Source organism: Struthio camelus, chromosome 14, assembly GCF_040807025.1.
Source record: "Struthio camelus isolate bStrCam1 chromosome 14, bStrCam1.hap1, whole genome shotgun sequence".
Lineage (NCBI taxonomy): Eukaryota > Metazoa > Chordata > Aves > Struthioniformes > Struthionidae > Struthio > Struthio camelus.
Window position 1 is genome coordinate 8,996,350 of NC_090955.1, and position 70,291 is coordinate 9,066,640.

Below are 70,291 nucleotides of genomic sequence, written 5' to 3' on the forward strand. Positions count from 1 at the left end.
TACTCAGGTTAGCTTGGCATTTATCTTCTTGTGCATGAAAGAGTCACACTGAGAAGCTCTGTCACACTTTATTTCTTTAAAATGCAAAGACCTGCTGAGAGTACCTGCTATCCGTCCCCTCAGAACTGAGTTATTGTCAGCCACTTAATTCCCTCTTCTCTTCTAATTTTCTTGAGGATCCAACAATTGTACTAAAATATCAAGAACTCATGCAGACCTTAAAGCTTAACAGAAATTCCCCCAAGACATTCAGAAGCATCCCCACTAACACTGAAATAATTTAGGTGAACAACAAGACACCAAAGCATTATCCGGAAGCAGTGTTGCTGAGTGCTCAGGACTCCTGCGCACAGAGACAAGGCAAGCATTCAAGCATTACTGGATTTACTGGGTTATATTACTGCCATTGCAAATGTTCTTTCCTACGTTTTGTAAGTTAAGCAACACATATGGAGGAAAGCTGCAATGGACATGTACTGAAGCCACTGGTACAGCTGGTTTTGTAATATGATTCTCACAGCTTTGCTTGGAAAGAAATATAATGTAGCGTTCTCTTATCCACAGGTATTAAACTATCGTGAACTAAACTATCTATAATTCTAAAGTAATTATCATGTATTTGAACAGCTGTTCAGGACCTCAAAGCCTTTATAGTGCTGGTTCATGATCCAATCCACTGTAATTACTGACAGTGGTTTACATTTTTTTGTGCTTCCCTGCTAGGGGAGGGGGAAAGAGAGGAAACGGGACAGGAATAAAGCTCGACAAGCCGAGGCAACTGATCTGCACAACACACAAATTAATACACGGCCTACTTACAATGCAGAAGAATGTCATGGTCTTTCAAATCCAAGCAGTGTTAATGAAAAACCCCCAGAGAAGCAAGAGCTTTTAATGAACGTAAAAAGTATTTGTTTTTTAATATGCACTTAAGTCACAGTATCTGTTTCAAGATCACTACACCAGGTAACATTTTCATTTTAATCTCAAAGCATTTTATAAGAGCCTGTCTATACACTGAAGAAGCAGACACTAACTAAGAAAACTCAAAAACACTGCTTTCAGAGCAAAACTAAAACAAGTGATCAGCATTCTTTCCATTCATCTCAAAAGTTGCACAACAAAGCATTTTTGAAAATGTAAAAGTTATCACAATCAGTTAATGAAATCAAAGGAGCCACACATTCCAACATTTCTGTGGCAGTCCTTACCTGATGTCAGTAGTAAAACGCAACCATAATCTAAATAATGCCATTTGAAATTAATTAACAAATTCTAAATTAAGCCATTTTCAACATCCTGAATCACTCTGGCAAAAAAGCCTTACGGAAAAACAGTCTTTTAATTCAATTTCTAGTCATAGGACAGAATAAAAAAAAAAAAGAAGAAGAAAAAGAAATAACAGCTACTAATCAGAACACATTGAAATGAAGACAGACCTGGTGCACTAGTGGAAATTTTAGTTGAAAGTTGTATGTTTTATGTATTTAGAGATATTTTTCAAGTCAAAAGACTAGCTGAGAATTTGAGGGAAAAAATAACTATTAAAGTATTGTGAGTGTCCACTAACAGGTTACTTAGTACATACACATATTCATTCTTTTTGCAGTATTTATTTGCAAGGCTGTAGCACTGAGATTTCTCCTGCAATAAATTATTTACTATGATGCAGTGAATAGAACAGTGGTGAAACATTTCTTGATGACTCAAAAGATGGACACTCTGCAGAAGTCCATGTCTGAAAATACAAAGTGGAGACAACAGCCTCCTTGCATCTTCATTAGCTAGATCCCTTCTCCTCTTTGGCTACAGAAGCCTCCGTAGGATTAGCTTCTAAATCTTTGCTTGGTTTCTCTTTCTCTTCTTCTTCATCCTCTTGAGGGTAAAGATCTGGGTATTTTTGCATGCATTCCTGCATGGCACGGAATTGGTCCACACAGTCTGATCCCTTTATTTCTTCTGTGCTATAGTGGAAACAAGAAAACGCTGACTTGAATTGTTCCCCACAGGGACCACTAGCCATTCCACCAAGACATGGGCAATTCCAATTGATATCTCCATTGGGCAAAATCAATCCTGAACAAACAAAAGAGAGAAGAAAAGTTAAGTGCTCCTTTCAAAAATTAATTTCATCCCACGAAAGCTGCTACACTGCAGGTGTAATCTGAAGTACTAGTATCGCCATACTGGTTCTGTAGCTTCAAGAGTGCAAATCGCCTTCCATTTTCTGGCTAGTCTGCTTCTATCTGATCTGTATGATCCATTACTGGGCTCAAGCGAGACAAGTTCCATCTGCATGTCTGAATTAAGTCTTTCTCCCTTGACTACAGATTGTTGAGAATATGCTAAAAAAATTCCAATGTGTCAAGTTAATCCACTCAAAAGACCTGTCAGAAGAGCATGCAAGCCTTAAAATGTTCTCATCCAAGTCATGAGAATTTAATACCAGTATTAAGAATAGAACTCTTAAATCAAGCTGGATGGATGCTCTTTTCTTTTTAAATGAACTCTGGAATACTAAATCACAATTTTCTCCTTAAAATTTGAACAGAAAAACTAGAATCACAAAAATGAGAATCACATGCACAGAGCAAGTCACATGCCACAGAACAAAAGGAATAGTAAGAGCATGCCAGCATGCCTAGTTCACCCCCCCTCCCCCCAAAAATGCAAAAAAATCCCAGTGTTTTAGATTACAAATGAAAATGAGTTCGATCTCATTCTAGTCTCTAAATACACTGGAATAGCTACAAGTTTCTGCTCTGGAACAGTTAAATACTTCAGTAGTGGAAGATCAAGGTGGAGATTTAAATTAGCAATGTTCTTTGAGATATCAATTGATATGCATGAGAGAGTTCCAGCAGAAAGCCAGGAAATATTTCCCCTGAACGTTCTGGAAAGCCTTTTAAACTGCCAGGCCTAGAAGCGTAATACAATGTTCATGAGGGCTTCTAGAGTCTCTATTATATTGCTTTAAGTAAGCAACCGATACATCTTCCTTCCCTTTCTCTACTTCACATGAGCATACATGCAGTTATGCTCATCTATAAAAAAAAAACAACAGAAACACTGTGTTATGATCCAAGTTTGTTTCTTCCCTACTTTGACAGTTTTCTGTTCTCTTCTCTAGAAGTTAGTTTCCTAACTTCAACTCCAGGTTGAGCTCCTGGCAGGAACTGACAGCATGTGCATAAAACTGAAGTTTAAGTGCTTTCCTTTTAGAAACAGGTATGCAACTATTGTTACCAGAGAACAGAGTTGCATCAGTTCTTATCTGAACAGTAAATTATATTTAGGGCCAGGTGCAACCTAAAACTCTACCACAGACTTCAGTAAGCCTACTTATTGTCTTGTCCCATGGGATCATGAAGTTCCAGAGATGCGTTTCACTCTCACTAGTACCTCCTTGGACACCGGGCCACAATATTATGAATCTTACGTTTTGGTAGAGCAATAGCAAGCCAACCATATTTATTGTTATATTAAGAGGAATGAAAGGAAAAATTCACCCTAATTTGCAATTCCCCTATCATTTGCTCTAACTTGGTCAACCCAGTTCAGCATAAAGTTACATCGAGTTAGTCCTTTCTCAGTGTTGACCAGTTTCCTTTTTGTTACAGCAAGTAACAGTCTCCTTGGCATAACTCTGTGAACTGCCATAATATTGTCATTTTTCATAAGCCAAGCTTTATCCAACAGGATAATTGTGTAAAATATCTGTGATAATCACTGTACCAACAAGATATACCTACTACAGTGTATCATGGCATCTCTGGTTGCCTGGAAGAAAAGCAGAACCGCTGAGACAAGGAAATGGATGGTTGGTGCCAGATTCTTTATTGCCAAGAATGACATAAAGCAGAAAGAAGAGACATTGATCATGCAGCGTAGAAAAAATATGGTTTGCGTTGTAAACTAGATTTTGAAGTTCTGTATTCCTCCCCACCGACATCAACCAGTCATTTTAAACACTCATTTTTGTAATACTTCCAAAACTCCTATTGTGTTGTTTTTGAATATTCCTGAAGACATCACAGCAATAAAATTACTCATCAAATAATGCTCTTAAAATAAAAAAAAAGAAATTGTTCATTTTAAAATCAAAATTGCCTTGTGAACATGCAAATTTTAACAAAGCAGGGGTTACCCCTTAACATATGGGCACTGAATTGTACCTATTTGATCACTTAAGTGGCATCAGTTTATGGTGCTATTTGCACAGAAACTATCTTTTAAAAAGCAAACAAATAAGGCAAACATTTCCTCACTGATAATTATAGCAGAATGCATACTTAAATGATTAGGTGTATCAGCTAGCTTAGAACACAATTAAAAATCAAAACAGATTTCATCCATTACTCTCCTTTGAAGCACAAGTCTACAATACATAGGGTGATTATTTTTAATTCTCTGAATTAAAACATCTTTCAAATGCAGCCTGAACCTCACTGATCCAGTGCGTCACAATCTACTTGCGTCTGCACTTGGGAAAGAAAAACCCACCCTGTTTATATCATAACAAATCAAGGCTTGGTTTAGCCATTAACTGCTGACCTCACACATCCTAATCTCTTTCAGCTCAGGGAATCTGTTAATATCATGGGTGAAGGCATAACATCTGCATTAATGTCAATAGTTGTCTTTGTACTTGCCATAACAAAGTCCCACTCTTGTTCTGATAAAACTTTCTTCCATGTTACAAGCTAAGCATTCCAATAACAAGCTTATCTGCCAACGTGAGATGACAGAAACACAGGAAGCAGGACTGAAAGAGACTGCGTAAGTTATAAAAACAGTCCTGTACATCTGATCATTCATTTTATCAAGCTCTTCTTCAAAAGAGCTAAAGAGTTTTTGCTTCACCAGTCATCTGTGGAAACCATTACAAAACTTTGCCGCTAAAATAAGATGACCAGAATAAGTCTGGAGAAACAGAAAGGAGACAGGACAGCAACAGCCTGTACCTGCGGTACAGTTCTTTAAGCACTTTTAGCCAGCCTTCTTACTGCATCTCTGATGATAATAAATATTACTTTTCATGCAAAAAACTCACTAGTGTCTTCTTCACAGAAGTCAACAAAAATAAATCATTCTAAATCACTGGAGCAAAGACCTCAATGAAAACTAGAGATCTTTCAGGTTTAAATTTCTCCATTTGCAACACATAAGATCAAACGCAAGCCTTCCAGTGGAAATACTAGTTTTTAATTTCTGCAACTCAATACTGCTGCAAATGGATTCTTAAGTTGTTTCCATCAGCCACAGCTGTTAAAAGACAGGTACAGTGAACTTCACTGAGATGCTCTGTGAAACAAAACATAAATTTGAACCTACTCTGGTCTGTGTGACTTCCCATTTCACATGGCCTCATCAGATGGTATTTTTCCTTCAGTGCATTTAGCTCAGAGTGATTCTGTATGTTCAGATTTTGGCTACTGAAACTTCACAACTGATAGGACAGAAATCAAGAAAAGAATTCAACCCAACTTTATTTTCTCCCAAGAGAAACAGAGCGTGAGATTTCTTTGGTCTACTGACCAAAGCCCAAAGACTAATATTTGTTAATGCCTCATAAAAAATAAGAACTATGGAAAAAAAAAAACCTCTACATTTTTATCTTAAGTATGAGAAAGGCCCCTACAATAAATGTGACATCCCAAATAAGTTGTAAATTTAATTGGTATTAGAAAACAATACAGATTATGGTATATTTATATATAATAAACCTATTTTTTCTTAGATATAACTGTTCTTTATATAGTACAGCAGAAAAGATCAAAAGAATTATTAGGGTGAATTACGCCACAGAAGTTGAACGCTAGAAACCAAGTCTTCCATTCAAAGTAGAAGCTAAATTAGAAAAGCCTGCATGTTACTTTATGCACAGCAAAGCCTTTTCCAATTTTCTTTTAAATAAAAACCACACACGAGACAGAGCTTCTGCACTACAACATATTCCAAAATGTTTTGCCCATACATCTTTTCTGCGCACAAATTTCTCTCTCATTAGATGCAGTTACCTTCTGTGCCATGTGAATTGTTTCTCTGTTTTGATCTGCTGCACTGTAGCCTCAGACAGCTCAAGTGAGAAGTTTTCACAGAGCCCTTAAAACACAGCAGTAACTTACCACATGCTAAGAATAAGCTTAAGAATAAGTATTTAAGCACACACAAAAATTCACTTTCTGAGTCATACAGATACACATGTTCATCGTAAGGTTTCCCTGATGTAACTAGCTTTTGGCTTTTTCTTCTTTTCTACCCTACAGCATAGGAAGCAGGTGATTTAAGGATTGCTAAGAAAAAGAAAATTATTATTCACAACCACCTCTCCATATCTAATAAAATGCACATAGACAACTCATTGAATACAACATTTAAACAAGGAGGAAGTGGCTCCTTTGATTTTGGTTAGTTTGTTATCCAAATAAATGGCACAAGCTTATATACTCATTACATATGCACAACTAGAAAAAGAATAATTGAGGGTGGGGAGGAAAAAGAGGGAAGAAAAAGAAAAACTCCCTCTTTAGAGGTCCCAAGAGAACTACACCCCATGTTCACATTCCAAGCCTCTGTAGTGTATCTTTGTATTATGCTAGATGACCCAAATGATGAGGTGGACACTTTTCTCTTTCCTCTGAGAATCTGGTGTCAGAGACAGACCTTTAATTTTAGGACAAATATGCATCCACATGCTATTGCTAAATGGATGCTTTTTGTAGAACAGAATACTTTTTTAAGGATAAGAAAGACCTTAAGTGATTATAAGTGGGAAGATAGGCAAACTTTAAACAACCACATATAACCTCAAGACAGCCTGCATACATGAATTTACGTAGCTAAACAGCAGGCTACTTTGTTTAGCCACATCTCACAAGGTGACTTAACAGTTCAGTGAATGATAAGATCTCCAGGGGCTTGCATGTTCCCCAGATGTGATATCTAGAAAAAGTATCTTTTTTTTCCCCTTTGTTTTGCAAGCAGCCTCTAGTTTTTTCCAGAGGGAGACAAAAAGCCCCAGGCCAAAGAAAAGGAGTTGAGAACGTAACTCCACCATCTGATCATTAAAGGCCGTTACTTCTACACTTTACAGACAAATAATAAATTTTTAACACGTCTGAGACAGAATTTTAAAATTCAGATTTTGTTTCATTTCTACACAATATACTAACTGGAGTAAACACTGTTTTAAAATCAGTTCTCCTCAGATGCTGTTCTCCACATAAGGATGAATGGCTTTACAAGAATCATTTGTAGGATCCATCTTCCCGCCAAGGCAAGACAATAAGAGATACAAGTGCAACTCAGATTTAATTGCCTATAAGGCGTCTCTATCTGAAATCTTTAGGAGCTGAAGCACCATCCTCACAATGGAGATGGCGGCACATCCCAAAGCACAGATGCTGTCCACTAAATAGGTAGTTTGGGCATTGGCTCTTAGCCAGTAACACATCCTGCCCAAAAATATGAGGGATAGAGGAATTCCTGATAGATACTAAAATTCAACTTCTAAACATCTTTCTGAAATAAGACACAGCCACTGATGGCTTGGGGGAGAACAGAGAGAAAAAACAGCTTTTTCTTTTCACCTCAGGAAGGGTGTCAGGTTAACCTCAATCACACTAACCCTGCCAGATATTTGAAAAGCCAGTGAAACTTACTGTTGAAGCAACATATCCAGTGTTTATTTGTCAGTAAAGAAAAAAAAAAAAATTTCTAAGCATGTGTTTCTCTGAAGCGGATTTAAAGTTGAAAGATTTAATCGCTCTGTTTCTGTTACTGGTTTTCACAAGAATATCCACAAGCTGTTTTGTGAGCCTCTTCCCCAAGGTGATTCTGCCTTGGGTCAGCCAACAGTGCTTCTGTATTTATAATGTCTTGGGTTGGACATAAACTTCACACCTTTCAAACCATGTTTAAATATTCTTTCTAGGAAATGAGTATTGCATCCTGATCAGGCATGCTTTAGAATACATTCTAGCAGGCTGTGATCAGATCAGAGAAGGAATTTAGAATTCAGAGCATCTCTGACAATAACGTCTAATTCTTGAAAAGGAAGGTCTGATACTGATTTCAGCGTACTATGGAAAATTTCCTATTAGACTTCAAATAAGTTCATTCATTCAGGTAATGATCTAAAAGAACATAAAGTTTCTATACTCTCTCCTCATTGTTTTCAGTTGGGTCATTACCAAACTGAACAGACTCATTGTCTGGAGAATAAAATCTTTAGATGTAACTGCTGACTGTGCATACTGTTTTAATGAAGCTCTAAAACTGAGACAGGCAGCTAAATGCAGAATGATTTTAACATAGATCTATGCATGAAAACTAAAAGTTATTTTAATGACATAAAAAGATATGGTTCCAATTAAACTACATATCATGTCAGCTAACAAAGCACCCCTGTGTGCTCCAGCTGCTAAACCTTGCATAAACACTGCCCTCTAAGGGTTTCAGAGCCACTTGCAGAGCTTTTATTTTTTTTTTTAACAGAATTTCCAAAACGGTAAAGGGTTTATTTCCATCTCAGCTGAATTAAAAGCAATGAGATCGCCTTCACACAAAGAGATGAAGAAACTAAAGCCAAGGTAGGCAGCTGAGTGAAGTGACCCAGTTTTCCTGAACTGCTCATAGCTACGTTATATTTGGTCACAAGTTGCGATACAACACGATTTTAAAGTGAGATTCCTCAACGAAAGCTACCTAACTTAAACCAATATTTTAAAGGGCAAATGGAAGAGGCTAACAGGCCCGGAAGCATAAAAGTAATTTCATAAATGTTTAATTCAAATTCACAGATGTTCCTGACAACTTATTAACCTAGGGCAAAATTTACTTAATCATGACAGGAAGTAAGACATTTCATTTACCCAGTAGAAACAACCCAAACCATGATCTGTGCAACTTTACAAGCCTTGACCTCAAAATATCCCAGTCTCTCACATCTCCTAGATCAGTTCATTTTCAGGTTAGATATTCTTAGGGTCAGAACTGCAGTCTTCGCTGAAAGCTTAAAATAATTCTCTTCTTTCTTAAGACAGGATAGTTGCAACTGACAACTGAATAATTTAAAGTTGTCGGTCACATGTCATCAAAACATTTTTGTACTAGTCACTGATTATATTACTACTAGTACAGTACAAGATTAGTCAGATATATATAATTCATATTAAAAAGAGTATTCAAAGATCACAGAGGCAATTTTTTCTGCACATAGGCAGGTGAGCAACTCATCTCAACGAGGGTGGTGTGCATCTTGCCTAATCTTCTCTGAAAATTATACTTCATTATCTAAAGATAGTGAAAAATAACCAGATTTTTCACTGGTTATTAACGCAAGAAAAGAAAGACAGATTTTTACTGAATATCTCTTGCTACTAACTGAAACTCTGCACCATCACCTGATGTATTTGAACAGACCACGCTGAAAAATGATTAAAGTTTATAGAAAAAAAAAAAACCACTGTACCCAAAGTACGTTATCTGTGACGTCCTAATTAGGAAGTTAAAATTGCTAACTTTTGGCGTTTATTTACTGAATAACCAATGGCCCTATTATCTTATTCTTTAAAAATTAATCAAGAATTTGTTCCTGCTTCTTACAAGGTTTGTTTGTTGGTGGTGGTGGTGTTGAAGATTATTAGAGTATCATATAACACGATGTAACACTCCTTACTTCCACTTCTCTGCTTGCTACTGACCTTGTTCTTCGTAAGGGTCATTTGGGTCATCTGCAACCAGCTCAGCACTGCTTGGTGTCTCATGGTCCTCTTTGGTCACAAATATAATTCTGTCTTTTCCTACCATTTAAAAGAAAACAAGTAAAAGTTCAGAGAAAGCCAAGGCACAACAAGTCACTTACAAAGCTGCTGAACATCACGTGTTAATAGCTAATGAACACTATTTAACTTATCAATTGCCATCAACTAAAACAGTTGTTGGTTCAGAGGACCACATACAGAATGACAATTCGACAAGTATTGACAGGAATGCTGCTAAAACTTGTAAGAGACTTAGAAATAAGACCTATAAAAAACATCAACAGAAGTTCAAAAAGATTAGGTAATAATTCTTCTATAAGGAAAACAATAAGATAAACAGATCCTGTTTATCCTCTTTGTACCATACTCACATACCTGTAGGAAATTATTCTCAGTAGCCAATAGGAACAGAAAAAAAGACATAACTCAGTAGAGTGATTTATGATAAATGTTTCAGTTAGGCATTACAACTAGATGTCGAGGGAGATGGGGACAAGTTCTCATTAAACAACATGCAAGATAAAACAAGTACTCATTTCAATGGGAGACCATAATCTGCTATCAGGACTCACAGTAGTAGGAAAGGACTGCATACCATTTTTGAGTTGTGGCAGCATTTGAGAGACACCTCATAGTATTTTGAATTTTAAACCCTCCTGACCTAAAGTAGTTAGGACAGTGGGGCCAACATAGTGCAATGACAGGTGCTGGGAGCAAACAGCCCAAAATTAGATTTCTTAAGCAATGCTAACTAAATATGAAGCCACAAACACTAAATGCACAGAAGAAAACTATGAAAGTAGCAGCCTCACTCTTGGTACACAGAAAAGGGTACAAAAAAAAAAGATTAAATGAGTGCTTTAAAACTATTTTAATAGTCTTAGAATATATTATAACAAATCATCCATTTACTTGCCAAAAATATAGAAGCTAACTGAAATTTTATTGCTCTAAAGTTCTAATTTTCACAGCAACATACTGTAATAGCTGCAGATCACAGAACAGTTCATTGAACAGTGAAGTTAAAAAGCTGTTTCAAAACAAGCTCAGACAACTACTCTCTTACATGGACTAGGAAAGCGTTCAGTAGGATATTCCTTAAGAACAGTAGTCTACCTTTAGACTGGTGGAATTACCTGGTGTAATATTTTATAATAGTGATCTGGAATAAAGAATGAAGTCCCTAAGTGCAGAACCAATTATATTGAAAGGTACTGTGAACATTATCAAAGACAGAAAAACAGCGCAGTGTATTTCCTGCTCTCATGCCACCCTTTATTGAACAAAGAAGTTCTGTAGGAAAAAAAGATTTAGCTGAAAGCCAGGGAAGAGTTTCCTAACAACCCTGTAAGACTACAGGGAAATCTTCTAAAGGCTAGCTCAAAAAGAAAAATGTAACACACAACCAGAAAAGAGCATCTCGCTGAAACTCTTCTGAACGCACAACTGATTATTCATTGAGTAGAAAGAAAATGGTAAGTTCCCCAAGATCTTCCTTTCATTCTCCAAATTCTGAAAGGCCGCTGCAGTGACTCAGTATATTAGAAGTTAGGATCTTCTTGCCTGTCAACATTACCTCAACCAGCAGATGTTCAAACACTCCCTTTAGTTTGCTTTGTAATCAGTACACATTTTAATGTTTTTAAAAGCAGATCAATCTAAATAGCCTAAAAAAAAGGGGGGGGAAGGTTTTTTTTGGTCAACTGTGTATTGTACTCCAGCAGACTTTACAACGCAGAATATTCAGTGATTTCTTAAATAAAAGGAACTAGAAAGATATAAACTCTAACCCCGTCACTATAATTGTTGTAATTTTGTAGAATACTATAAGAGAACTTACAGAGGGTCCTTGCAAAGGCCCAAGATGTTATTAAAATAAACAGTAAAACAAAACAAAGAGTGGCACAGGTTATAATTACTTTACAACCATACATGGTCAGCATTCAGTGTGTCAAAGTTTGCCATTTCAAAATGGCATTTCGAACTAGAGAACGGATTTTACCAGTTTGAAATTTTACATTTAGTCATTTGACATTAGTCAAAGGAGAACCCCCCCCCCCCTCAGGGCATCAGCTGGCCAAGCCTAATAAATAACATGACCCGTGCAACACAACACCTTGCACAGGCACAAAAGCATCAAGCCTCACACACCACGCTGCTCATCTACTGGGCTTTTTAATAAGGCAGCAAACTCCGGCTATTAAAGCTTGCAGAAGGTTAACCTCTGCTGGAAGCCACCGCTCCCCAGGGGAGCGCGCACGCCTCCGCCGCCTCACGGCCGCGCCCCGCGAGCTAAGAGCGGGGCCCGAGGCGCGCACACGCTCTGCTCCGGCCGCCGCCAACCGCCGCCTGCGGGGCGGCCTTTTCCCAACGCGCCCGCGGCCCCGCTCCGCCTCACCCCGCGGGGCCCCCAGCGGCCGCGCTGCCCCGCGGCCACCGCCCGCCGTGAGGAGAAAGGTCGGCGGAAGGCGGGCAGGGCCGGGCCAACGCCACACACAGCCCCCGGGCGGCTTTCTCGCCTCCTGCCGCCTCAGGCTGCGCCCTTCCCTCACGGGCAGCGGCGGGCGGCTGCGCGTTGCCCCATCACAGGCCCCCTCCCCTTGCCGCTGCTGCCGCCGCCTCAGGGCGAACCCGCCCGGCCTGACCCCGGCGGTGACATTGGGAGGACGCCCCGGCGCGGCCCGCACCTTCTTGCCTGCAGTACGACATGGCGGTGCGGGGCGGTGCGGTAGCTTCCCTCTCGGCGCGCGCGCAGACTGACCCCGCCGGCGTCCCGTTCCCGCTACCACCACAGCAACGGGCAGCGGCGCGCGGCTCCACGCTGTGACCTCCCGCCTCCGGAAGCGCCTTCCCTGCCCTCCGGCGGCCGCGGGCGCCCCTCCTCCCGAGCGCCGAGGCGGGAAGGGAACGAGCGGGTTCTGACTACGTATCCCGGCCTGCCGCGCGCCAGCCGGGAGGACTCTGTTTCCCAGCGTGCCCTGCGGCGTTTGGGAACTACGTGTCCCAGCAGACCCTGCGGCGGCGGCGCGGCGGCGGGCGGCGCTTTTCTGCCGCTTCTCTGAGGCGGGACCCGGCGAGGGGAAGACGAAGAAGATGTCGAGGAACGTGAGTGAGCGCTGATGGGTGGCGGTTTCCCCCGGGGGACCCGGCCGCGGAGAGGGGCCTGGGGCCGGCGGTGGGGCTGGTGCGAAGCCGCCGGGGGCTTCCCCGAGCGAGGCCTGTGGGCCTCCCCGCCGCCCTGAGCTGCGTGTGCTGCTCCCCAGTTGCTTCTCGGTTATTGCCCCTTTCCAAAATACACGCGTATAGAAACCCATGCGCTTTAACGCAGCACCCTCTAGGACAGGAACAACACTTTTGTGTTAAGCTAGCTCTCCTTTTGTGGCCCGAGGTGCAGTTATTCTAAAGGCGGTAGGCTCTTATCCTCTGGTGAGGTAAAACGTAGCTTGTTATTTATAGCGGTGTTGTAGCTGCTCTGGAATTCAGGAGTATTGCTCATTTTTTTCCTGGCCTGGCTGTGGGGCGTGTATGCAACAGAGAAGTCCGAGGGACAGGCTGAAGGAAGCTTTAACAAATGTTGGGCCAGTATATTAGCAATTTTTTTTTCTACCAAGCTTATTTAGTTCTATCGACTTTATTTATTGACTGTATTTCCACTATCGAAAGTATGACGAGACAGTTGCAAGTGAGGAAAAGCTTATGTCCGAGGAGAGAGGGGCTGTGCTGCGGAGTAGCAGTTTTAACAAAGCTGAAAGACTTATTTTGAAACAGAACGCCTTGCCCTTTTGTAGCAATACTGCATTTTTGGTTTGCCTCCAACAGTTCTCTGACACAGGCAGCAAAAAAGAACATGTCAAAATCACAAGCGAGTCCAAACCAGGGTTCCTGGAGAGGCTCAGCGAAACTTCTGGGGGCATGTTGATGGGACTTGTGACATTTCTTCTGTCTTTCTACCTTCTTTTTACCAATGAGGTAAGTGAAACACTGTTAATGTTTACGTTACTTTATAACATCGCAGCTGACGTGACATTCAACTAGTTTTGTATTTACAGGCTTACTATAATGATTGTGTTCAAACCTTATTACTTCACCCAGGAGAAAAAAATAATGTGTTTGGAGAGTCTGTTGCTTGTACTGGGGATATAATGGAAGAATGGGGATCTCGGAGCCACAGATAGAGATTTTTCTATAGAGTGTGGTGGAGACGGTGGCTGTCTACAGTAAGAGAGATAAGATTCAAAAGCTTTGAGGGGAAACAGGCTATAGGCAGTATTATTGGAAGAGGCTGGTATGAGCAGCAGCTTACATAGAATATATTTCTGTGTGCTAGTGCTCAGTCTCAAAAACTAAAATTAGAGGGGAAAAAAAAACAAAACAATATTATTTACTCCAAGCAAGTAACCAGCCACATTACATTCTCTGTTTCTTGGAATAATGTAGGATCTTCATTTCCAGTATCATTATAGTTGTGTTGAAGGAATTAATACTCCACCTTGCAAAGCTGAGCATGTTAATTATTCTTGGTGTTATTTTTTGTCTTGGTTTCAGATTGAAAAATAGTTAAAGTATGCAAGTTAATCTTAAGACATGACCCTTGCAAACGCATGCTTTATATTTTCCGTCCTGAGAACTTCCACTGCAGTCAATGGAAGTCCTGGTGGTGGTAGAGATGAGCTTGATATAGGTGTTTGAAGGATCACAGCTGTTGGGGGGGTGTCTCAGAGTGTGGATATTTGGCAGTTTTGGAGGGCAGGAGCAAAATTCTGTGAATTTTCACCTATGACTTTCTTCCATACTTCTGCAAGAGAAGAAAGAACTACTCCAAAGTTAAGTGATTTTGCAGGGAAAAGCACACTGTAACATGATGGCAAGGCAAGGAGAACTTCTGCCCCAGTAGTCAAACGACTGAGAAGACGACTCCTAACTGGTGTAATCATTGCGCTTACTCGAGAATAATGAACAAGGCAAAAGGTGAAGAGCAATGACTTTAGAGCCTTGTGGGAACGGTCTGTGTTTGGGTTAGTAGCTTAGATGACTTCAATGGGCCTGCTGCACGGATAAGAAGTACTGCCCCAAACTTCTTCAGACACAAAGAAAGAGAAGGTTAAGAATTACAAAAGCATCTCAGGAAAACTCCTTGCGGCTAAATGTACAAGCCCTCTGTAGGGTCTGCAGATTACTTGTATGCTAGCATTTTTCACAAAATGATGCTGTACAATTGATCTTCCACAACTTGATTTTGTTTTTCTTGACTGCAGGGACGAGCTTTGAGGACAGCCAAATCTCTTGATGAGGGACTTTCTCTTGTGGTCCCTCTTGATAGTATCCACGCTGTCTCTCAACAGAATGAGGGAAGACTAGTGCACTTAGCTGGTGCTCTGAGCACGTCAAAGGTAAATAAAACTAGCATCTTGAAGACAAGAGAGCTTCAAGGGAAGGAGAAGTCTTTACTGCTAATTGAAGCTATGTATATTTGATATCCAGGGAGAAGATATGTAGCTTCTCTCCTCCCCTGTAAGCATGGTCTGCTACCATCTAAGGTTCCTGGCCAAAAAGCAGAGAGACAGCCCTGCCCTCCCCATTCCCAAGTAACATGTACTTCTAGCTGTGTTTACCCTCCCACTGCCTTTGGATCGTTTCAGCTCCTCTGTTGCATAAGGAACCTGTTGTGCGTTCATGACGCTAGAACGTCTTTGGGAACTTGCATTACAGAGGCTCTGCAAGTTCTCTTTTTTCAGTGATGGTGACGTTGTCCGTGGTCAGCCTGTGTTGCAGGAAGCAGCACATCATGGTAACATCCACCAAAATAAAATTTCCTCCAATTTAAACACGTAAGCCTGCGTACCGTGAGCCAGCATTATTCTTAGCTGTGGCAATGATTTGTGATGGTGGATTCTTTAGGTTGGATTTATCAGTGGTATAACAGATACTCCCTCCTGTCCTTCATGACTTTTGTACTGTATACAACTATGTATTAACTATGTGAAGTGAGGTATGTAAATGGGTTCCCTGAGGTTTCATGATTTATGCCAGTGAGATGGTTGATCTCTCATCCCTGGGATGGAGGTACTGCCCCATATGGTTTTTAAGATATTTTAATTCACTCGTGAAGGTGTTAAAGATTCTTGAATAAAAGAGACTGTGTGATAGCAGGTCAGCACTTTGTTGCACCTGATGCATCATTTCACCCTTTTGGTCAAAAATTGAAGGAATTTACTCCATATTTTGTTTTATGGGGCTTTCAGGTGCTTGTGCACTCTCGCGCTCTCTTGTTTGAACGCGCTATTGTCTTCCAAATCATGTTGTTATGAGAAAGTTTTCTAGGACAAACCAACAAATAACTACCTTCGCTAGAATGAAAATACAATGTTTGAGTTTACCTGAAGTACAGCATAAATACTGATTTGTATTTTCTTTAAATTTTAAACAGCCTTTGTTTGATCCCAGCTATGGGCTCTCCATCCATGCTGTCAAACTTAAGCGTAATGTGGAAATGTACCAGTGGGTAGAATATGAAGATTCCAAGTAAGTGAAAGAAGTCTTTAAAAATTACTTAGAAAGATGTTGTATTAACAGGATCCCATCACAGCTGTATTCTTTCTTTCTTCTCTCCCTTCTTCCCTCCCTCCACCCCACCTCCCTTAAAAAAAAAAAAAAAAAAAGAAAGAAAAAAAAAAATCCAAGACTTTACAGCAGGAGAGTTCTAGAGCTCTTGGGGCTTTTTAGAGTTGCTTTTATTTCCCTGCAGGTGTCAGGTCTTATAGATGGTTCATGTTGTAGAATTTGCATCTGATAAAAATATGGGTAACTTCCAAGGCCTTTTATAAAATATTTCCACTTCCTGACCTTGTATAGCTTCTTAGGGGGCTTCTCAGCCTCCATGCTACGGCTGTGGCTTTTTCTTTTCATTATTGTTGTCCTGTGCTGTTCCCAGAGCCCATCAATTATTTTCTGTTATGTATGTTGTCAACAGAATTCAAAGATCTTTAACAGTTTATGGAAAAACAGTAGAAAACACTGCATCCGTCATTCCCAAAGGCCCAATTGATTTCTATCCTTTCTAATATTCTTAAAGCTCTTAAGCTTAAAGATTAATGTTCTTTCTGCCCATCAGGAATTCCCTTACTCCACTCCCATAATACACCTTGCCTGATGGTTCATTAGCAGAATCAAATCCCTAAATACTTTGTCCTGATTTTCTTTTTTTTAACTTTTTATTTTAATTTATTTTTTTTAAACTAAAACTTCACAGTCCCTTCCCCTGCCCTTTTTTCCCCCCCCTCCCTATCTTCCCTATCTGGTAAGCCCTTCCTGCTGCCATTCTTGAAAAGTGGAGAATGCATCCTCAAGCCAATTTTTTCTCTGACCTCAAAGAGAAAATGTAAAAAGGTTTTTGCTGAATCAGGAACCCCATCATATGCCTAGGCTCTCTTCCTTTCCCCCACGCTGGTAATGACGACTTTGTATTTTACAAATTCTCCCAAAAGTGGCTTTTGTTAAGTAAGTGGATCTAATGGTTGATGAAGTGTGGGCTAGATGAGCAGACAGTGAGATGGACTGAAAACTGGCTGAACGGCAGAGCTCAGAGGATTGTGATCAGTGGCACAGTCTAGTTAGAGGCTGGTATCTAGCAGTGTACCCCAGGGGTCAATACTGGGTCCAGTTCTGGTCAACTTAGTCATCAGTGAGCTGGATGATGGGACAGAGTGCAGCCTCAGCAAGCTTGATGCAAAACTGGGAAGAGTGGCTGATATAGGTTAGATTATAACAAGTAATCTTGCAGTCTTGGTACCTTTCCAGGGTGTACCTGGAGGTATTAGCTACTCCACTGATAGATGCAGCAGAAAAGAAAAAAGCTTCCTATTTATTAATAATAAATAATTTCACTGACAGTAACTACCTAAAAGCTATTGCTTGTTATGTATGTCTGACTCCACAGAACTCTCCTTCTAAATGGCTTTTGTGTCATACAGGAAAAAAATTCTTCAGAGGTTGTTATGGTGTGAAAAATAACTTCTCAGTTTCAAGATGCTTATGGTGCAGCATCTGGAAAAGACTTGTTGGTTTAGGTCAGCTTGTCTCGCTACCATTAACACTGATTGTTCCACCTCAAGCTAGTCAACCTCTCCTCGTTGGTGACATGGGAACAAAAGGGTCGTGGCCATTTAGCATTTGTGTATAATGTTTTCCCTGCCCACAGAAAGTCTCTTCAGAACAGGTAGTTCAGAGAAAAGTTGGTTTCTTGTAAGGATAAGCTTGTATTGCCAGGGAACAATCTGTACATTTCATTTGTGTGGTGTATTCTGGCATAACCAGTTGCGTGCATGCCCTGTTTCAGTTCTCACCACACCCCTTTTTTTCTGCAGGGAATATGAAGAGAATGGTGAAATTAAGAAAGAGACAAAGTATACATACAGTAAGTTGATCAACAAAAAGTATTACTTTATAACTCTAACTTTGGACTTGTATTTTGATTTGTGTTTTAAACCCTGTATTTTCTCACTGTGAAAGAAAGGAAAGGAGTTTGAAGAAACAAGAAAATGTTCTGTTTGCTAAGCAAATGTCAGAACCTCCCTTTCTAGAGATAATCGAAGTGAAAGGATATCTGTGTGCTGTTTGCGAGTAACTACTACAGAGCATCTAACTCTTACCTTAGAAATCCTAGAAGTTCAGAGCAGCATCCAGGGATAAGATGCTCCAGAGACAGGTCCTGTGAAGTCCTCAGTGGCAGGAGGTGGGCAGAGCTGGGAGCACAATGTGTCTCCTGAGATTCCTCTTTAGAAGTGGTGTAGCTGGGTACGTAACAGGCGCGAGCTGAAGAGAATAGACAGGGAAGAACAGCGTAGCCCCAGCCTGTAAGGCAGTATGTTGAGAGTCTGTTTAGGTGTTACCAGCTAATGAAAACCACCAGCACCTTCTGCTGTGCATTGTGGCTTTTGCCAAATACTTTTTTGGAAGGAGCAGAACGGAGAGGATTATTCTAATCTACCCAGTGGCCTAAAAATACTCTGAGTCATCGTATCTCTAGAGATTAGTCTCTGCCTCGTTTATCCCCAATTAAAGCACATGGATATGTAACGTGAGTGTGCAGCAATTTTGGACCAGCTCAGTGAAACGTGGGACTGTGCAGCATGGAGATACATAAGGATCAGAACTAGTGGGTGTGAGCTATGGAAAAAACCGCTTTACAATTGTAGGGAACAAAAAGAAAAGCCATTTAAAAAAAAAAAAAAAAGCTCTCCTCTCAAGACTGATCTATTTTGTCCAATAATAGACAGTATGTTACCGGAATATCCCTTACAATAATCCCTGCTCCACTGTTTAACCAGATTCCCCTTATTTCTTCTCTGTACCTTCATGGAAGCATATAGAGCTAAATTTAATATGGGAACTGCTCAAAAAAGGGATCCTAGTTTTTTAGCTGTAAGAAATCTACTGGAACCTGTCTTGGGGATGTTGAGAGGCTGCTTTGGCCTGAATGAAAGAGGTATTATAAATTTTTGCCAGTGGAATGTACAGGTACTGTCTCTATCTGCTGCTTTACTGCACTGAATCTGCTAGTTCTGGCAGAGCTCAAGTGCTTTCCTTGTAGAACCAGATCACTCCCAAAGAGGGGAGCCAGAAATCAAAGCCTGATCAGGGAAATGCCACTGAGCATAGGCCACAATTTTATCCTTAAAGCCTTTTTTTCTAAATCCTTCTGTTCCTTATGTTAAAAGGCTAGATTTAAGTGTAATATTACAGACTATCACACGTATACCTTGATGTGAAAAGTATTACTGCAAGTGCAACTTGGAACTAATTCATTGATAGAGAAGGGCCTTTTTTCAGTACTTAAGATCTTAGTGGCAACTTTTCCTGACTTGTCTTCAATCTTCATCTCATTTTCTTCAGATACTGAATGGAAATCAGAAGTTGTGAACAGCAGAAATTTTGATCGAGAAATTGGACATAAAAACCCTAGGTAATTTGCCCCATAGGTAGTCCCTCTAGATTCTCTCAGTATATCTGATCAAAGATGACTGCTAAGTGACTAATCCTCATGACGCAGCAAGGCAGATGAAAGCTGCCAAACTTCTTAAGTTGGGAAAACTTAGACATGGAGGGATTAGATAACAGTTGAAAGCTGCCTGGGGGAACCAGAATTAACTTACCCATTGGTTATGGTTGGATGTCAGGCTGTTATCGTGTTACCTCCGGACCATGCGTTCTCCATGTAGGAGAATTCAGGTGGGCTCTTTTCTCACTTTTATTGTTTGTTAATGCGGTCCATTAGTAATTTTCTTTTCTATTACAAATACAAAGTTGGAATAGTAGGCATCCCATGTGCTTGTCATGCTGCTTGCACTCTGCTCTTCTAAGCTAGCATGTGTGAGCTCACAGGCTTGTTTGTGGCAATCACCCACATATAATTTGTTTCTTATTTCTCTCATCTGCAGCATTTTGATTACGCTACCATATGCCAGTTTTAATGCCAAGCCTTAGCTTTGTATGTCATTCTCACAGCACTTGCTTGGTTTCTTGGGGTGCAGGATGCCAGGTGTGATGTAATGTGATGATGCAAGTAAAAAATACAGCTAGAAGGTAGGAGAATTGGAACTTAAACAAAATTTTGAACTTTGCAAAATCTCCAGAACTCTGTTTTGGTGGTCTGTGCTTTCTGAATAAACGATTCTTTAATTGGAAGTACCACCTTGGAAGGGAAAGTTAAGACCTATATGTTTCTAACTACATGTCCAACTCACTTAGACCTGGTTAGACAAGAGGTCCCCCCTGTGTATGCAGACATGCTGATCTCTCCAAATCATGCTTTTTGTTAATGATAATGGATTTTAAATGTGCATTACATGTTTTTCTTCCATCCATCTTACCGGTTTATGCAACTTAAGACGTTTGTGAGAATACAACTTATCCATGTTATTTACTGCCAAGGATAATCCAATAGCACTAATTATGCGAATGAAGCTAAGTCCATGAGTAAAGGATTCCAGAACTGAGAATTTAGATATTTAATTTGGCTGTGATCTAGAAGTACCTTTATGCAGAGAAAGTTTGAGCTAGGTTTCTAACTTAGTGGATAAGATACAGTGGTTGACGGCTGAAGCTAAATAAACTCAGGCTAGAAATGAAGTGCATTTATGAGTGTAGTTAAGCATTGCAGGAATTCATCAGGGAATGTGATTAATTCATTATCACGCAAAACCTTTATAACACCACTGAACAATTTGCTAAGAGTTGATCTTGATTTCAGCCTGCTGCAGGCTTAGTACAGAAAGAGCTTGTGAAATCCCATGCCCTGCTTGCATGGAATGTCAGGCCAGGGGATCACATGGTCATATCTTGCCTTAGCGTATCTTAGTGGCTCTGACACCATAATGTCTGGACACAGTTTCTCAGTGGATCTGTTTTCACATCAGGTCGGTCATCTAGCTCTTTGAGTTTTTCCTGATGCTTATGTGCCATATATTACATACTGCAAATCTGGAGTTTGCCCATAACTCTAGAACTGATCAGGGGCTGTTTCTGTTCCCCAGTGCCATGGCTGTGGAGTCTTTCACTGCTGTTTCTCCTAATGTCCAGGTTGGCGGCTTTGTCCTTTCTAAAGGTAAGGATTGCTTTGTACTGATGCTGTGTCTCCTTTTGCATCAGCAATAGACTCTGGCTCTTTCAACAATGACAGTCATTTCAAGTGATATTCGAGGAGCCAGCAAGCTGGCTATTCCAAGTTAGTTAGCCAGTCCTGAGCTTTGTTCTTTGTTCTGTTTAGGTCTTGTGGATAGAATTGATGACTTTAAGCAGCTGAGCTTGTCAAATCTTGAGGATCCGCATGCTGATGTTACCCGGGGAGGAGACTACTTTTACCACAGCGAGAACCCCAGGCGTCCAGAAGTAAGATGAGATGGATAAACCAAAGGAATAATTATTATTACGTGAGAAAGAAAGTTGGGGCAGGTCCCACTTCCACTATATTATGTAGAAATTGTAGCGCTGGGCACCACATAGGATGAGACCCTTAGTACAGTGCTTCAGCAAGTGATTCTCTTGCAAGAATCTTCTGATCCTGCTTGCATCTTCATCTTCTGTGTTCTTGAGTCTCTTCCTCTGCCATGCTTTTAAATGGAGACATGGGATGGTGCTGGGAGGTGGGTTCTACCTCTGCCTTGCTGTACTGAACTGAATACAGTGGAGCAGCTTGTCAGCTTGTGCTGCCTGCCCTCCTCTGCCAAAAGATAAAATGGCAAGGGATGAACGAAGGAGCTCTTTAGCATTAATGGGCTCCTGGAGCTAGATCAGAGGGAGTGTTGCAAAGCAGCATTTGAGCCTATCCTGTTCTCCTATCAACCTGGCCTGGAAAAAAATACAGCTTGGAAATCCTACTGGATATTCTCAGGCTTGACATAAATGTTCAGGAAAAGTGTGATCCAATAAATGGTGTTCCCATGCAGTTATCTTTCCTGGGGTTCTCCTTTGGAAAGAACTTTCTCTGTTGATTTCCAATATTCTTCTTGTTTGTAGGTGGGAGACCTTCGTGTCTCATTCTTCTATGCAGGTCTGAGTGGAGATCACCCCCATTTGGGCTCAGCTGATAAGGTAAGTCTTTAGCTTCTGCTGTATCTTGCGAACTCTGGTGCCAACTCAGTAACCAGTAAAATTCTGTTTCTTCCAAGGTGACTGTGGTTGCTCGCCAGCGAGGGGATCAGCTGATTGCATATCATACCAAGTCTGGAGATGTCCTGCAGATTCTCTACCCTGGAGAGCTCTCTGTGGAGGTGAGATACCAAACTATACCAGGGAAGGTTAGAATTGGAGATGGCAGCCCAGAAGCAGCAGTAGGGGAATAAGCTCTCGTTCTCCTTCGGGCCTCTTCTAGAGGAGGAGGGACCTGGTCTCAACATTCCCTTTTCTTTCTCCTATGTCTAGGACAAGGCGTTATAGCCTGCATTTACCTTCTAGGTTTCTGCATGTTGTTAATGTGTTGTAGCAGAGTGCTGTGCTTCATCCACTAGCAGTACCTGATTTGGCTATGAGAGAGAGTCACTTCCTGCTTGTTCTGTCAGCTTAAAATGGGACTGTGGCTAAAGCAACTATATTTACACAAAAAAAAAAAAAAAAAAGAAAACCTTCCATTGCTGCTGAACATCCTTTGCTCTAAGGATTTTACCAGTGCTTCGCATTTTGCTTTTATTTGCTCTTTTGTAGTTTGCCTATATATGTATTTCATAAATATATACTTATTTATATGTGTGTGTGTGTGTATGTATATATGCACACACATATACTTGCTTTTCAAGAGGTTGTATTTAAAAATAATAAAAATCAGGCTTTAATTAACAAACCGTAGGAGCAATCTTCTTTTCCACCTCTCTCAACAGAGAGTTTGGGCCTGTTTGAAATGTTTATTGCTATTCTGGCTGAGCAGGAACCTTCAGGCAATGTGTTATGCATCAATAAATCCTGCATGTTCTGGCAATTTGATGATTCATTTACTCCTTTTAGTAGGTTGTTTTCCATTAAAGATTGTTTTATGCCCTGCTGCAAAAAAACCCAAATTACAAGAATTTACAGGAGCTCCCAAAAACAGCTAAAGAGGCTTTTGTTTTGAGTTGAAAGAGTGTAGTAGTAGAATCAGTTCTCTGCTGGGAGCTCTGAATCTTTATTGGACAGACTTTTACACTGGAAATAGTCACTACAAAAGAATAAGTTGAAGTCAGTCATACGCATGGCTTTTCCTGTGAGAGGTTTTATTATGTCTTGGTTATCTCCAGAGCTTGTGTCCTTTTTGCAGAAGGAGAGGGGCAGACGCCCCATTTTGAAAAATCTTACTCGGACTTCTTGCAAGCAAATGCTTTGCTTTTCTTAGTGAAACATACACATCTCTCTTCTCTTTTTTTTTTCCTCTGCATGCTGCTTTATTTCTTTCATGCACCTTTCCTTCGGCCATTGGTGGATATTGTTGCCTTTTCTCTCCTCTTCTTACAGACATACTGAAATCAGCTCTTTCTTCCTTATTACATTTACTTTTCAATACCTTATTTTCCACGGTAAAGTTCAGTATATCCATTTGCAGCAGAAAACGAGCACCTTCTGCCTGGCTATAGAGAATATTAAAAAAAAATGCTTGTTTGATTTGCTTAGTTTAGTCAAAAAGATGCACGTTTTCCTTGTGTTGTATTTTGAAATCTGTCGTAATGTACCAAGATATTACTGCTAAAATTAAGACCTACAGAATGAGCTGCAGCGTAACTTCTGCAACATAATTTGTACGCTTAAAATGCTGTCGGCTCTGACTTGCTCATAATGCACAGGAAACAAAGGGGTGTTGAAAGAAAATGAGTCAGGCTGCGTGTAACAGTGTTCACATTCAGGAGGTGTTTCAAAAAGAGCATGAGAGCAACACCATGAAGACCTGGGCCCTCCGTGCAGCAGGCTGGCTGGCAATGTTTGTAGGCATCAACCTAATGACCCGAATCCTTTACACTTTGGGTAAGTTTGTTACAGAAAGGTACCACAGTTCAGAAATAAGATCATAATAGCTGGAGTTTAATTACAAATGTGAATAAAATAGATTAATTTGGAGGGCAGGAAAAATCTGGTTTGAACTCACATTGGGCTCTGGATCTGAAAGTTGCTAGACAACTGCAGACAGTAAACAGGATCCTAGAACCAGGTGGCTGAACATAAAATATATATATATAGTATATATACATTGTGTGTGTGTATGTATATACACATACCCCAAATATATATATATATATATATCTCTAAATAAAATAGCTATTTGCCACTTAGAGGCTCACAGTGCTTACCAAAATCAGAAGCCAAAGCCCAGGTTGGTTTGTTTCTTTCTTTCAAGTCGAACTCCAGGTGCTGCAATATGATTTTAAACCCATATACTAAAGGTTCCCCCAAAAGAGGTCTTAATTAGCATTATTTCTTTTATAGTAACATGTCTACACTATTGTGAACACACAGCAAATAAGGTTTTGGCTTATTCTTTTAACTTACAAAAATGTTGGAATAAAAACTTACAGAAGAGCTGTAGGGTACCTCAAACTTGCATAAATTTCAAGCATCAAAGCTATCGTGTGTTTTGAAAGCAGTTCTTAATTGCTGGAAACGTGTTTTGTAGCTGTGCGCTCTCTCTCTTCTTACTATGCATATACATGCAACTGCAAGATTTATTCTTGTTAAAAATAGCTTTTTTGTGTGTGTTTGCATATCATAGGATAGCCTTATAGGCGTGGAACAAGTCTAGGGCATCTGCTCTGCCTCTTAAGCCTTGGACAAGACTTTTAACTTGCTTTTGGGGGACTTCCTATCTGAAGAGATGGGGTTACTCATCCAACCCCAAGAGATGGGGATGCTCTAAAGAAAGACATTATCCAGTACCCCTTGCTATTAATTTGAGTCTTTCTTCTGACCACAACAGTTAGCGTGCAAATTCTAGGCATGAATTATTAGCCACATAGGACCTTCTGGTAAACGGTCATCTTGTCAACAGCTTTATCCTTTGTTTAATTCTTTCTGCAGTGGACTGGTTTCCTGTTGTGAGAGATCTGGTTAACATTGGATTAAAAGCATTTGCCTTCTGCGTCGCCAGCTCATTGTCGCTCCTGACAATCTCCATTGGCTGGCTCTTCTACCGCCCGCTCTGGGCTCTGCTGATCGGGTTGCTCTCTGCAGTTCCTATTGTGATCGCAAAATCTCGCGTTCCACCGAAGAAGCACCAGTGAGAAGAGGGCTCTCGGGTTTTGCACTCAGTCCTGGTTAGAACCTTTTTCAAGTGCATTTCTGTTCCAGTTACTGCAGCACGCTTACAGCCCATCACAGTTTGGCAATGTGCACCAAGAGCTCGGGAGGGGGCTGGGGATGTGATTGTTGACACACTTGTTATCCAGTTATCCATGAAAAATAAGACTATCGGAGGCTGCTTTGTAGGAAGTTAAAATTGACTTCAGGAACAAAGCATTTTGGAGTGTCTGCGTTCTTTATAAATCAGCAAAGAAGCAGATTTTCTCTTACCACTTACTAATTTCCTTGATTACTGAGAACTGGTTAAGTCCTCACTGACAATAGGGTACTTTGTTCTATAGGGTGAAAGGGTCAGGTTGATCACACGGACTGTCATTTGAAATCCTTAGGAAATGCATGTATGTACCTCTCTTTGACAAACCCTCCCTCTGCCGCCTTATTTTGTATATATGCAGTCATGTACACTTCTCTTGCTGGTACATTTTGAAGTGTCTGTTTTCAAAGAAAAACCACAACTTGTCTGAGATAAACAATACTTAGGCATAATGTGCGCTTTTGGACTGAAGATTTAATTTAACAGTAACTTGCAGTCATGAGTGGCCAGGTTAGCAGTGTTCTAAGGCAGGGCAGACTTGTCAGAAAGCACTGATTTCCCCAGCTTCTTAAAAACCTCTGAAACTGTTGGTTAAAGCATCTAAGGTGGTAGTGTGGACTACACCATTGCATAAATATTTAAAAAACTTAACTTGAAATTGTGCTCCCTTAAAGGGATACTGAGAGGTCACTTGCCTTTAACTAGTCTTTAAAAATAAAACCTGCTGCCTTGAAACAAAACTGATTAACTTTTAAAATCTAATGTATGTTATTCTTTAAAATATTTGGTGTTTTTCCTATGCATACTGTTTCTTTTTTGAATTTCACTTAGCGAAGACAATGAAAATGCTCCATGAAATTCAACCATGAAAGCATTTTTGCTTGATTTCGTAAAGTTTAGTAGCCTAAGTTTTGAGCTTTATATCATGTTAAAGTAATGCCTTCATGTAGTATTGTGATTACTCGTGTTTACATTTTTCTGCTGTCACCAGTATTTGCAGTTGGAAATGTTCTAGTACTGTGTTTCAAGTCTGTCTCTTCCTAGCTATAGTCTAGCTTCCAGATGTGCCCTGCCTACATGTCAGTGTTTTTTTCTGTAAGTATACATAATTCAGTACACAAATGGGAAATGTCTTCAGTGAATGTATTTATGAAGTCCAGTTATAACTGTCAGGAGAAATGTGTTCCCCATACCGAAGGAACTTACTTGAACATATGTGGAAGCAAATGTTTGCCAAAAAATGGTACTAATAGAGAATTGATTTATAAAACAAATGTTTTGAAAAGTGATTTTTTTTGTTTTAGCCTTAATTCTTCTTGCTCTTCTGGTGTTTTAACACTGTCAGTTCAGCCTCAAATTCTCATGGCCCTGTTCTGCTGGTGAAAGCAGTAGTAGTGAGTGTAAGGTTATTTGAAGTGCAAGAAATAGTCTAACGCAAGGAATGTGTTAGGGAGACTGGGCAATCTATTTATGCCACTCTAGCACATCTTTTGCCCCATCAAATGGGGAATTGCACTTCACTGAGGAGAAAAACAAGTGTCAGGCTGCTGTTTTACAAATGATGCAGGAAACTACAACCAGCATTACCCTATTAGAGATGGAGAAATAATTTTCTACGAAGTGCTGAAGTTTTGTATATTTAATAAAAATGATTTTCAAAAGGTTGGTCTATAGGCTTTTCTTTTGATTGCCTTTAAGCATTATGTATTTCATTTCAGGTCCTTGGACAGTGTCAAAGTACATGGAGGAATACAGTCTGTAGCTTGCAAACTAACTGGTTTTCTACCGCTATTTTAGCTAAATGTGCAGTTAGGTTTTATATAGCCTGCAGATATTTTTCCATCTTGGGAAGCAAGTTCCCAGTAAACTCACAGCTGCTCTCTGGTCCACATGCTTCTACCTGATGACAGGTTGATCCCAGGCTACTGAGGTCTTATTACTTACTCCTCATTACTTATTAAATAATGGTAACTTCCTTGCTTCCACAGAGATCATTTGAAAAGTATTATGGTTCAGCTTGACTTGATTCACCATCTTTTATTTTCAAGGGGACTGGAGGTTTACTGATGCAGTCAGCTGCTTAAAATACTTTCTTCATATATACTGGTTTGTGCAGAGGAATGATGCAAAATAAAATAGATACCTTTCACAGGAAAGAAAGTAGTGTTTCCCGTGACAAGCACTGTGGAGGAGGCAGGGCTTGCTTTCATTGCATGTACACTAATAAGGTTTCTATAGAAACAGCTGCAGCAATACTTTTTTTGCCTCCTTTCCAAAATTTGACAGGACATGCACTTGATATGTCAATAATATTCTGTTTCTGCTTTGCTCTCCCTTAAGGCATATTTACTCTATCTTACTTTCCGCATCTTAAGTTAGCGTTGGCTCCTTGTACAGCTGAGAAGGAAAGTTCCTGCCTTCTGAAGTTACTCTTCCATTGCAGACTATATATGGTGGCCAGCTTCATAACTTTGGGTATCTGTGTGAAGTGTCCCAAGTTAGGAAGTGCAGAATTGCTCTGCTATAGCTGGTACCCGCTCCTATTTTAAGCGGGTGAAAAATTACTGATGTCAGCAGAAACTGGACTTGAGTCCTTACATTCAAAGTATTCATTGCAGCGTGTATTCTGCGTATCTGTACCATGAGTAACACAGGAGAATACATGTCTTCAGCCTGCTGCGGTTCTACCTGCTCATGAAAGGGTTAGAATTTTTCTGTTATATACAGATTATACCCAAGAAAGCCCCAAGCCTACAAGTTAGGTTGCTTGGTTGGCTTTTTTTTATTTTGAGTTCTTAAGAGTTTTTGTTACTGAATCCTTTTTTAAAAAAAAAAAAAAAAAAAGACCTTTAACATTAAAACAATTCACTATCAGCCAATGCTGGGAGATTCTGGGACTCGATCTGTAACTTTTGTTTTTCTACCATAGTGTTTGCTTGGTTGTTTTGGCAACAGCTCAGCAGCTGTGCTCTTATCCTTGTATGAGAATCCTTCCTGGTAAACAGAGCTGCTTATGGAAAAAATGAGCTGGCCAGAAGGGAGAGGTAGAAGACAAGATTAATCTCTTTTCATAGTTTATTTTGTTTTGCATATACAGTATAAAAATAATTCTTTTTCTTATCATTTTTAAATGAAAACCATTTTCTTGCATTTCAACCTTTTCCCTATGACAAATGTCCAGCAACGAATGGACTGTATCTCCCACTATTTTTAAAGAGACAGTGTTGGTGGCATTTTGTCCTAAAAAAAAATCACTGCGAAAGACAGATCAGTAAATATTTCTATTACAAAACTGCAGCAAAAGCTTGTGTAGATTTAACATTCCTCTCTTAACAGTTTTCAAGTGCTTAGATACTAGATAACATTTACAAAAGTTCAGTTTTCAATGAATTTCACTTCTGCCAGTGATACTCAGCCAGTTTTAGATACTGTGCTCCAGAACAAAACCACCTGGTATTGATACAAAACCAAACCAAACACATACATACAAACAAACCAAACCAAAACACATACATGTATTTTTTAAAATGACTTAAGATGCCATGTTTAACCTGATGTTTGAAACGGGGACAGGGCTTCCCTTTTTTTGATCTACAAGATTTCTGATCCTGGGCTGAAAAGCCAAATCTGAGTTTTCACAAAAAGTAGGTATTCTTTAACAAGTAAATTTTCAGATTCCTCCAAATGCTGATTGCATGTGTCTTCACACCTTAGGGAAAGTGTTTCCCCCCTCTGTGATAAAGAAGCTATTATTGAGACTAGAACTCTACCTTGCCACTGATTTGGATATGATATGAATGATTATCATCATATGATTATATCATATGATTATCATCTAAGGGGACTTATCCCATTGGGCAGCTCACCTCAGACAGTTAACTAGCAGCTGCATGTTTCAGTTCTGAACAAGCAGGAAAAAATTGAAAGATAAGAAACAGGAGGAGACAGTTATAATGAAAGGAATGCCAAAGAAAACAGATTTATTTGCGTGCTGAGTAATACTTATAAGAGGGGGTAAAAAACCCAGCTGTGCATAGATAGTGATCTTCTCAGAAGATACAACTGCACATCTGTTCCTCATGACTCCAAAGATAAAAGGATGAACATAGTTTTCTGTGATGCAAAAGAAACTCTTGATGCCGAACTAGAAGGTTGGTCCCTGACAGCTCAGAAACACAAGGAAAGCTAAAAGTCCTTAGCTGGCAAAGCATACTCCTATTGTGACAGCATCCTCCCTTGCATCTGGAAATAGTAAAGAAATGCTTGTTCTGATCACAGCTTCTCAAAGGGAAACAACTGTGCTGCTTCTCCTTTCTTTTCTCGCTTGCTCTTCCTGGTTGTCTTCTCTTCCTTCTGCCTCTCTACTTGGCGATTCTGGGGCCAAGAAACAGCCACATCCCCTACTGCAGTCTCTGAACTTGGACCTCCTTCTTCGTCAGAAGGAAATCCAGCTCCTTCCTCTGCCTCATGTGCCGATGCTTCAGTCTGGAAAAAGCAGGGGTGAAAATGGAAAAGGAGCTCTGGAAGTCACTCTTAACTGGCCCTTTCTAAAAAGACTCGTCTTCAGTCACAGTGACGCTTACAGACATTACACAAGTTGGTTGCTCTGCTCCGCTTTGGGCTTCTCATCCAAAGCAGTGTGAGGAGTGTGTTTCTCTTTCTGGATGTTAAGCAGTCTTTCAACACAAGCAAAATATTTTTGGTGGTGAAAGAATAAAAAGAAACGAGCTTTAAAAAGCTCATGCTTTTCACCTTGCACAACGTGGAAAAAATTGCTAACTAAAACACATGACAAAGAGTAGCTACTCTCATTCTGTTAGCTACATGCTTGGCCTGGAGGAAGAATTCACGGAGTGGGTATGTCAAAACAGAACAGCAATATAAAACAATGATGCTTTGGAAAACACTAGTCTCTTGTTAAAACAATAACAAGACTTCCACAGACATAACTGAGATGAATCTCTGATCTAGTTTTTTCACTAGTTGCTATTCACAAGTTAACAACAGGAAAGAAAGATTATTGAGTAATTACATTCCAGAAGTCCTGCACTCTACCAGTGGAAATGTAACACACTGGAAACTCTGGGAAAAAAATCTCTTGACATGGAAATATCACCCTGCAAAAGAGGTTACTAATAGCAGATATGCAAAATACCTTGATGCAGTAGCGTTGCTTCAGTCTCTCTCGGATGAGAAGTCCCTTTGTCAGTAATTTCCAATTCCCCAGAGCCCTTTTCTCACGCTTCTGTATGGGGTTGCCATTGAAAAGAGAAAACTTTACTATCATAACTTCCAATGTATTTAGGCCCACAGAAAATGGAAATTTCAGGAGTTAAAACTGCCATTTTAAAAATTCCACCAACTTCGATGTGTCACGTTACTCCCAAAAATCCTACTTGGCTATTACCTTTTAAAATCTATTGCTGTCCAGTTATCTGTTTACATACGGATTACTGTCCCTTTTTAACATGTGCCCTGACCGTGTAGATCACACTCCCCCAAAAGTTTATCTTCATATGTGTATTCCTCACTTTTGGTTCCCAGCAGCCATGGAAAAGCTATTCCAGAGTGGTGCTATTCCAGATATTGCTACATTCTTGTATTGCATCCCACTACATTGCAGATAGCAAGCTCAACACGGGGGATGCAACTAACTCCTCACTGCCACTGAGCTCTGTCTACCAGTTACATAGCCAACCCATGTTTGACTGTCCCCAGCTTACATGGAATTGACTTAATAAAAGCACCAGTAAGGAAGCTGCAAAAGTAATTCTTACCTCCTTCTCCTTCTTTTCTATTTCTGCTTGTTCATTTTCCCAGGCAGCAATAAGCACTTCTTTATATTCCTCACAAACAACGTAGCCATCAGTACTAGGAAGGAGAACACAATCCTCTGTCAGCTACTAGAAGAAAAAAGAGAGGGAGCAAATGCCTGCTGACCCAGACTAACCAAAGGCTGCTGAATGTTAACAGCACAGGTTGTCTGTCTCACAGGCTCTAAGTGTGTAAATCATCACCTATCCTCTCACACAAGTGCAGACTCTTAAAGCATATAAAATCACTGCTCTATGCCAGGGCCACTGACTCCACTGCCACTGCTAGTATGAAAGAGCAGGACATCCAAATCCTTTAGCTGCAGCAATGCAGCTTCACATACACTGGGTGTGAGTAGCCTCCATGAAAATCGAATCCACTGATGGCTTGAGCGCAGTCAATGTCCAGCTTCCGTGCCACTCTGTTGAGGTTGGGTAGTCTCAGCTGCACACAACCGATCGGTAACATGGATGGCAAGAAGAGATAGACGTTTCCGTATTCATTCCGGGGAACCTAATATTGCAAAATTAAAGAGAAACGGTGACACCTCCTGCCCTCCAGTAATAGGTGAAAAACTCTGCTGCAATTCAGAGATTTCACTTTTATTTCTGCTCTGCTACGTTGCACAGCAGTATTCTATTTTCACAGGACAAGACACAAACCTAGATTTCAGCTCCATGGATATCCTGGTTCATGCTCACTGTCCAGGCTTTGTTACCAAGGCTATGGCGTGGCATATCAGCGAAACAAACATGGGGCAGGCAAATTAGATGAACTAAATGAGACAGTCAGCAGCCTGCACTGCTGGCACCCATCTTTATGCGTACTGAGGGCAGGAAGGCGTAACTAAAGTTTTGACCACTACCCGAAGACCGTTACCCCAGAACCCCAAGTTTGGATCCAGATGCTACTGACTGGTCTCACTGCTGAAACATGCAATTTCTTCTGGAAAAATAAAGCCCATAGTTCCATACAAAACACTTCCTTTAATCCCACCCTCTGCCTTTCCAGCTACCTTTCCATCCACTGCCACAGGTGGCTGGAACTCCTCTGTCTGCCAGAGACCAAACAGTGCCAGGTCCTCTTTGTCCCGGTTTGCAGGCTCTGCAAGGCGCGCCTTCCTTGCCTGATTGGAAAATCCCTTCACCATCTGTGTAAATACAGTGGCCAAACTTGTAACACCATAGAAACAAACTGCCAGTTAACTTCAGACTTTCCTGGAACATCAAAGGAGAAGGCTCTGGGAGGCAAAAAAATGCCCATTTCCTATCTTCAGTCTCTATTGCTTATACATAATAACCCATGGCACCAGTATGCAACAGGAAACCAGATCCTCCAGTTCATATAAAAGTCCCAGGATGCCTTCGAACAAGATGAAAAGGGTACAGTTCTGCTAGATACCCTTGGGGAAGGAAGAGCAGATAGCTGGGCATCAGGTAGACCATAGGCACAGCAGGTGTACAGATTCACAATGCAGCCAGCGGCTACCACAAGCCATGCTAGAAAGTGAGAAATGTACATCTACCAGTGGAAGGAAAACAAAAACCACAGCAGAATCAAGTTCAAGTCTTACAGGACAGACAGACTGCACAGGAGGGACACAAGTCCTCTTACCTTGTAGGGCACTTCTCCAATCCTCACCACTCGAGCCTTCTTCAGCCAAGTGTCCTTGGAATGCAGTGTGTGTATACAGTCTCTAAAGAGGCCAGAAGGAAGCAATCATTTTCATTAGGGACTCCCAAACTGCCATCCACATGCCAGGTATGGCTTTCTTACGAAAGCTACAGCCACGTGGTATGCAAATGCTATCTGAGCAGCTGCATGCCTCCTCCTGTCTATGCATGTGGCCTGGAACCTATCGCTGCTACCGTGGTAGTCCTCAAGCAAACTAGCTCTTAAAATTCCTGATCTATTTTGCCCTGACTGCAAAGACACACACACATGTTATAAAGCCTTGCTCATGTTCACAATGCCCTCAACTGCTTGTTATAAAGATCGTAGGCACACATGACAAAACGTGCACTACTCACCTGGAGTAGACAGCCTCTCCCCTGCAGTACCCCAAGATAGCAGCTGACTCAGGATAGATGGCCTCATATTTCAAGAGGTGCCTCTTGAGTGCATAAAGGGGGTGATTTTTGTACTCTCCAATTGCTGTTGGCAGAGGCTGGTCTTGCAGCTTAACTTGAAACTGTAGGAATTATGCAAAGAAGAGTGATTTCACAATTCTCTTGCTCTAGCCTTTTATGAAAATAAGAAAGATTATAGTCTGGATCAAGGGGAAAAAAAAATCAGAAACTTAATGAGGTGAGCCAAGGGACTGAAGCATTCTTGTTGCAATTAGGTACTTAGATGTGTACTCTGATCCATGTATTCTAAAAGACTCTCCCCAGGAAGGGCAACGCTGAGCTATACAGAAACCACATTATCAGGTTTCTAGTAAGGACTGTTCTGTACTTTTGCTGTCCAGATTTTTCTGAACAGCCTCCATTTGATATTATTTGAATCTGTCATTGTACATTCCCTTTAAAACATGCACATACTCCGTATTTCAAGCTCAAAACCAAACTTCCTTACCCACAGAATGTTTCCTAATGATTTTTGCCTGAATGAGGACCCACGGATTGGACTCTTGGGATTAAATAAGGTTATTTAACCTTATTTGACTCTTGGCCTTAAATAACCAAGTGCCACTTACCTCTCTTTCCTCCTTCTGGTCTCTTTCCATAAAGGGACTTTTATATGGCTGCAGCGTGTCTTCCCACCACACAGGGTCCACACGGCTCTTCCTTGTCGCAGTCATCCACACTGGGTCGTATCTTTGTGTCACATCCTTGATGCTCCCATCGTTGTCAACCCCGACAATGTAGGAAAGAGGCTTTGTGGCATACTTGAAGCACAGCTGGGGCTGGCCGACATTGCCATGAACGCAGTCTACACACACCCACTTGTCCTCACGTTCAAGAAAAACCTCCAGCCACTGGTCTGTGGCCGCCACTTTCCTCACCTCCTGCTCTCCATCATCCTCATCACTAGAAATGATTTTGTTTCTCTTTCTCTGTGCATTAGGCAAGGCAGTAGCTGTACTTTTTGCTGGTTTAGGCGCAGCTTCATGTGAATTTTTGGATAGCCTCAATTTTGAAGTCTTCGTTTTCAGGCTTTTATCAGCTGTTACCTTTGACTTCTGGGAGCCCAATGACCTCCTCTGCTTTTTAGGTACAGTTTCAAAATCCTCATCAGACAGACTGCTCTCCTCCTCTGAAGCCTCAAAGTCAGAAACGCTGCCCTCATCACTTCCACTCTCTTCTTTGTAACACACTTTGGAGGCCACTCGCCTCCGGCGATCATTTTTGGGCCTGACTGGCATATCTTTTTCTCCTAAACTGCAGTCCTCATTACCAGGTTCCCTCTGTGCCTGGCTTTCTGTAGTCAGCTTTGACTTGCACCGCCTTTTCGTCTGAGCAGTGTTTGGTTTCTCTGGCTCCTTGTCTTTTTCGCTTCCTGAGGATTTCTCATCCTGCCTGGTTTTTCTGCAGAAGCCTCTTTTTGCCACAGCACTGGGTGTTGTGGCAGAACTCTCCTGCCCCTCAGAGGTACTGCTGAGAGACTGCCTCTTGGATGACCCTTTACCCTGCAAAGAGAGAGGCTAGGTCACTTTTAATACAGCTAAGAATATATTAGGAAAACTGGCTTCAATTAACCACCCGAGGTGCATGCAGACCAAAGGTTGGCCAGCACAGACAGTCTGCAGATCTCAGGGACTCTAAAGCTTCAGGTAAATGGTTGAAGAGAGATGTTAGACCACGTCCAACATCTGAGTTAATTTTTCCCAGCTTCAGTACAGACAGTAAAGTGAGCAGCAACTAGATCTGCAAACTAGCTGACTTTGAAGTTAGTCAGCTTGTTATTTAGACTCCATGACAGCCATTGCAAAAGCAAGACGAAACAGATAAAACAGATTCTTTAAAATTAAACTAAAGGCACTTCTATGTTTTCTTTTACAAAATAAGACTTTTCAAAATTAATTCTTTTAAATATTTAATTTTTTTAATTAAAATCAATACCGTGACAACATGTGGCAAAGTTTAGACTTGCTGTAACTCATTACAATGGTATAAAAAAAATGCAGAAGTATTACTCAAGTGGCAAGTGTTTTGCTGTCAAAGTTTTAATGAAATCTAAAACTACTGAAGCATGAGAAGTCTTTACCTAAGCCACAAAATGACAGTTTTTTAAAAAAAGAAACCTAAAAATTAAGGTATTGTCTCTTCTGCAATATAGACAGAACATTGTCATGACCCTGGTTTCATGTAACAAGTGATTCCCTTTGAGCTTCAACAGCCAGAAAGTTTTTCCACTCCTTTTCTCTTACCTACAGTAACATATTCCCTATTCCACCCACTCAATGAAAACTAACCTTTGCTCTTGTTTCCTTGAGAGGAACAGGCTGAAGAGACAGCACAAGACGGCACAGCAGCTGTAACGCTCGAAGAATAATTAAAAATATCTGCAAAAGAAAAAATAAAGGCTCTTTAGCCTCCTTTTCTTAAGGTACATGAAAAAAGGTCTTAAAGGTCTTTAAACTATCTGGGTCCTGTCACGTATCATTTTCATTCCTACCTTTTACCCAGTTCTGTACATACGGACACAGACATGTAGGTAGCAAATTGCTATAGTATCTAAGGGCTGCACAGTCTTCTCTGGCTCTTATTCATGGCATTACAGTGAGAGGGGTACTGCTGTTATCTCTGTCTCAGAGACGAAGAGTGATGCCTAAGGAGGCTCAATGATCTGTCCTGCTGGAGCAGACATATTAAGTTGCCCAAATCCCATCTTCCCTATCAGTCTCTCATTCTGGAGGCAAATTGAAACAAAAGGACTGAATCCTCCCTTCAAAACGTGGCCAAGGCCCATCACATATCATCAGCTGAACCCAGCAAAAACAGCCATTCAGAGAGTGTCAGTGGGCACAGCTGAGTGACTAACAGCTGTGACCTGACAAGTGCCTTCCTGCATGGGATTCAACAGAAGCGGCTGTAATAAATGCCTAAGCAGAACTTGTTATGTTTCCTCCTCCCATCCCAGTAAGTGGTGTCTCTGCATTTCCGCAGTGAGGTCACAAAGCCACCATAGCTATGGCTTCCCATTTTGGGACAGAAAAGCTGCAACCTTCTACTTTATCAGCAACGGGGACAGAGCTGCATGCCAAGCACCTGTGAAGGAACAGCTCACTCAAATCAGTTATTTCAGGAGAAACCTATTAAGCTGGTTTTGTTCAATCTGCACTGCTAAATCAACATAAAGAAGCCAGAGCTTACTGAGGAATAAGCTGCTTTATACAATATGCATAAGACCATCCACAGCAAAATATGGAGCGTGGAGGAACACTACCAGAACTAGGGGCTCCAGTGAGGCACAGCTCAAATTGAAGAATTTAATCACATAAGGACTCCAGGTAAAAATATAAGAGAAATAAAAAGCCAGGGAAACCCCTAAACTACCAATTTGTTTTCTCCAAATCCATCTTTCAAACACCACCTGGTGTATGGCCTGGCAGTTCTACAGTAATGATCTGGCATCCAAATTCAGCAGCCAACCCTGCACTTCCCAGTCACTTACATGAACCAGCTCTTCCTCATCTCGTGCAGCATAGATGGCAAAGCGCCTCTCCAAGGTAGACTGAAGGGGCTCTCCTTTTTCAATAGAAAGCTCATCGTTGACAGTGAAGGTTGCAACAAACCTGAAATACAAGACATCTGCTTATTTTCTAGTATCCTGAGTGTATTATTGTACTTCGTAGCTCCTTTCCTTCACTAAAAAGGAGAGTTCCTCATCCTTGTATTTAAAAACAGAGAAACCACTGAAAATCAAGGATTATGTCACCCCTCCCCGTTAGCCGTGGCTCTAGATCCTACATGATAGCAGGATTAGGAGAGAGAGTTTTACCATTTCACCAGGTTGGAAAGGTAGAGAAGGTCCACTTGGCCTGCAGGCACTTTTGTGAAGCGGGTGGGGATGATGGAGAGACCAACGGCAAGAAGATCTGGCTGGCTGCAGATTCTGTTCCTGTAGAAACCATTTGCTAACAAACACAGGAGATGAACCTGAGAGAAACAAAAGTTTCTATAGTGAGTTCACAGATTTGCTTTGCTGGAACTACTGTCCATGGTAAAGACATGGAGGGCTTTGCAACTCCTTTAACACAGATAGGCAACAATGAAGCCTCCCAAGAGTATACAGGGCGGACCCAGGGCTGTCTTCAGATCAACATGAGAAGTCAGTAAAGCCTTTAAGTCCCTGTCAGCATCTCCTGCTCTACGTTTGACTGACAGTTTAACCTCAACAGAAATGAGCAAATACATGCTCAGTGGAGAAACATACACTCGCTCACATCTGCTTTGCTTTAGAAGTCTACTAATGCAGTCACTGATGTTTCCCAGTTACAATTTAAGAAAAGTCCTACAAACATTTCTCCGGACTACAGCTTTTTTACTTTTTCACTTCTAACCATGGCCCAAAATTATTTTGATCAAAATTAGTTTCTTCGTCATTACACATCAGTTCAGAGATCTTTACGGTTCATCTTCTCCCTGCCAGGTTTTTCCGTGACCAATACCTTATGCGTGTCCTCACGAACCTCCTTGTTGAAACGTTTCATCATTCTCCGAAGATACACCTCAAACTCGGCTTTTCTTTTTTCTCTGCGTAAGTTTACAAAAGAAATGGATGTTGTGGTTTTCTATGGACCTGCCTTTCTAGATTCCTGAACTGTATCAGCTCACAAAGAGAACCATCCCAGAGAATATTCTGTGCCCACTTAGCAAAAGTTTAGTTAATGGCTATGCAAATAGGCATGTAGGATGCATATGACTAATAACATATAAACTCCATGTACCTGACTACTGAGAGCTCAGATATATTCGGATAGCCTAAATTCCACCTAATTTTATGTATCTGGAGTTTCCTACCAGACAGCTTTAGACAGCTCCATACAAAACTTATTACTCGCTTTCTGAATTGTCTGTTTTAGATTACTGCTACCCTTACATTCAGTTTCCTGGATAAACAGTTTTCTTTTCACTGACTAAATCTTTTGACTGGGAGACAACAGATATTCTAGTTGCTTTGCAATGAAGGGCTCGTCTGGACAGTGCCCACCCTGTAACAGTGTGAGACACTGCCAGGCCTCCAGCTGCCATGGGAAGAAAGCCCTCCCTGGTAAAATGCTCCCAGACGCTGATGGCATTCATTTGACTCCATCTATTCACCCCCGCAGATATGGCAAACAGAGGCTTTCCACCTTAGCTGTTAGATATTTACAGTAAAATAACACCATTTACCCACAGCTCTCCACGAAGAAACCTATTACTATCCCTGGTTTGGAGATGGGGACACTAATGCACAATGAAGTTAGGGGCCTGATTTTCAAAGAAGCTGAAAAGCCTCCATTCCCACCAACTTCCATTGAAGACTTTTGATAAAAACGTCAGATGAAAAGTCCTCTGTGGATGTAAACTGTCCTCCATCCCATTACCTCAAATCATTCCAAGTCAACAGCCTGCACAGTTTGGGGATTTTCACCCAGAACAGAGCAAATCAGTGACAGTTAACACTGGGCATAGCTTCAACTTTTAAACATCCTTTCACTGCCCCTCACAGCCTCCCCTGTTCTTACCTTCTCTCTCTTTTCTTTGCCTGCTCTGGGGTTTCAATCTCTATCTCAACTGGTTTGCTTGGCAGCTCTGCTGCCGGAACAACAGCATCTTCTTCTAACTTATCCATGACAGGTTCCTGGAGTTCTGGAAAAATAAAATATTATAATTAATCCACATAGAATGGATGCTCTTGGGAGGGCTGCCAATGGGATAAGAACCTACCCGCTCCCAATCATCTGCTCAAACTCAACCTACAAACAGAACGCCCCAGTAATTACCAGTTCTTGCATCTTCTATAGCAGAGTCTGCTCAGCTGTTTTAGGTAGCTGTGGGATGCTAGTCACTCTGCTCTTAAGGAACCCGATCAGCAAAGTCTAATGGCAAGTCACTCTGTCACAAACCCAAACAGGAGAAAGGCCAGTAAAATGATGCAGGTGTGACTTAAAGGGTGCTTGCGGAGGAGAAAAGAAGAAACGGATAGCTCTTCCTGTTAGAAGGCATAAATCTATAGCAGTAAAATATAAAATTATGATCATCATGGTTCTCATCACAGTGTGTTGAGGGGCACCTGACCAAACAGATCAGTTGGTTTCATCTCCATCCTGCCTTGCTAGGAAGTCACAGTTTTGAATCTTCAAACTGTTTCATTCTTAGCTTCTCTAAGGACTAGATAACCCAAACAGCTGAAAAAGTGCTGTGAAGTTGCATCATTTTAACATAATCAGCAGGTTGTCAAATGCAAGGCACTGCATTAGGTCAGTGGTTGTTTTGGTCTTTTTTTACTTTGGAAAAATTCTTAGCATTATTGTGAGATATCAGCTTTAAAAGATACAGATATGCACATGGAAGATACTCTAAGTACACAGAACTCACCTACCTGAATCAAATGAGAAATGGCTGAATAACCAAATTACAAAAAAAAATTGCATATAAGAATATTTACTCCCTAATATGAATAAAATGCAATAAAAGGTTGTTACCTTCCACATCCTCCCATTCATCTTCACTTTCATCATCATCATCGTCAGCATTGTCTTTATCCATCTCTTTTTTAACAGGAGATTCTCTCTTCAAATTTTTCTCCCCCTGAGGTGGCTTCAGTGAGTCACTATGGAAATTATTAAAATGGCTTTAGCATTGGGAAGTGCGGGTGCTTGTTTATTAAAAAAAAAAAAACACAGAGAAAGAGAAACATTAAAAACAGGGAAATAAATGAAGCATGACCTCTGTATCAGTAACAACAGACACAAAGGTTTTGAATATTTGAAGGTATGTGAATACAGATGCCTTCTCTGTAAAGCAAAGCATCTGTGCCATAAACAACCATGGGCTCATTGGGGTAACATTTTTTCCAGTGTAAACTTAAGTCCTGGTTCCGCAAGGCTTTCTAAGAAGGAAGATGCCTGAACGTACAAAAGGTCCCATCCTTCAGAACAGCTTGCACAAACGCGTTCTTGGAGAATTAGTTCACTGAATCATTTCTTCTTACTGAACCTTCATCAAAGTGTACTGAAATCAGAACTGTTTCTGTTTCACCACACATTAGTGGCCAGTTGGCCAGTGGAATGAGACCAACCAATCAGTTTCATGTCTTCTTATTAATTAATTTTGCTATGGCAACCTCCATGGGAAGACCACATTGCTCTTATATTTGGATTCCTAAAAACACAGGGAAATGATATGTTTAAAGGTTTCTGCTGATACTTGTAAACTCAAGTCTCCCCGCAACATTTCTATACATGCTGGGTTCCATGAAACCTCCCTAGCCCCATGAAAAACTAGAATAACAAATTAAAAAAATTTTAGGTTTAAACTATTGAATTTGAAAAGGCTCACGTATCTGCTTCCCCCACAGACCGTCTTCTTCAAGGCCAACTCTGTTTACATTAAGCTACACATACACCAATTTGCAGCACTAGGCCCTAAACAAAAACATATAATCATGAATAAAGAGTTCATATAGGCTCTAAAAATGAACAGTAAGTGAACTTACCTGCACATTTCCTCTTCACTATGACTCCCTTTACTTTCAGTGGTTTTCTTATTTTCTTCTTTTATTACTGATTTTACCCCTTTTTGTTTTGAAGTCTTACTTGTTGAGCTGCAAACTCCAGTACCACAGTCTTCTTCCCTCTTTCTAGCTGGAACTTTTGAGTTTTTCCTTCTTGTATTGGGCTTTTTCTCTTCAAAATCATCCGCACCAGCTAGAAGAAAGGATGAAAGGATGATATGCCAAAGGATGAAATGTCACCTCCACTGCAGTCAGGAGCAATACCTTCACATTGTTCATTAGAGGAGAATTTCACCTACCAGCTACAGAAGAAAGTGAACATTCATAAAGAATACCATTTGAGTATTTGCATAATAAATAGGGAATAACTCAACAACAACAGTTAAAAGAAAATAATTGTAGCGTTAGTAACGTAGTGTTAGTTACTAAACAATAGCAACGTAGTGGGAAAAATACATAAAGATTCCTATAGTCTTACCAATGAGAGCAGCTGAAAAACAAGCATCCTACTTACCACTCGTAAGAAATTATTTTCTTCAGACAACTATTCTGTAAAGCTACTCAGAAGAACTTTATTTAAGGCATCTCCTGGGACGCTGACCACTGAATATAACAGCAACCTTCCAGGTGACACACGGGGGACACTACAGCACGGTGTGTTTTCACAGAAGAGTCATAACTAAGGTCAGCCAGACCCTTAACAGGTCGCTTGCTTCCTGATTTCCAGCCTTTATCAGTGTGTGAAACCCTTAACGTCCTCCAGATAACTTTGTGTGGGCCCTGCTGGACAGTTCGTGCATTGATTTAAATCCCTAATTCATGTATTTCAGTCATACCCCCTCTGGGGCTGTGCAGAAAAGCTAATTCAGTTCAGGGAAGTCACCAAACGATCTTTTACACCTCTGGAAAAATCCAGAGGGAAATATCCCAAACGGAGCGAGGACGTGGGAGAAGCCCGGGATAACGCGGTGTCGCACTACGTAGGCAAACGAGCGGCAGGGACGGACCAAACACGAGTTGAGAGAGCTTCTAGTCTTATTTCATGACCCTTTCCAACACCAGAGGCTGCTGAACTCCAGGGCTGTGCTAAGAGCGAGCTGAAATCCCCTCCGTTTGGGTAACAGAGAAGGTCGCGGAGATCTGGCGGGCATCAGCCCACCTGGAGCCTCCCGCTCCGCCACGAAGCACGGGCGCAGGAGCCCCCGAGCGGCTCGGTGCCCGCCGCGACGGGCCGGGCCGGGCCGGGCCGGGCCCCCCTCACAGGGCCCCGCCACCTCTCAGCTCTACAGAGCGGCTGGATTCCCCTCCGCGCTGCCCCCTGCCCGGTCTTTACGCTCCCCCGTCTTTATTGAAAGAAAACCCAGCTTGCCAACAAGGAGCCGGCGGGATGGGGCGCTCGGTCAGGCCGCGCCGGCCCCCCCGGGGAACGGAGGGGCCCGAGGCCCCGGCGGGACTTCAGCGCCTCCCAGAGATGTCGCGGCGCCCAGCCAGGCCCGCCACAGCCGCCCGCACTCACCCTCCGCCTCGCCCCGCGCCGCCCTCGGCCCCCCGCGCCGCCTCTTGTCGGCAGCCGCCGGCCGGGACGAAGCTTTGCGTTTCCTGGCCATGGCGCCCCGGCGGCGGAGGCGAGCGCCCAAGGGGCTGCCGCGGCAGCGGACGGGCTGTCCCCGCCCGGAGCGGCCGGAGCCGCCCGCCTCCCCGCGCCGTCGGAGGGGAAGGGGCAGGGCCATAAAGTCTCGCGGGAGAGGGCGCGAGGCGGTTTGAAAGATGGCGGATGAGGTGGACCAGGTGAGCGGCTTCTTCTCTCAGCGCGGGAGGCAGCGTGGAGACCTTCCCCGCCGCGGCCCGGCTCTGGCTCCCGGTCTCGGAGCGTTGCGGCGGCGGGGCCCTTCCTGCCGCCATTGCCTAGGCGCCCTCCTTCTCTCCCGCCGCGGGGAGCCGGTTCCCGTGACCGCCAGCCCCGGTAGGGCCGCAGCCCCGGGCCGGGGGGCGCCGGCATGAAATGGCGGCAGTGCCCCGCGGGCTGCTGACGCTCGGCGGCCCGTGGGGGCTCGCGGCGCCCGGCCCGGGCTGCGCCTCCCCCCGCGCAGCCTTCGTGAGGCGCTGCCCGCCCGCCGCACCCGGGCCGAGACGTTACGGCGAAGCTATACGGGGGTATAGCGGGGTCCCCGCGCTGCTGCCGGGGGCTCTGAGTGTGGGGGCTGCTGGCGGTGCCAGTGCCGGGCCGGCCTCCCTGAGGAGCCGCGGGAGGAGGAAGTGAGGAAAACGCCGTTCGTGAGGCTTCGCCGCGGTGGCAATAGGTCGTGTGCTAGGGAAGGTAGACGGGGGTGTTCCTGCGCTTCGGCTGCGGTCCTGAAAGCTCAGCTTTACCACCGAGAGAGCGGCTCAGCCCTGCTGGCGTTCAGGTTTCTGACTCCGCTGTGAGGCCTGGCGTAGCTGATGCCGTTGTGCTGGCGCCTCAGCCAGAGGTGCGTGGCTGGGGCAGGAGGGGCTGTGCGTTACCCAGCTGACCCCAATACGCTGGCGGAAATGAGAGCGTATGTTCACTTTTCCTAGCTTAAGCTGTGTGGTGCCACAGCTGTGGCACTGGCTCCTAAGCTAGCTAGTTCAGAGCTAGTTGTGCAGGCTGGGCTTTGTGCCGCAGCGCGGCCAAGGGTTGCCGATAAGGCATGTGGCCCTTTTGACAGCATTTGTGAAGCACAATTTGTTGCAGCCTAAGTTGAAGCGTGCCAGCTAATTTTGTTCGTGCTGCTAAACGTTCATAGAATGGTAATATCAATTGCCCGAAGATACAGTGGGATTTGAAAGAATGATTCAGAGTTCTTGATTTTGTGTTCTTACCCCTTTCTTTTGTGTTTCTCACCAATACTGAGGAACAGAGATGTTCCCAAGCTGCTTCTGTGTAAATGATTCTTTTTTAATTTGACTTTTCAGCAACAAACAACAAATACTGTAGAGGAGCCACTTGATCTCATCAGACTCAGTCTAGATGAGCGAATCTATGTTAAAATGAGGAATGACAGGGAACTTAGAGGCAGACTACATGTAAGTAGAACACTTTCACAGTACTACAATGCTCGTTTCATGTACAGCAGCCTTCATAATATTACAGGCAAACTTATATAATAACTAGTTTAAAAGCACATGTAACTATCTTGTGATTAAAAGTGCAGAAGTGGTTAGAGAAAGTAAGTTAAAGGTCGTCTTACTGACGGAGGTTGGTCCTCTTTTCTCAGAAGCTTTTTTTTGTGATGACAGTAGCAAAATCTAATTTTTTCAGTATTCTGTCTGCCATAAAATGCTGCTCTAGAGACTCAAGAGGTGTATTTGTTTTTTCTTTCTTAGTCCTCTGGATAACACTGACCAATTCATTCCACTGTTTTTGGCCTTTGTTTCTATGTTTATGAAATGAGCATAATGACGCAGATGCCCTCTTGTAAAGCACATTGAGGTCTATTTAAGATTGAAATAAGAATGAGATTATCATTATCAAACAAATGACTGTTAAGCTACGCCTAATAAGGATACGATGGGATATGTTCTCAACTTGATCCTCTGCAAATCTGACTTGTTTAAGTGCATTCTTTTCTGATAGTGGTGTATCACTTAATGAGAGAGTTTTCTTTTTCTGTTAAGCCAGTCATCCTTCCTGAGTACTTTACTGTGTTGGGGAAGATAACCAGTTGTCCCATATATTAACCAGGCCCCAACTCATTTGGGACCTCAATGATGAGGACATATCCATGAAGATCTGGTTATAGTAATTTCTAATATGGTTTTGGAAGGTATTTGGAACACTTTTGTAAAATTTTTGTTGTGGCTTTCAGTTTTTGTGGGGCTTTAAGTTAGCCCCAGATAATCAATCCCAGGAGGCTGGATTGGTGGCAAAGAATGTATAGCTTGTTTAATGTCAATAAATGACAAGGATAAATATATCTATCAGAGTTTTTGCATGCATTCTCATTGAAAGCTTCAAAGCCATTTCCTGGAAGAGCATTTCTGTGAATATAAAGGCAGTGGGTTTTTTCATGCTGCAGAGTACTGATTTGTCTGCCTTTATATTTGAAAATTTAACTATAACTAATACTACTTTGCTTTAACATAGTGGCACGCTTCCATCAAAATTCTCGTTTTAATGAGCTTGTGTTTGAACTTTGTAAAAATAATAATGAGCTTCATTCCTACAGGCATATGATCAGCACCTAAATATGATTTTGGGTGATGTTGAAGAAACTGTAACAACAATAGAGATTGATGAAGAAACCTATGAAGAGATTTATAAAGTAAGGAGTTCAGTGTATTTATCCTTGTAGAAAGATGTGTGGTGGTGGTGTTTTTTTTTTAAACTAAACAATGTTATCTGTTTGAAATAGGCTATTGCTAGTACTTATTGGGCCAAGCTCTGACAAAAGTTTCAGGCAGATTCTTATGAAAGTATGAAGTGTCCAAAGACTTAGTATTAATTGTACTGATCTCTTCAGTATGCCAATAAGTTGCAAAGTCAAGCTTACTTTTGTTGGAGTTTTCTGGTGTTTTTTATGATTGAATTTGGTCACATACTTATCAGATGTGTTCTGTCAACTATACTTTTGTAAATGTAAACTTTTCTTTCCTTCTTCTTAGTCTACCAAAAGGAATATTCCGATGCTCTTTGTCAGAGGTGACGGCGTTGTGCTTGTAGCTCCCCCGTTGAGGGTTGGCTGAAGCAACAAAGGATTTAACCTTGTTGGAAGGTTTCAGGCTTTTGGACAATGGTTCCTGTTTCGATCACGCATCTTGAAATTTTGTGTGCATTTTTATAGGATGTTTTTGTCTGTTCTTTTGGGAAGGGGAGGGAAGGGCAGGGGAGGGGAGCCAATTTGTCTTACTGAAAGTACATGTAATCAGTTGAAGTGGTGTAAAACAACCTGATTTTCCCAGAATTAATGTAACTGCTCTAAGTCGGGCGTCTGTCACATCAGTAAAAGAATCTTTCAGTTTTGCGATCTTGGCAATTGCAGTGTCTTAAATTTTTTGTTTTAAATAAATTTGGTTTATCTTTCAGATTTGACTTGTCATGTTTTTATGTTGAAGAGATTGTACTTATGTACTTCTATAGAACTACTACATTAAGTGGTAGTACACAGCCTTACTTTCTGAGAAAGGAGTAATTTTTTGTGGGCGGTGTTAATCTTTGCCCTTACTAATACCTGGGTCTGGCAGATTATGACCTTTTGAGGGCAATACTGTATCAATCTACAGTGCTATCGTTTTTGGCTGTTCTTTGTCTGAATCCTGCATATTCTTGTAGCACAGAAGTTGTATCTGTATGTATCTTCCACTTACAATATGTAAAGATTTTTTACAATGTTTTAGATATTTTTATTGCGGCTTTGTTAGCAGAGTAATGGTATGCAATACTCTTAAGTAGAGAAGGAGGATGTTGCGTAGCATGCCGTTGTGTTGCTTGTTGCATTTGACACTGTCTGTAGCCCACTTCAGTTCTTGAATACATTAAATTCTGCAGAACGCTTAAGATGCTCATTAGTTATCTCTAGTGAAGGAGCACTAGAAGCCTGAACAAAGCTATTCTTAATGTACAATTTCTCAGGCTTGTGCGGCTTGCAGTTTCCCTTCTGTTATTTATGGAGAGAAGGTCTGAATAAACTTAGGGCATGAAATACTTTTAAGTACATGTTTGCAAGATAGACTGAAGATGTAGATTTATCATGCAATAGGATCTTAACTTATAACTTAAATTTAATTTATTTAGCTTTTTAGGCATGCTCTGTATGGTTACCAAAAGCACCTGTTCTGGCACTTTCTCCTACAGTTAAACTCTTCCTAACTCAAAATATCCATTGCTGGTGACAAGGGTGAGGAATGCAAGTTATACCTTAGTAAGTCCCAAGCAAAGTTCTTCTTTGGCAATAAAATACATACCCTTGAAAGCTGTGCGTGTGCTTCTTTCCCGCTGAAATAAGGAGAGCAGGGACCACTACAAAATCTGCTTTGCGTTCCAGGTGGCATCTGTACTCTGTTTTCATGCGACGTCCTCTAGCAATGTCCTCTAGCATTGGGATAGATGCGCCTTTAAAAATAGGAGTGATAGCTGAAGCTGAAATAGTGATGCTTTTGCTGAGAACTAACGTATTAATAGCAATTATTTGTAATGGTTTATGGGTGGGGTTTATTTTGGTCATGTGGAGACCAAAGAGCGTATTCCTTGTACCACATCCTAGAAGGAACAACAAGTTACTCCAGTCCTCTATACATGCAAGAATTTTGTGCATCTTAAACTATGCATGATGCTGTTGCGTAGGTCCTTTTTATGCAAAGAAGAAATTACCTGTAGAGCTTACTATAGTAGGGTTTGAATGAAGAGCCGGTATGCAGTGGCTTTGTAGTAGGCTCTCCTCCAGTATGCCATCCTTGCTTGAAGGTGATCTGGGCTAAGGTGAAAACACTTGCAGTCTGTGATCCATATCTCATCAGTTCCTAGTATGCTATCTCTGCGGGAGTCATCTTGCCTTTAGCTCCTGTACCAGGTGTGCATCACCCTGGATGCTGGAAACAAGCTACTGATGCTAAAACGTGTTCTTTTCTGGAACAGGTACAATGATGACTGTACTAAGATCCTTTTACCTCTTACCACTCATTGTAGGGAAGCCAGAGTAAATGCTTAGGGAACAGAAGAAGAGTGGGTGAGCAAGTAGTGATAGTCCCCCAGCTCCTAGGGATCTGCAGATCTGGGGAAGGAGGGATAGATTTTCCCTTACGCTAATTTGCCTACTTGCTCTTAGGAGTCTGGTAAACCTCTTGCCATGTACGGTTATGGTATGTCGTGGGCTGAGCACATGGTCTCTGAAGAAGTACTTCTGATTTTGGGTTTGGTTGTTAACTTGCCCCTTTTACTTTCATGTGATGCCCCTTGATTCTGTCCTAGAAACATGTTATCTCGGTAGTACTTGATGAATACACATTTACCTTTTCATCTTTTCTATGCTAGTCCTAATTTTATCACATAGGGCCCTTGAGTTGTCTCTTTTCCAGGCTGTAAAGAGATTTTTTTTTAATAGCTTTTGATGAAAGCTGCTTCACGTCTTTTGCACTATGATTTTTATATTGGAGGACTGACGTGATATACAATGTGTGGGTACTTCATGAACTTCTGTATTGATTACATTTAACTTTCTAGTAATGTCTTGATAACTCTTACTCTTTGATTTGTACTTTTGATGCTTCTGAACATTAACCTGAAGTTTAAAAAGAACTGCATTAGCTCCAGCATCTCTTTTGTGAATGGCAATACGGAATTCAGAGCCTATCATCGTTATGTGAGCTTAGGGCTATTTTTTTCTCAGGTATGTCACTTACATTTTATTTTCATTGTATTTGGCCTTTTTATTTCCTGGTTGTTCAATAGGGAAAAGTCCTTTTGCAATGCTTTGCTGTTATCATCTTTTTATTTTTACACTCCGCAATAGTAAATTAGCAGTAAACTGTCTCCTCACTGTTTGCCCCCTCTTTCCAGAAGACTTATGAATGTTAAACAAAATAGATTGTAGTACAAATTGTGTGGAATTCTCCTAGCAATCAGTGTGAAGACTGACCATCTATTCTCACTGTTCGTTGTCTCTTAACTAATTATCTATCTGAAGACTCTTTCCTCTTCCCCTACTGCAGCTTAGTTTTTCAGGGCATTGGTGAGAGTCCTTGTCAGTTGCCTTTCAGAAATCCAAGAGAGAATATCTGTTAATGACTTCTGTGAGCACCTTCAGAGAAGGTAATAGAGATGTGAGATATAAATTCCCTTTATTTGAGCAGTATTTGCCAGTGTTACACATTTATCTATGCATCCAGTAATTCTGTATTATCAACTATAGGCATATCTGAGATAGAGGTCAGACTTAGTGGTCCACAGCTCACCTGAGTCTCTCTAGAACCCTTTTTAAAAACCATCTCATTTGTCACCTTCTGTTTCTCTGGAAGTTTTAAGTGAGAGGTTATGCATAATGGCTATTAGTTCAATTTTTTTTCTAACAGAGTTCTTGGGTGTTTACTGTCTGATCATAAGAACTGTTGTTATTTATCTTGCCGAATTGTCCGGTAACATGTTTTACTCGCTTTCCAATTTGGAATGAGTTCTCCAGTGAAGGAGCCAGCCTGCACTTCACCATAAATGTGGATTTAAAAAAAAAAAAGCGCTTCTGCTGTAGTTGTGTTTTTTCTGACTGTTCTTTCTATTCTTTGATCATCTCTTGGCCTTACTCTGTCAAGATTTCTACTCCTAATGTGTTTGAAAAAGAATTTATCATTAATTTCTTTATGCTTCTTGCAAGATTTTTTTCAAATGCCTTTTCAGCCTATTTTATGTTTTTAGCCTGCCAGAATTTTTTCTAGACTCAGCTTCTTAAAGGGTTCTTTTTATTTCTGGTAGGCCTCTGTTTGTGCCTCTCTAGTCATGCTTTTGGACTGCATCTTTTTGATAGGTGGCAGAGTACCTTTCCAGTTTATTGTCCTTTAAAGAATTTTTGCTCTGGCTGCAAACACTTGACTCTCAGCAGCTCCCTTCCACCCTCTCCCCGCCCTATTAATTCTCCCTCTCTTTTTTTTTTTTCTTTTTCTTTAGAAGTAAGTGCTGGTATAGTTGGGCTTTTTAAGTGTCAACTGCCTGTGAAATTACCACGTGGATTCATTTTGATTTTTTCGAATCTCTAATTCATGTAGAGCACTAGATGGTGCTGTGTTTCCTCTGGTTCAAGCTTGGCTTGCTTTGCCTTGTATGTAGCCTGTGTCAACAGGCCCTGTAGTTTTACAATTAGTCATTTATTTTTAATTAGGATGGCACTTGCTGACAGTTTTGAATCAACTCTGCTGCTCACCCATAAGTAGAAAGCAAAATGTTTGGATGTTTATGTAGGCACAGACCAAGTCCCAAGAAGAGTTAAAGTAATGTCTCTTGTATTGTCATATTCAAAATGCATGAAACCTAGGCTAGCAGTTTTGTTAATGGCATTAGCTGAAGTAGTATAGCATTTAGAATAAACTGTCGTTAACAGCGTTGCTGCTGAGCACTGCTTGCAGATGAACAGCACGTTGTGTATGCGCTATACAAGACTGCTTCTCTGCCCATTGATCCGAGTGCTATATGTATGACTGTCCAATAACTTCACTGGAGAACTGCACCCCTGAAGTTAAAATTCACCCAGGAAACAGGCTGCATGTATGAATGTATGTCCATTAAACTCTTGAAGTGACAAGTATCTCAGTTTAATTTTTGTCGCTAAACCTGTTCTCCTTCTGAATCTCTGGAAATGGCTTTTTGATCCGATCTACCTATTTGAACAAAATGGTAAGGCTCAACCTTAAATGTTCAGTTCATAACTTTGTTCTAGTTCATGTTTAGTTAAACAGAGATTACATTCTGTGTTTCATATCTGTCCTCTAGCACAGGACAAGGCCAGGGTTTGGATAGTAGATTACAGTAAGACTTGAGCAGCGTAAGCCAAGGGTAGACTTCTGCAGAGACTCGGACTTGAAAAAGCAGAATAGTATTGTTCATGTTAGAATTCTGCAACAGGACGCCACTATCTTCTCCTGGTGTTTCTGTTCCTGTTCTATAGGCTTTAGAAAGCTAAGATTTGAAATGTTTAAGAGAACGAAGCTAGTAAGCCCTTAGAATTCTTATTAGCGCTAGAGCACTGGGAAGGGAGCATGATTCAGTGCAAGATGACAAACGTTGTGCATTGTTTTTTGGACTGTTGATGACATGTACAGAAAGTCCCATCAGGCTTATTAAGGTTTAAGGCATTCATGCCAAGATCATCGATGGGCTGAATACATCATTATTGAGGGTGTAGGACTCCAGTGTTTCTAAACAGGAAGCTGCTTTCATATACTAAACAAAAAGAATGGAAAAGAAAAATAGAAAGTTCGTACAGAAAATTGAAGCACAGTGTCTAAGCCAGCCTCTGTGGGGGTAGGGGGAAAGAATGGGTGGAAGGAAGATAATAGATTATGTGGATTGGAGCGGAAAACAAGAACCACTGACGGAAGAAGATGTACTCAGAAACCCTGTTTATGAGCAAATTTTTTCATTGTTACCCAAATTAGTTTGAATGGAAGAGAGGCCCACTCCCAAATTTTGGAAACTTAAGCCAAAAAGCCTATTTAGTTTTACAATGGCATTTGATTTGGTTTATGATGTGAGCGCCTGCAACAGTGAGGGACTAGACATACTGACTGTCTGTGTGGGTGGACAAACTATTGCAGAAAACATCGCATAAGCCTTTGAAAGAGTTGGGTAACAACTGATTATGAGGGTGGTTGGGTTTTTTGTTGTTGTTGGGTTTTTTTTTTTTAGCAATGTGTTCCTGTGTATTGTACCTAGTAAATATGGAGATTTACTTATTGAAGGAACATGCAGACATGCTGGGAAGAGATCAGAATATTCAAATATAAGCACTTTGTAAGAATTAGAAGTATATTATTTGATCCAGAATATGTACACCATTCCTTAGTCACATGGTACTTATTTGTATTAATTATAGAATTAAGGGCATAAAAATTAAATGGGAGAGAAAGATTTCCTTATTTGTGAAGATGATGGAAAAACTCATGTGACAACATAAAATAATTTCTGGAAACTGGTATAGTTCCAAAAACTTCAGTAAGCCAAATCTGCATTGTATATTTAGATCATAAAATACCTTTGTTTAATGCCTCATGTAAATGATGCATTTTTAGTTTGGTTTTAATGATGAAAATTGTTCAAGGTTTTAAAACTAGTTTTTGAATTATCTGATTAAAAAAGCACCCAAAAACCTATGCTCTCTTCAGAGAGCTGGATGTGCTGGATACACATGATTTTGATCAATCTGGTTCATGTTATCAAAAGCCTCTATTAGTACATAATTGCTCTCTACAGTAGATGATCTAGTGTTTTGCCCAGTCGGTTTCTAAAAAATTTGAGCAAGGAACTTTCACCAGTGTCTTTGAATGTGTTGTAAAGAGTTCCCTGTTTGACAAGTGGCAACCTCATTTCAGTAAACTCTGCTGTGATACAGGATCAATTTTAGCCCCTAAAGGAGGCCGTTCTTCTTAATGCTAGTCCTTTCTCACAGTACCCAGCTTTTGCACAGAAAGATCACTGTTTTCAGTAAGGAGGCTACAGAAAGCCTTGCTAGCAAGGGTAAGGTTTATTAAAGGATTCAAACTCTGTTCCACTACCTAGGAGAGCTCACAGTTGTGGCACTTCTACTATGGTAAATTTTCATTTGCTGTTATCTAATCTGCTGAACTGTTAGTCAGTAAAACTTCTAGTTCTATGTAAATCATTGCATCAAATGTGTGTGTCATTGGAGCATGTCATTTACATTAATCAGTGTGAAATGTTGTCTAAAATATTGACTGAGGAAGTCATAAAACCACTTACCCAAACTGTCTTAGGGAAATCACAAAAAAAAATTCATTAAAACAATCTTTTTCCTTTAAGAAAAGTTAAAGTTTAGAGCAACAAACTTTTTTCTGAAACGTATAGAATATTAATTGTAAAGCCTATGGTTGCCATCATTGAATGTATTACTGAATTCCTCTAGAGCCTTCAAATTTCAGTGGTACGGGGAAAAATTTGAAATGAGAAATGGTGCTCTAAGTCTTGATTTCTTTAAATTATTTCTACAGCAGCTGACTGTGACTCTGTCATGCTCATCCTTAGCAATTAATTGCTCCAATTAAGTAGTCTTTTATACTATAAAGGTGACACAGGTTGGGAAGGCATAATTACCTTTTTTTTTGTTGAAGGTAATTGCTATTAGTTCATCCTGTGCTGTAGGGGTTGCAGTAAAGCAGCGTGTCCTAATATGTTCTGTAGCACCTATATTTAGTACTTTTTAGTAAAACAGTTGCCTCCCTGAACTGCCCAGATGTTGCATTCCAGTGGTTAACAGAAGTCTTGAGGAAGAAATGAGATCTCAACAGATAACATCTGAAAGCTAATTTGATTTGTTCTACATTTGTAATGCATTCTTCCAAGCTAAATTTTTGTTGACTGAGGTGCTGCTTATAAAGCAAGAGATCCACTAGAGCCCTGGAAAATAAACTGTAGTTAAATCAAGCATAATTCCTATGAATTTTATATATAAAACTTACCAATCGTGATTGCTGCCTGTTGATGTAATTCAAGCAATCAGGAGGTTTTTTCTGTATAAGGGCTGCCCAGTCAATAAAACGAAAGCTCTAATCTCAGTTCCAGCTAATGGAGATTTTCCTCGTGATTAAATGTTAAGCCTTTAGAACTTATTTGTCCTGCATTCATTCCCTGAAAATATCTTTTCGACCAGCCTAAAACCAGCATTGCTATACGCATGCAGCTTCCAGATTCACAGCGTCCTATGGGTATCATAGGATATGTTTGTCCACTGTTCTCAATCCTAGAGCCAGCTGTCATAGCTATTTTTTTCTTCCCTGAAGCAGTCTGATGTTTATACAATGATTTTTCCCTCTCACATGTGCAATCTCCTGACTGAAACATCCTACATGTGATCTTTCAGGTATTCAATATACAGTTTATTTTTCCCATACGTCTGTTTTCTCTGGATTTTCTTTTAGGACTGTTGTCCCCCAGAACGATTACAAAGCTTCGTTCTTGTGAAGGGCTCTGACATCTCTGGGGTGGTTCTTCCTGAACAGGCGTTTCTCCATCTTGCTCTTAACTTTCAGGTACCAATTTTGACACACAGCCCTCAAAAGAGGGTGAGCACTCTTGGTTTGGTTTTGTTTTTCTTCTTTTCCCAAAAGATTGTGATGCTACTGTAGAGAGAAGAGAATGCTATCAAACACAGCCAAATAGTACTAGCGTCGCTCTTGAAAGGAGATTTGCTGATTCTTGGTCCAGTATATTTTCTACTGTCCTGATTCCTTCAGTACGCTTTTGTCTCATAATCCTGAATTCTTTTGAAAAGGATGCAAGTCCTATACCTGATTCAATACAAGCTACTGTCCCATTTGATTACAACAAAGCTATTTTTAACAAAATAAACAAAAACACTGACCTACTGTCTCTGGCTTTTTCCTTCTTTTGTAGCCTACAGCTAGTAAAGTAAGTTGTTTCTCTACTAGAGTATGTTCTTTATTGTAACTGATGGAGATGACTTTTTCTTTCCTTTTCCTTTCTCCTTTTATTTGTAAATAATGAAAAAAGGGAGAGCAATCACAAGCATCAGTGAACACTTGACAAACATCTGCGTGTTGATGAAGTTTCTGTAGACACTGCATTGATCTCATAGAAGAAATGTCTAAAAGTTGCGATCAACGGACATCCTAATTCTGCCACATTAAGCAAATCCCTGAAGCTCTGTTAAAACCACCCACGCAGACTGCAGCTGCATTTTTGATCTAATGATAATCTCAGCATGCTGGTAGGAGAAACATCAGGCACATGGCTTTTCTCATGTTCAGTGCCCTGCTTTTTATTAGGGCATCATGATCTGCTATAGTGATTGGGAGAAGTTAAGCAAGTTATCTTCTCCTCTGATCCCGATACTAAAGGGGAGATGAGGTATGAGATTTACTGCGTGCAAGATTCTAGTGCAAGCAATTGGAAGAAATGGCAGGCTTCTGTCTTTCACCTTCTGCGGTGGACTGTGTAAATAACAGGAAACAGTAGGTGGATTCAACCAGCGGCAGGCAGTCTGAGATGGTTAGCTGTGAGATGGGTATTGTTCACAGCATGCTGGCTAGCCTCATGGTACAAATATTCAGGAATATGTTAGGCATCAAAAAGAAGGTCTCATGGAAAGGTTTGAAAGATTAACATTACAGTATCACAGTTTATAAAAAGAAGGGGGCGGGGGGCTTCCTCTTGCGCTTCTCCAGTATGACTTGCTTAGGTCACGTTGCTTCTTCGTTGTAGGAGGTACTAGGTATAAATTTAGTTTTCAATGCTCACTGTAAATTTATGACCTGTTGAAGATCCTAATGAGACAGTGCACGGTCAGGGGAAGCTCCATAAATCTGATGTTCAAGGATGACCAAAGGAAGATAGAGTGCATAGCTGCTGACACCTGTGGAGCAAATACTATTATAGTGATATGTCATTTTTAATTCTTGACAAGCTGCTCTCAAAGTTTGAGTTCTTAAAACCACTAGTACAGACAAAAAGAAACACTCAAGTTTGCCTTTACAAATCAGTAAGGAAGTATTCTCCTTTCCTTTAAATCAAAGAAAGAGGTGAACTAAAAAAAATGCCTGTCTCATGCAAAACAACAGCAACAAAACAAATAGCAAGAAGTTACCCTTTCTCTGCACCCTTCAGGATCTTATCTCCAGAATCTTTGGTAGGAGAAGAAATGTCTGGAATTAGATATCCCATAAATGTATGTAATATTTGCTTAAATTCATTTTTCTTAGAAATGTTAGACTTGACTGGTTTTAGAGCTCCCAGGGAAAACCCCAGACATGCACTGAGCTATGAACTCTTGCAGGTGGAAGTGTTGCGCATGAGAAGGCTGAGCTTGGATTGGTGGCCTATTGCTGCCCAACAGGGTTTGAATCCCCATGTGAAGTAAGCATCTGCTTTTTGGAAAACCCTATACCAATAAGCTATTTCTTGGGAAAACCCCATTCCCGTAAGCTATTTCATAAAGAACTGCAGCTGCTTAGAGAAGGATTTAGCTTTTGTCTGGTTTAAAGCACGTCTGCACATCTTTGAAGCATTTGCTTTCTGTTGAAGGTATTTCTACCCCGGGAAGTCCTCCTTCCCTATGCTGAAAGGAAGGTGTTAGATTGAGTTGCAGAGCATCCTTTGAGCTAATTGTCCACCCACTTGTTTGACCTTTGTTTAAAGGAAGCCTTGCCTATGGCATTAGCAGTTGTGCTGTGTCAGTGTTATTCATTACACCTTAGAATTCTTATTTCTGATGAGAGATAAATAGTGGCTGACTATCTAAAGCTGTGGAGTTCTGGGTGCAAAGAGTATCCAAATGTTTGAAAAAAATTTTTTTTTGAATCTGTCTTCAAAATTTTGAAAGTCCAGAAGTAAAAAAAGTGTGGTGTTCCAGCTATGGATGAACCCCCTTCTTGCTGTGTTTCCCTGCTCAGAGATATTCTAGTTTGGGAGGAAAATTTATTTTATTTTTCCAATCTTGAAACCAGCTGTTACAGAATTTTTTGATTTCTCATCTCCTGCATGCTTTGCTGGTAGGTACAACTCTGCATGAAGAATTACTATGCCAGTGTTTTTTGGAATTTTTTTACCTTTTTTCTTTAGTGAACTCTAGCCACTGTCTGTGTCACTCTGAAATGCTTTCTGCAGTCAGGTTCTCCTTTCTTAGAAGTGAGACTCTGCAACCTGACTGCTAAGGATGTGATCTGCAGAACTTCCTCTTGGTTAACTCTGTAGGGATTTGTGACAGTCAAAAGAAATTGATGGAAAGTTTTGCAGAAGCTTTTCTAAAACTAATTGTTCTTTATTCTAGCCCACAAAGGAAATGTACAGTGTTTTTGTTTGTTTGTTTGTTTTTAATATATAAAATATACTTTTGTATGAGCTATTCCCTGCTTCAGGTTTTTATCCCCCACTTGTGTGTTCTCAGAGTTTTTTCAGAGCTCCTCATTTCTGGCTGGGCTCTGTCTTTTCAGGCAGTTTTCAATATCTTTAGAATTATGGTCTCTCTCTTAAACTGCTGTATATAGCATCCATTAGTTCTGGATGATCCCTCAGTCATCAGATTGCCTCTTGCTCTACCGCTTTGAGTCCCTCTGAGTCCTTCTTGAATGTGTTAGGTCTTGAATTTCTAAGTGTCTGCTTTACAACCTGCCTTTGCTGTGTAGGCCTTTTACTCACTCAAACATTATCTGTGTTCAGACAAGCTGCAAAAATTCAGTTTTCTCCAGGATGGAGACATCCCTCATTTCTAATCAGGGAGAATCTAGTGAGATAATGACATCTTTAAGAACAGGCTTTTTCAGAGATGGTTCCCTGGGTTTACAGTGCCATGATACTGTGGATTTCAGGGCAGTTCTCAGGTTTCTCCTGCCCATACATCTTTCCTTCCCAGCTGCCTGAGCTCCCTTTCATATTCAGCACAGCATTCCCATTTCTGCTGACAGATTTACTTGTGGGGACCTCACTGTGAATCAATCTATGGATTGTTCAGGTTAAGAGATGGGCAAGGTGGATGAGGGAGAGTTTCCAGCAATTTCGAAGTTATTCAGTGACTGCTGCTAAAAGCATTTGCAGGGCCAATGATAGGAACTGCTTATGAGGCTGAGCAATTTGGGGAGCTGACACTGGTTTAAAAAAAAAAAAAAAAGAACTTTAACCTGAATCAATTCCCTCATCTAATTCACTGCTGGGAATTCTGTAGGGAACAGAAGAAACTGCTTCAGCCAGCCCTGCAACTGGGAGAAGTGTTCTTTAAGTTACTGCTTAAAATAACATTATTGTCAGAGCCCCCTTAGTGAAGCACAGAGGTCTGAGACTTGCCTCTTTAACTCAGTACTGATAGGAAGCAAAAGTATATTAGAGAGAATTCAGAAGTGAAGATGGAGGAAAATGTAGTCTCAAAACATAGTTCACAAGGAGTATATGGAAGTTATCCCTACTCCTCATAATAAAGTAGCTTACTAAGGGTTTAGACATTAAAAAAAAATTAAACTAAATGTGTGACATTTAAAAGAAGATTATGTTTGGTTTGAAATTTAAGGTGAATGTTCAATAAGTTGTTGTTTGGGGATTTTTTATTATTTCATCAGAAGCTATTCACCCATGTCTTATACAGCAGAATGGTGAGATTCCTATAGAGAGAGATTGTAAACAGAGCATGAAAATATATGATGTAAACGGCCAATTTGCCTTGAGCAGTTTTTCCTCTTCCGCAGGGCCCTGTTGCATAACTGTTCCCTTCAGTCTGGCTCTTGTGTTTATGAGCTGGATGGTTACGTGAGACACTAATGTGAATGCTTCCCCCTTCCAGGGACTAGTAATTTCTGGAGAAATCTGGTGATCTCTGTGTTTAGCAATAGCATCCAGAGAGGCAAGGGTTAATCTCTGTAGGGTTCTTTGCCAGAGATTTCTCCCAATAAATGTTCTTTATGTGTAGTAATGAACTTAGTATTTTGTGCCCTTTGAGCGGTAAGCTTAGGGCAAGAGGCTTTGTCTTATCTCATTTTTTACTGTTCAGCCATTCTAAGGAGTTGTGTGGGGTGACTGGTAATCCTTGCTGTGTGTGGAAGAGCAGCAGAGGCAGTTACTACAGGTCACGCTGACCTCGGACTAGGTTCTTTTTGTTTTTCGGCTGCTAATTAGTTGCTCTTCTAATGCAGCATCCTTTGCTTCAGACAGAAAGCCTTTGCAGGAATGCAGTAGCAAGGGAAGGAGGAATACTTCATTCATATATCTGAGAGCATTTACAAAGGAGGCTCTAAATTATTATCTGATTTATCTCTCATCTGAAGAAAAGAAAGGAGAATGTTGCAATTAAACAGTTTGTTCAAGACTGGATGCAGAGCCGGTGGCAGAGTTGCAAATAGAGTACACTGCTGTCCTCTGTTAAAGTTCTCTTAAATCATAGAATGCAATAACACAGCCCCCACCATGAGTACGTGGGTCACTGTTTCCACTATTGTACCGGTAGAGTTGAAGAAGCTGGTGCACAAAGGCAAGTAAAAGTGAGTCATGTTATTAGAAAATACATTTCAATTTTAAGACTTGTAGGAGGGTTTCATATTAAGAAGAGAAAAGGCTAAAAATATATGTATTTTTAAGTGACAGTCTTTTTTTTTTTTTAATCTACCCTGAATAACTTAATCTCTTTCTTTACAGAGAGCTGATAGTGGTTGATCCTACTGCTGTAAAGTTCAAGTCAACAAAAGGTAACTTAGGAGACAGAATAGAATGCTAGGCTAAGAGAAGAGAGGTGATCCCCAGATCTGGTCCAACCTTTGGGAACCAGAAATTATAGGTGTATTACAATCCTTTCTCACTCTGTTGCCACAGTTAAATCACTCAGGTCTCATTTGCGCAACCTATGCTTGCATAAGGACTTTTGTACTGGTAGCTCTGGATCCCCACTAGACAGTAAATGTACTTGATTGACACTCTTGGCATGCAAACTCTTTGTGTCTCTGCATTTCAGCCTCTACTTAGCTATTTCACAGGGGTATTGAGAAGAACTTGTCTGTAAAGTATTTCTTATAATAAGTTACTATATCTGTTGTAAGTATTATAATTTTCCACTGGCAAGCTGGAAAGGTAGATTATGTTACACATTCCCTTCATTAGGGTTATACTGTGAAGCCTCCAAAGGTATTACAGAGCTACAGCTACAACTTTATTTATGCAAGGTTAATTTTTCTAAAACTGCCTGTCATTTGATATGAGGTCAAATGATATGAATTATCTACAGTTAGAATTCCCTTGTTTATGTGAAACTTTGTATGACCTCTTCCTTGCTGTCTCTTCAGATATCTTAATAACCAAGTGTGTACTCCATTTCATTAATGATTTTGATTGTGTGTCGTTGGATTTTGGTGAGGTAGGAGGAAATGCACTTGTTTTGTCTTTTTGGTGACTTCAAAACATTAGCATGGAGCATACGTTATATGAGAATGCGGTTCATCAAAGAATCAGTGAGCTGATGGGTGAATAGGAACATCATCAGCTGCTGTCTGTTGAACAGGAAGCCCCGTTGACACCTGGCTGGTTACTTAAGAGTTAGATATATGTCTCACCCTGCTGAAATCAAAAGTAAGCCCTCCACTGAGTTTTAGAGATACAGCACACTGGGAGCCTCCTCCACAGTGGCGTGATGGTATGGCTTACAGAAAGTACAGGCCCTAGCATGTGATACGTGTTTACTTGGAGCGAGATGGAACACTGCATGTTGAGATCCTGTAGTCTCTGTGGGCTGTACCTCGGGGTGCTGAAGATGAAAGCTTCAACAGTGTGAAGCTCTGCGTGGGCTGTGTTTGGCCCACAGGCTACATTCGCCATCCCTCATGTTCACTGGAATGTAGAACTTTCCAGCCTAATACAAATTGTGTTTGTTTTTTAACTGTTTAACAAAATGGAACTTGTAATTATTTGACCCTAAGTGGGAGTCACTTAAAATGCATTATTCAAGGCCAAAGGAATTTCCATTTCACCCAGGGCTCATTCTAACCCATGTAAGTCCTATGCTGGGAAACCGCCAACTCAACTGCAGATGAACCGCCTTTACTGGCATGATGTTGCTCAGATTGATGCAGGCATTCTCGCTTTAGACTCTGGCTTTTACACAGTGACCCTGCATATCCCTTGGGTTCACTTTTACATAAGGGTGAACTCCCATTGCTCTGTGCCTTCTCTGAGTCTTGAGGCTGAATTTATAAACCACAACACCCCTGCTTGTCCTCTGTGGCTTCACCAAGGAAACTTACATAAATTCTGAATGAGTTTTACTTTTTAGAGAAATGAGGCAAGCAGTTGAGAAGTACCTTGCAGCTAGACAAGATAACTCCTCTAAAATAAACCAGAATTTTCTAGTTATCTGGTTTACAGAAGACACGTTAGATAATTTTCAACAAGGGGTCAGACTGTGAAGCCTGTCTGTGGCAGACTCCAGTTTCTTCAGCTTACTGACAAAGGCTTCGTCCTTCTCTCCTGCCCTCTATGAAGAGTCTCTGCATTTGTTAAGAAGTCCCTTTTGAAGGTGGATGGGAACTCATTGTTAAGAGTTAGTGTTTGATACTTGAAATGTTAACTGTTTTTTGCAAAATATCCTGCTTCTGATATAATGTCCCATTTAAATCTGTTGGGGATAAGGTTCAACTTGGGTTTAGATAAATGCAAGCATTTACATGTCTCGTCATATTTCAGACCAAGAAAAGACAAGGAGATTTTGTCTTGTCTTTATTCTTACAGAAAGCACTGAGAAAGGTGATGAGGCATAGAGAGTGATGGTAAAATCACAAAATGTTCCTAATGTGTGTCTATGTGAATGACCAGATGGAATGGAGGAGGGAAGACTTTGTGGTTGCAGCAGTTCAGTCTCGGCCAGACCAGGGGACTTAATGACTTGATGATCTTTTCGGGGGGGGGGGTTTCTCCTGGAACTTCTCTGATCAATAGACTTTCCAATAGCTACATGATGGAGTGACAAAAATGGTCCTGCTCCCTAAGAAATGTCTGGTGGCAAAGTTTTTAAAGGTTTGGGAGGTTCCCTGTTGAATTTAATAGGGCCTTTGGCTCATAAACACATTAAACAAAGAAACAATAGATCCCTAGGGGAATTGTAAAAGCTGAAGTGTAGGAACTTTAATAATATTATGAGGACCTAATATGTCTCATGTGGGAACTTAAATCTGAGGCAAGAATTATGGAAAGAATGTTTGAAGTGAAGATTTAATTACGTGATTTATTGTTAATCGTTTATTATTATATATACAGTGCCAGGGGCACTCCTAGTGCTTTATAGATGATTACAGAATAGCAATTCCCAGATCAAAGGTCCTGATCATGCAATCTTTATTCATGTAAATATTCCCCATGGTGCCTGATCTTGTTCCATGTTAAAAACTCAATAATCCCCCCCCAACACACCCCATCATAGACAATTAAAAGAACTTCAGCAAGAGAACACTGATTAATTATCCTCCCCAGAACGCTGAATATTTTGTTGCCATACATTGTATGGATAAAAGATATCTATTGTGTTTTAGCAAACCTCACATTTTTTTGCAGCTTTAATTTTTAATTACAGTGTCAGAAAACATTAAGATTATTCCCATGATAGAAGCAGCTTATTTGTGGAAGAAAAAAAGTCTATCGGCTTGTCTCCGTATGTTTCAGACACTGTTGATTTAATGGAGCCAATTTACTCGCCTGTAACTGTTTCCTCAGTGATCAGGAGAGAAAGTTTCACCTTCAGAGAAAGACACTGAATGTGAAATACCTCTATGAGGTGGACAGATGCTGAAATCTGTATTTGCAGAAGGGTCTGGTTTTGTTTGTTTCTTCCTATGATACTTTCTACTCTACTGGGAATGCCACGGAGGAGCAAAGATGGTTTTCTTATTCTTCAGCTGAAATGGCTGTTGTTTATCAGCTGGATTGCTGTAGGCAGCTACAGAAGTGAATGCAGCCTGTGCAGCCATCTTTTGGCTTATGTTGTTGAGACATAAGAGTTTGGGTGGGGAGGGGCTGAGGTGCTTGTGCACAGAAGGCAAAGGAAACTTTGTTTTTCTCCATCTGTTACAGGCATTTTAATTTAACTTTTTGTGGTATGCTATCCCATTGCTCTGAAAAACAGTGGCATGTAGCACATAGGAAGGTTTTCGGGCTAGCATTGGGTGATGATTTACATGCCTGAGATTCCCATGTAGTGATCAAGATTCAGATCCTTATCTGAATATCATCGGTCTAGACAGCAGGTAGGGAATATTGCTAGAGGAGGTAGTTTGGATGATAGCCAACATTGCCTGCTCTTGAAAATGCTTTTTTTTTTCCTTCTTTTCAAGGTTGTGTTTAATCATTACAATTTATACAGTCTAAGGTGTCATATAATTACCCAGGGCGTTACTGAAGTCTAGTACCCAGCGCTGGACTGAGTGTTGCTCTAGTCAGTGGCTGGATGGCACTGACCAGTCTTGTGTTTCCAGCTAAGAATAGGGAAGCACTTTTTCATGCAACTCCTAATTACATTTGAAAACTTGTTGCCATGAGATGCTGTGGAGGTCAACAGTCTATGTAGGTTAAAAACAGAACTAGGGGAATTTATGGAGGGTAGGTCCATTTGTGATGGTTAAAAACAACAGTTTTGGTGTGAGCTCTCAGTCCTAAATGTTTGAGTACTGAAAAGTAGGAGGATTTCCCTAGGGAAGAATTGTTGTACGTACACACCCTGTTTCTTATACTTTTTACCTTACTGTTGAAAACAATACACTAGGCTAAAGGGATCTGTCAGCTGGCTCAGCATGATTGTTCTTATATTCTTACATGTTCCAGGATCTTGGAAAATTCTGATTTCAGACCCTAATAGTGTGGTTCATAGCAGCCTTAATCCTTCCTGTATTGTATTCATAGCCACACAGCCCTTCCTAAGCTCCCTAACTCCTGTCTCGGCGTGCCTGGGGTTGAATTCTCAGGAAGGGCTGGTCTGTAGCTGCTACTAATTCTACAGATGAAATTCTGGCTCCCCTGAATCAATAAGAAACTTTCAGAGGGACTAGAGATTCACTGCAGTCATGAATGCCCTGGAGATTGCTCAGATTCAGCAGCAAACAAATGTTGACTAATTAACCCTCACAGCTCTCTTCTAGATGTCTCTCTTAAATGTCTTAAGCTGAAGTATGGCCAGGCAGTGATTTACTTAAGGTAGAACTGAAGGAGTTATGAACCATAATTAGGATTATCCAGACTCAGAATGTCCAGTTTCTGGTCAAATAATATAATACCATTTTAGGGTATAAACCGTATATTAAGGCTCACATTCACAGTCAGAGAGGTTTCGCTGTGATCAGTGGAAGAGATATCCGACTTCTTCTCTACCTTTCCCTTTTACTCTTCTTGAGCTATCACAGTTCTCAGTCTAACATATTAGCAAAGATTGCAGCTAATTCCAGTTTACATTAATAGAGCAAACAATATTACATGATATCTAAATAGGACTACACGTACCATTCAGTCCTCCTTGCTGCAGAACCAGTAAACTCTGGCACAAAAATGGGATAAACGGGTGGGAATGATAACCGCTTCAGCTCCCACAACCACCTCCGATTGTAAGCCAAGACCTTATGGTGGAAAATCATTTGAGAGTGGGAACAGACTCATCCTGTAGGTCAGACACAGTCTGTAGGCTGTCACTTTCTCTGATCTAGACATCCCTGGTATTCAGTTCTAGTTGGAAGGCCCTTAAACATGCTAAATTTGTTAATTATTCTCGTTTGTATTCTGGTTGTGTTTGGAAGCCCTAACTCAGGTTGGGGCTCCATTGTGTTAGGTGCTGTGCTGACACACCCATCGTATTTCCTTTTCCAGTCTGTCTTGAGTTCAGCAAGGAGTATCAAAATGAAAATGGAAGTTAAAGGTAAGGAATTACTGATATGAATTATCCTAGCTCCACTTAAATCAGTGACCTTCTCAAGTCTGGGTCTTTGCCAAAGATATGTGTTCCTGTACACTTAAAACATTATCTTCACTTTTTGAAGCATCTTTGGACTTTTCTTTTTTTTTCCAGTCTATAATGCCATGTATCAATGTAAAGCCTCACAACAGAGCCTGCAGCTAGAAAAGTGATCCTGACATGATTTTAACCTGTTCTCACCAGTGAGTAGAAGGAGAATTTAGATTCACTTTATCCAGCACCATGTGTTTTCTAAGTTTACTATAAATGGATGCTCAAGAAACAAGTGACCTCTTGGAGACCTCAGGATTCAACGAATAACTCAGAAGTGTCCATGCAGGCTAGCTTGTGACCTGCAAAATATTCATTACTCATTCCTCTTTAACTCTAAAAAAGCAATGCCTTTGTCTCCCCCTTTTTCTTTCTCTCTAACTTGAAGGCAATAACAGGACCTGTGGCTTTGCTCTGTACATGTCACTGCCTGCCAAGAACAGCAGGCAAGTGAGTAATACTATTCCTCCCTTGAAATTCCTTCACTGAAGTGAAATTAATGAAGATCTTTACCATGAAAGAGAAGTATCCGGTCTTGTGCAGAGGCAAAGGAAGGATTTAAACTTAGATTAGTTTACCCCATTGTCAATTGTTTTTACAATAGTGGTGATAGAAATAGCAAGAATAACAGTAGAAGAACGAAAAGAATGATTCAAGTATCCAGAAAAATGTTTATCTTCTGGCAAGTAAGTAATTAGAAGTTGGTAGAGCTAAATTAGACAGGACAGTGTTGTGATGAAAATGGCAAATCCACTCATCACAAAAATGCCTCTCCAGTTTCTGATGCTAGACGAGCCATTGTTCCCTATTTTTGCACCAGGAACTAAGCGCTTCAGGACAGGATTTTGTGCAGGCCATCAGTTGAAAGAACAAAATCCATTCACCACTGAGTAAGCTGCTATGCTTATTCTTCAAGGGTAGGAGGTAAACATAAATATCCTTCCAGAGCAGCAGAAGAGAGAAGTAGTAAAATGACTTGCTTTTTCTTTTTTTTTTTCCTCTTGGATATTAAACAGTGTTCATCAGATTTTAGTGCTGTTATCATCAGACAAATATTCTCTTGTAAAATTGACACCTCCCAGTCTACTTCTGATTAGTAATGTAATAGCTGTGTTGAAGTCATGGTGGTCTAAGGATAGAATGGAAGCTAGGCATACAGAGAGAGATGATATCTTTTATTAGATATTTGTAAGCATTTTCTCCCTACCCTCAGAGACCTTGAAGGATTCTAGTGGGCAACTTTATAACATGGGCTGATGAATGAAAGGGATGCTTTCTCACCCTTAAAACTTGTTCTCTATGGGTATGGGTTCTCTATGGGTGCAAGAATGATTGTAGGGTGATGTACAGAAGCTTACAGTACTGTTGTCTATGCTGTATTTGCTGTGTGAGTAAACAAAGGACTTCAGTCTCCAGCACTGTTCCTGCTGTGATGAATGCTTCTTAAATGCTGATGGATGGATCAGGGAGGATAGGAAGATGAAAGACACAACTTGCCAGCACTGAATTCACTTATGGATTGAAAGTGAAATGTAATTACCACCCAGATCAAATTCTTTCAAGAGTCAGAGCTGTCTAGACCAACAGCAGATATTTTTAGGGTTGATCTTTGTGGGTTTTATTAGCTATGCTGCCTTCCCTAGGGTAAAAGCAGGGGAGGGAAGAACACCAAATCCGCTTGAGTTTCCATTTTTAAAACAAGCTATGTAAAGCTTATAGGGGAAAACTTAATTCTGAGAACAGGGTGCATTTTTGTGATATTCCTTCTGAAATGTATTCTCTGCTTTAAACTAACTAGAGGAACCACCTAAATAATAAATCTGGCGTTTGGAAACTAAGGGATGTATTTAGAGAAAAGGAAGTTTATAACTCCGGTAAAAGATTTGATAGCTAAATATCTTTTCCTGAAGTTGAGATAGTCCTGGGCAGTTAGTAATTTTACCTGTCGTCTCCATATGTAGATACTGAGGTTTGCAGGTTAGCTGCAACCTAGATATAGGTCTGTTAACTAGAGCTACGTAGAAGGCAAGGACTGGGCCTATTCTAGTAATAGTACCTCTTCTTTAGCAAATTGGTTAGCCATTGACAGGCTTTGATTTGCAATACTTCTGTATTTGGGTCTGCCCCCTTGAAACACCTGCAGACAAATCTTTCAAACATACCAAGCACTGACTTCTTCATTATCTTCCACTGCATTGTGGGAACTCAGCAAACGGAAGGTGTGTCATTAGGTTGCTCAAGTCAACTACTCTAAATCGGAAAGGGGAGGAGGAGAACTTGGCTGCCTTGTTAAACTGCAGATCTTTCAGAGAGCCAGGAATGGGATGCTAGCAACGTAATTTCACCATCTGTAAGTGGTTGCTAATGTTCCTCTTGTATCTGGGGTCAATTGAGGCTTGCTTAAGACTTCTAGGATGCTCTAAGGGTCTCTCATGGAATATCTCTAAAAAAAAGTGTTTTTTCCTGTAGTATTTTGTCTGAACACCACCATTCTGCTCAGCAGAGCTTGGTGACTGCCTATTCATAATGTATTAACATGCCAGCACTGGAAATGATTTGCCCTTAAACGTGCTGAATCACTGATCTCCAGCAGTTGCTCTGAAGAACCTTGCAGAGTCGAGGCAGAAGTACATGTTTGTTTGTAATAGCCTTTTCAAAGTGGGTTTACGGGGGAAAGAGACTCAAAAAGAATGAACAACATAGAATTCCTGTGTGATATTCAAGGGAGGTTATAAATGAGAAGCACATTCATATTTAGTTACAGGTGGGTGGTTACTCTTCCACACTCGTACTAGATAACTTAGCAGTGTAGCAACGTGGTATTGGGAGAATACAGCTGGTTCCCCGCTCTCCAGGCTCATCTCCACTAGATGACGGTGTTGTACAAAGTTAGATAGAGAAGGCCTGTACCTAACTCTCCTGCAGCCCTGGCTGTTAAGTAGATGCTTTGTCTGGTGGATTTGCTGAATAGCTGCATAGGGGGAGGCTGGTAATATAAGGACACCCTGAGAAGAGCTGGGAATGTGTCACCTGGCTAATCTGGAATTACAGACAGGATTCTGGATTCGCCCACGTCAGTGGAAATGCCTATATGATAAGGAGGACAGCGTTTCAACTTTGCTGTGACATCTGCAGTAGCAGTCAAGGGTTCATGGTTCTGTAGCGGCAGAGTTCTGTGGGTTCCCACACATATACATAACACAATTATTGTTGCTTACAGGTAGCTCAAAGACTAGAATGAATGGTCTGTAGTTTTGAAGCAGAACTTTACCTGAGTGGGAGTAGGAAATAGGTCCTCAGCAGGTGTGACATCCCAGTTACTAGAAGAGAGTGTTACCCATGTTCTCGCATGGGAAGTGGGTTTCAGTGGTCAGGACTGGAATACTGAAGTTCCTGGCAACCGGTCCAGTGGGGAGAAGAATGGATTAGAATTGATTTTGCTTTTTTCCCCAGTTGTGTTAATATGCTTTTCCTCTGACATGCTGTTTCTATCTTTTCTGCACAGAGAGTGAAGTGTTTTTGTGTAGTAATGAGTAATACAAAAAAAGTGGATCAGGAACTTCTAAACCCTCAGGACTTAAGAACAAACATACATATAGTTGGCTGAAAGTTGGCAAATTCAAAATGGGTGAAAGGAAATACTTTCAGCCACCAGAAAACAAAGATCTTGATTATACTGCATAGACAATGCTGCAGTAGATCTTTCTTGTTGCCAGGCACTTTCCAAGACACTTGGGATAAATTACTGTATAAAAGAAAATTTTACAGTCTCTTTACATTACATTTGAATTTTTAAGAGTGTAGCCTTTGTAAAAGCATTACCTTTAGGAGCATGCATGTGTTGATTTGTGTAATTCCATGTATAAACTGGGTACTTTCTCACCACTGTGGTAACTCCCAGTGCAGTGAGACAGCCACCGGCTTACGTATTTTATTGTTTGTTTATCTGGAAGTTTAAGAGCAGACAGCCTGAAGGACAACAAAAATACAACTGCTCTGGTTACCTCATGTGAAACAGTGCATGATCTATTGATAATCTATGGCTTCACGTGGTACCTTTGGGGCACAAGTTAAAGTGATTTTGCAGATTGCAATAGCAGGTGCTGCTGTTTGGTTTGTCTGCCTTAGAAAACAGGACCTTCCACTTGCATGCTTAGATTTCCCACCTAACTGAGCCTCTACTTTTCCTGTAGTTGCTATCACTCTTTGGGTTTCCTTCTGTCACAACCATCCAGTGTGGCTGAAGGGCTATAGGAGATGTGACACGGGAATGCCTGCATAGCTTCAGAGTTTTTCTTGTTCCAAGAAGGTTGCATCCATTCCTGCTCCGTCCAGACCCTCTTTGGGTGAGCGCTCCAGATGCTAAACAACAGGTCTTCTGTCCTGTCCTCTGACCACAGTTTCACAGGGAAGAATACCTGTGTTGTGTTACCCAAGTTGCTTAGAAAGACTCCTGCCTACCTCACCCATTTTTTATGATGTTGCTAAACAAAACTCTATATACTTAACAAGAATAAGTAGAATTTAGTGGCAGGATTAGTATTGCAATGTTTATAAAGGTCAAGCTTTTATAAAGAAGTCCATAGAAGTACTCTGGCAACGGAGGGAGAACAAATCAGAGTAGAGATGGTCCCAAACAAGGCTTGATTAGCTCTGAAATTTGAGGATGTCTGGATCCAGATCAATAGGGGTGATCGGCTTTCTTCTTTTCTAATATGAACTGACTCCAGACGCCCTTGGACTTTGTGCTGAGCAAGTTCTGGAACCCATTCCCCCTCTCTAATCCTTATTAATCTCTGTCAATTTTTTGTGTGTAGCCAAATTAAGAGAATTTGGCACTCTCACAAAGTGGCTAAGCCAAACACTCAGAACTTGGGAAGTGCAAGATTTAAAGTTGTTGCTGCAAATTCACTATGGCCTTTGTGCATATGCATTATGATATTGTCTTTAATCACAGGATCACATACTATTAAATCTCTGCTTCATTTAGAGTGCAGGATGGACACTGCTCACTTAATGAGCAGCTATTTAATATTTTCCTTTGTCTTCATTGTTCAGTGTGTACCCCATGGCTTATTTACTCCGTACTATTCAAAGCCTGTTCTGAATACAGAGTTATTAATTTCCTTGGGAACTTTCCTTCAGCAGTCATTGTTATTTTATCTGGGTGCTTGACAAACACGAAATAATATATTTTCATAATGCCTCAATGAAGTGAGGGGATGCTGCACCCCGACTTGGACAGATGGCACACAGAGATATGAAGATGAAGTGAAAGCATTGCCAAAGATTTTAAGTGTCTGGGATATGTGGTTTTGGGGTTTTTTTTCTCCTCTGAGTTCACAGTACAGTAAAATATTTTATATATTCAAAGCATAGTTCCTACTGACTTTAGCTGTAGGTGTGAATGCTCAGCAGTTTTGCAGATCAGACTCTAGGGTCTCATGTTGGGTCCCTAAGAGGATGACTGACAAACTGTATAAATGTGCATTAATTGATTTGCCTAGCAATGCTGTCGCCAAGGGAGGGGTAGAAATTCTGCAGGGCAGCATTCATCTCCCTTTAACAGACCTGGTGTGATAAGCACACGAGTCTCTCTTCACACATTGAAGAGACTCAATTCCCTTGCTCCCACATGAATTCCCAAACCCCTTTCTCCTGCTGCACCCTAGAAATGAATCGTCTCTTTCCTTTTCCTTTCACAGCTTCTCTTTCACAGAGCCTAACTTTACCCTCAGGAGGCTTGTTTCCCTAGTGAAAGAGGTTTGTCTGGAACGTGATTCAAATCAGGAGTTTCAAAACAGGCCCCACTCACTGCACTTCTGGGCTCCCAGTCCCCATTCTTCCTGCTCCCTATACCCCAATTCCTACACCCCAACAGCCCTGCACTTTTGCCTCTCTTTCAGTCCTTGCCTCACCACACTTTGTCTTGCCTTCTTACTAATCTAGCTTTTTTTTACCTTGTGCATTAAGACAGTTTCCCCATCAATACTACCCTGTTGGCAATAAGGTGGTCATGAAAAGCATAGGGGAATTATGGTCTTATCCCTGTCTTTTAATGCTGG

The 70,291-nt window shown here is 40.9% G+C and overlaps 4 protein-coding genes across 8 annotated transcripts; 2 read left to right on the top strand and 2 right to left on the bottom strand.

Annotated features, from left to right (window-relative positions):
* Nucleotides 1-876: 876 nt before the first annotated feature.
* Nucleotides 877-12,720, bottom strand: CHCHD4 (coiled-coil-helix-coiled-coil-helix domain containing 4). Its single transcript, XM_068907356.1, has 3 exons — nt 12,455-12,720; nt 9,708-9,806; nt 877-2,076 (listed from the first exon to the last, which is right to left on the bottom strand). Exons 1-3 carry the CDS (start codon nt 12,474-12,476, stop codon nt 1,781-1,783), a joined length of 417 nt encoding a protein of 138 aa, XP_068763457.1. The 5' UTR covers nt 12,477-12,720; the 3' UTR covers nt 877-1,780.
* Nucleotides 12,721-12,754: 34 nt separating this feature from the next.
* Nucleotides 12,755-27,272, top strand: TMEM43 (transmembrane protein 43). Of its 2 annotated transcripts, XM_068907355.1 has the most exons (13): nt 12,755-12,872; nt 13,587-13,736; nt 15,023-15,047; nt 15,078-15,157; nt 16,195-16,289; nt 18,131-18,180; nt 19,659-19,728; nt 21,299-21,369; nt 21,532-21,653; nt 22,281-22,355; nt 22,433-22,534; nt 24,131-24,248; nt 25,296-27,272. In XM_068907355.1, the coding sequence occupies exons 1-13, from the start codon at nt 12,861-12,863 to the stop codon at nt 25,496-25,498; spliced, it is 1,173 nt and encodes a 390-aa protein (XP_068763456.1). In that variant the 5' UTR covers nt 12,755-12,860; the 3' UTR covers nt 25,499-27,272. The 2 variants fall into 2 exon arrangements, with proteins under 2 accessions (XP_068763456.1, XP_068763455.1); XM_068907354.1 differs by having other exon boundaries at nt 15,023-15,157.
* Nucleotides 27,273-28,668: 1,396 nt separating this feature from the next.
* On the bottom strand, nt 28,669-42,798 carry XPC (XPC complex subunit, DNA damage recognition and repair factor). 4 transcript variants are annotated; one of them, XR_011134494.1, is made up of 16 exons: nt 42,608-42,798; nt 41,074-41,284; nt 40,061-40,188; nt 39,101-39,224; nt 38,042-38,126; nt 37,372-37,529; nt 37,045-37,165; nt 35,843-35,932; nt 34,124-35,056; nt 33,456-33,616; nt 33,040-33,121; nt 32,441-32,575; nt 31,769-31,938; nt 31,389-31,514; nt 30,767-30,856; nt 28,669-30,096 (listed from the first exon to the last, which is right to left on the bottom strand). XR_011134494.1 is itself a non-coding variant. In XM_068907253.1 (16 exons), the coding sequence occupies exons 1-16, from the start codon at nt 42,696-42,698 to the stop codon at nt 29,884-29,886; spliced, it is 2,886 nt and encodes a 961-aa protein (XP_068763354.1). In that variant the 5' UTR covers nt 42,699-42,798; the 3' UTR covers nt 28,669-29,883. The 4 variants fall into 4 exon arrangements, 3 of the variants coding, with proteins under 3 accessions (XP_068763354.1, XP_068763355.1, XP_009667602.2); XM_068907253.1 differs by having other exon boundaries at nt 31,389-31,482; XM_068907254.1 differs by having other exon boundaries at nt 31,389-31,482; nt 41,174-41,284; nt 42,608-42,760.
* Nucleotides 42,716-46,134, top strand: LSM3 (LSM3 homolog, U6 small nuclear RNA and mRNA degradation associated). The gene is made up of 4 exons (XM_068907255.1): nt 42,716-42,879; nt 44,026-44,136; nt 45,279-45,374; nt 45,715-46,134. Exons 1-4 carry the CDS (start codon nt 42,859-42,861, stop codon nt 45,793-45,795), a joined length of 309 nt encoding a protein of 102 aa, XP_068763356.1. The 5' UTR covers nt 42,716-42,858; the 3' UTR covers nt 45,796-46,134.
* The last annotated feature ends 24,157 nt before the right edge of the window (nt 46,135-70,291 follow it).

Excerpts from the sequence above, each read along its gene's own strand:
- TMEM43 (XM_068907354.1), top strand. Across the intron at positions 13,737-15,022 it reads ACCTTCTTTTTACCAATGAG|GGACGAGCTTTGAGGACAGC; the intron begins GTAAGTGAAACA and ends TCTTGACTGCAG. Across the intron at positions 24,249-25,295 it reads CCGAATCCTTTACACTTTGG|TGGACTGGTTTCCTGTTGTG; the intron begins GTAAGTTTGTTA and ends TTCTTTCTGCAG.
- XPC (XM_068907253.1), bottom strand. The coding sequence starts at position 42,698 with ATGGCCAGGAAACGCAAAGCTTCGTCCCGGCCGGCGGCTGCCGACAAG. Across the intron at positions 35,933-37,044 it reads ATGAGGAAGAGCTGGTTCAT|ATATTTTTAATTATTCTTCG; the intron begins GTAAGTGACTGG and ends TTTCTTTTGCAG. Across the intron at positions 31,939-32,440 it reads CTGTGGCAGTGGATGGAAAG|GTTCCCCGGAATGAATACGG; the intron begins GTAGCTGGAAAG and ends TTGCAATATTAG.
- LSM3 (XM_068907255.1), top strand. The coding sequence starts at position 42,859 with ATGGCGGATGAGGTGGACCAG. Across the intron at positions 42,880-44,025 it reads TGGCGGATGAGGTGGACCAG|CAACAAACAACAAATACTGT; the intron begins GTGAGCGGCTTC and ends TTGACTTTTCAG. Across the intron at positions 44,137-45,278 it reads AACTTAGAGGCAGACTACAT|GCATATGATCAGCACCTAAA; the intron begins GTAAGTAGAACA and ends TCATTCCTACAG.
- CHCHD4 (XM_068907356.1), bottom strand. The coding sequence starts at position 12,476 with ATGTCGTACTGCAGGCAAGAAG. Across the intron at positions 9,807-12,454 it reads GTCGTACTGCAGGCAAGAAG|GAAAAGACAGAATTATATTT; the intron begins GTGCGGGCCGCG and ends TTTAAATGGTAG. Across the intron at positions 2,077-9,707 it reads TGACCCTTACGAAGAACAAG|GATTGATTTTGCCCAATGGA; the intron begins GTCAGTAGCAAG and ends TTGTTTGTTCAG.